At 34.8% G+C, this 72,089-nt stretch overlaps 1 protein-coding gene and 1 long non-coding RNA gene across 2 annotated transcripts; one reads left to right on the plus strand and one right to left on the minus strand.

Moving 5' to 3' along the window:
- Positions 1-32,176: 32,176 nt before the first annotated feature.
- On the minus strand, positions 32,177-36,517 carry LOC112941074 (uncharacterized). The gene is made up of 2 exons (XR_011219992.1): positions 36,002-36,517; positions 32,177-34,596 (listed from the first exon to the last, which is right to left on the minus strand). It is a non-coding gene; the product is annotated as an uncharacterized lncRNA (long non-coding RNA).
- A 3,957-nt stretch (positions 36,518-40,474) lies between these two features.
- Positions 40,475-42,845, plus strand: LOC101268650 (uncharacterized). Its single transcript, XM_004234250.1, has 3 exons — positions 40,475-40,707; positions 41,248-41,486; positions 42,667-42,845. Exons 1-3 carry the CDS (start codon positions 40,475-40,477, stop codon positions 42,843-42,845), a joined length of 651 nt encoding a protein of 216 aa, XP_004234298.1.
- Positions 42,846-72,089: the final 29,244 nt, after the last annotated feature.

Here is a 72,089-nt window from a genome sequence, read left to right on the forward strand (position 1 = left end):
ATAATTACATTTGGAGTTATGTCTTTCTCTTCATAAGAAACAAGAGGTTAAAAGGAAAAAACCTTGACTTAAACATGATGGATACTACAATACCTTTACATGTCTTGTCAAATAATCAATAGTTCCCTTAAACATACGACATTGAACAAAGAAGAAACAATTCGTAAATTGCAATGCAATAATAGAGCCAACGTATACTAATTTATGTTAAAATTAAATATCCATCTACACTTCTTCTTCTCTTACAGACTCATATCACCAAGAACCACACACATAAAAAGAAGATCCAAAAAGAATTCATGCAACAACAATATCATAAAATACTTTTAAAAGCCCAACATCACATTACGGTCCAAATACGATTTATTTAGGCATCTATTCCTGTTCTTTCTTATATAGCATAGCTATAACATGGACTCACTCAATAAAATTAAGGGTGAGGATTATTACCTCCAAAAAGAAGCAACACCATATAAAAATAAAGACTGCTTCACCATGAAGAATCCATCATATCTATAGAAACAAGGAGAAAAGAAGTAACACAATCTCTACGAATATTCCAAGGGTTAAACCACATCAAAATCGTGTAGATCTTTTCTTGGGTGATAGGGGAACCTTTAGAGAGGAATTAGAACTATTTTATTATTTTTTTCGAAAAACATGAGATAAAACAACGAAGAAATCAAATCTTATAAAGCTAAACTGACATACGAGCTAGGGGCAGACCTTCATGTGCGTACTTGTGCATTCTCTCTAGAATCTGAATATCTCTCAATTTTGAAGTCATATGGACAACTGGTTTAGTACATCCTATAACTTTGTATCTACACAAATTTCTTCTAAAGCTTTATATATTAGGAGAAATGCACCAAATTTTGAAGGTTTACCAAAGAAACTTATTGTAACCTTTGTCAACTTTAATTTTCCAAATTTCTTGACTTTAAACATAACTTGCGATCACTGGGAAACTACATAACCATATGAAGAATCCTTATTATCTTATAATACACTTTGTTTCTTATCCGGAAAGGTACGTATTAACTTAAACATTTTTAACAGGCAGGGTGTTAAAATAGACATTCTTTAACTCTAATTTTTTAAGGACATCCTTAACCTATAACTTTAGTCTAATTCTTTAATTTTGACGTTTCCTTTGAAACCTTATTCTTCTGAAATGATACACCACGTCATATAAGCCTTCTTCATACATGCAATGATACACATATTACACGAAACAATTACGGGGTTTCACTGGGTATACCTTGTTTGAGCTTAGAACCAATGCTTATCAAATGCGGATCTACTATTCAGAGTAACTTAGGGTTATATGGTTAACCAAAAATGTGGGGAAATATAATCCTACAGTTCCACATGGTTATGCAACTTTTTTTTTGTACAGGTTCTCTCCTGATATTAAGTAATCCTCTATAAAATTCGATCTTTTCATATAATGCCCATAGATATAAAAGACACTTCTCATCTTGAATCATATATTAGGCTACACTCAAAAACCAAATCCTAAAATTACATGTTGTAATGTTGTAATATATATCATTCTACTTTTCATGATTCAAATTATAATTGTTTTAATAGCCATACCAAGGCTCAAGACTCAAGATTATCAGCCCAACAAACAACAATACATAACATCATCAACCATATCACTTACAAAAGACACTTCAAAACTTCAATTACCACACATTAGACTTATCGTTACATTATGGGTATTATCATTCTCACAACAACAACATAATCTCAACATGCTTTGCATGAGTCAATTATGTCAAAGTTCAACTAATCAACATGGTACATGAAAGACTCATCATATCAAAATGCACTAGATAACTCAAACAAACCAAAGACCAAATTTTATGTTCAAATGCATAACTTCACTGTAATTCACTTTAAGACTATTCACAAATTCACATATTGCAAGACTCCACCAAAATTCAAAGAAACTTCAATTTTTGTCATTATTGTCATTATTAGGAAGATCTACTAACCTTAGTCATCAAATAGATGAGGGTAACGGGACTTCATATTGGCCTTGGACTCCCATGTTGCACCCTTAACTAGGTGATTTTATCATAACACCTTTACGCAAGCCACCTCTTTATTCCTTAAACTTTTGACTTGTCTATCAATAATTTGAACCAGCACTTCCTCATAAGAGAGGTTATCCTTCACACCAAGACACTCAATAGGAAGAATGCACTCGAGATCACCAATACACTTTTTAAGAACGGAAAGAAGGAAAATCGGTTGAACCGAAGCCAATTCACTAGGAAGTTTTAATTTATAGTAAACTTTACCAAATCTTTGTAATATTTCATAGGGACCCACATAACGATGACTGAAATTCCCTTTCTTGCGAAATCTACTCACCCCTTTCATACGTGAGATTTTTAAATACATCTTATCATCTTTTTCAAACTCCAAGTCCCTTCTCCTATGATCTCAATAAGACTTTTGCCGACTACATGCCTTTCTCAACTTATTCCTTATGATATGACCTTTATCTAATGTCTTATCAATCATATCGAGACTAAGAATCAAAGGTTCACCCACTTCAAATCATCCAATAGGATATCTACACCTCCTACCATACAAGGCTTCATAGGGAGCCATGGATATGAATGAATGAAAACAATTATTTTAAGCAAACTCTACTGAAGGCAAATGCTTATCCCAATTTCCCTTGAAATCAACAATACAAGCCCAAAACATATCCTAAAGGGTTTAAATAGTACGCTCCGCTTGACCATCCGTTTGGGGATGAAAAGTGGTACTCAACTTCACCTTAGTACCCAACACTTCTTTGAATGACCTCTAAAACCTAGACGTGAATTGTGAACCCCGATGTTATATGATGGATAAAGGAATATTATGGTAACACACAATCTCATCTATGTAGATCCTAGCATAATTTTCTACCGAGTAAGTAGGCTTGATAGGAATAAAGTGAGCGGACTTGGTAAACCTATCCACAACCACCCATATATAGTCATATTACTTTTGAGTCCGAGGTAAACCCACTACAAAATCCATATTGATTTCTTCCCACTTCCTATTAGAAACTTAGATTTCTTGTAGTAAGCCACCCGACCTTTGATATTCGGATTTCACTTTATGGAAATTTGAACACTTAGCAACAAATTCCCCTGTGTCCTTTTTCATACCTCCCACCAATATACTTCTCTAAGGTCATGGTATATTTTTGTTGAACCCAGATGAATGGAGTAGTGGGACCCATGGTCTTTCTCAAGGACCCGGTTCCTCAACTCATCTACCTTGGGAACACAAAATTTTTCTTGGTACATCAAAACAACATCACCCCTAAGGAGAATGCCTCATTAAGCTTGCCATAGAAAGATTCCTTACACTTCATGAATGACTTATCATGGTGTTGTTCGAACTTCACCACAACTACGAATGATAACTCGGAGTTATGATGGACCATGAAACCACCATTCGAGGAATCTTCTAATCTCACACCCAACCTAGCCAACCTATGAATATCTTTCACTAGATCTTTCTTGGATTTATCTATGTGACACAAGCTAACGATAGTCATACGACATAGAGCATCCACATATATATTGGCATTGTCGGGGTGATAGAGGAAAGTCATGTCGTAATCTTTCAACAATTGTAACCACATTCTTTGTTGGAGATTCAACTCCTTTTGGGTAAACACATATTGGAGACTCTTATGGTTGGTATATACATCAACATGGACACCATACAGGTAATGCCTCCATAGTTTCAAGGAAAATACCATAGTTGCTAACTCAAGATCATGAGTTGGATACTTTCTACCATGAACCTTGAGTCGCCTAGAAGCATAGGAAATCACCTTCCCATGTTGAATAAGAACACACCTAAACCCACTCGGTATGCGTCACAATACACAATAAAACCCTTTGTACCCTCTGGTAAAGTCAACACCGAAATGGAAGTAAGCCTATATTTCAATACTTGGAATCTTCTCTCATATGCCTGCGACCAAACAAATTTCATACACTTTATGGGTTAAAGTAGTCAATGGACGCAAAACCCTCAAAAAACATATGATAAAAACTTGCTAAACCCAAAAAACTCCTAACATCTATTGGAGTCAATTCTCTAGGCAAATTTTTCACAGCCTCCAGTTTCCTTGGATCAACCACAACTCCCTCACTAGAGATGATATAACCATGAAATGTCACAGACCTCAACCAAAACTCAAATTTGCTATACTTGGCATATAATTGATGTTGTTTAAGTACTTTTAACACCACCGTCAAATGGTTCATGTGATCACCCTTATTTTTTTAATATACCAAGATGTCCTAAATGAAGACAATGACGAATGAATCTAGGTGATTTTGAAACATCCTATTCATTGGGTCCATAAATGCCGTCGGAATATTATTGAGACCAAAGACATTACTAAGAAATCAAATTGTCCGTATCTAGTCCGAAAGGCCCTCTTTGGTATATCGTCACCTCTCACCCTAAGTTGGTGATACCCCAACCTCAAGTCAATCTTAGAAAGTTATCTTGCCCCTTGGAGTTGATCAAACAAGTCGTCCATCCGAGCAATAGGATACTTCTTCTTGATTGTGACTTTATTGAGTTGGCAGTAATCAATACACATTCTTAACGACCCATCCCTATTTTTCACAAAAAATACTGGAGCACCCCATAACGAAATACTTGGTCTTATGAAGCCTTTGTCTAGTAAATCTTTGAGTTTTGCCTTCAAATCTTTCAATTCGGCTAGAGCCACCCGATAAGGAGGAATTGAAATGGGATTTATATCCGGTAGCAAATCAATACCCAAATCAATTTCCCATTCTATAGGAATACTGGGAAGATCATTAAGAAAGACCTCTAGAAATTCACTCACTACGGGGACAAACTCAATGGGGGGAATTTTGGAGTCTACATCTTGAACTCTTCTAATATGGTGTATACAACCTTGAGAGATCATTTTTCATGCTTTAATACAAGAGAACTCTAGGGATACAGTTTCGCCCCTTCCACTCTACAGCAGTTTCATTTGGAAAGTTAAACTTCACCACCGTTTCCCTACTATCAATAAAATCATAGCAAGCATGCAACCAATCCATACCCAATATAATATCAAAATCAAGTATATTAAGTTATACTAGTTCAACATAAGAAACTTTATTGGGCAACATTATAGGACAATTTCTATACACCCTTTTTGCAATAACCGACTCACCCACTAGAGTAGACACTATAAAAGGTTCATACAAAATATTGGGCAAAATATCAAACTTTTTGTCTAATAGAGGGGTAACAAATGATAAACTAGCAGCGAGATCAAGTAAGGCATATACATCAATATAAAAGACATTCAACGTACCGGTCACCACGTCGGGAGGAATCTCTTGCTCACCCCTAGAGCGGAGAGCGTTGAAGTGGTCCTTCTTTGGAGCCTCATTTGAATCACTTTCTTGAGATTTACCACTACCCTTTTATTGACCCCTCACATTAGGGCAATCTGAACCCTGTGCCAACTTTTTCCACAGCCAAAACATATATCCAGTCCCCTTAAGGCAATCACCAAAGTTCTTCTTGCCACAGTTTCCACAAGTTGGTTTCTCGGTTAGTGAACTAGTACCTTTTCCTTTCTTAGACTTAGGGTTACACACCCTGTAATAACTACTATTAGAAATTGGAAGTAACTTGATTAGAAACCTCTTCTTAAATCTATGTTTGTCTTGTATCTCAAGCCTATTCCTTGAAGAACCTTTATCAAAAAATCTTTCCCTCTTAGCATCTATAGTCTTCCTCTTAGACCTTGACTCTTCTACATAATTTGAATGGACCATAAGACAAGAAATGTTCATGTTGTCATGTAGCATAGCCGAATGATACTCCTCTTTAAAATATTCTAACACCCCATCAAAAAGCACTCATTTCATCTCTAGGATTGTAAAACAAAGAAGGATCATATTTCGACAATTTAGTGAATTTCAAGGACTATTCATGAACACTCATACATCCTTGACGAATGTAGAAGAACTCCACTACTTTAGCTTCTCTCATATCCCTAAGAAAGAACTAATAAACAAAAGTCTTCTTATAGATCTCCTAAGTCAGCGGACCACTAATGAATTACCTATTATCTCTCCATCGGACGAACCATTCTTAAGTTTCTTCCTTGAGATGATAAGTGGGAAACTTGGCCTTCTCACTTGTGGACAACCCGATGGACAAGAGTATCTTATAGAATTCATCAATGAACTCTTGGTGTTCTTCTTCAAATTTTGACCCATAGAAAGTAGGAGATTCATTTGAGTGAAGTCCCTTAGAAGGTAGCCATACTAACTACTTGTTCATTTGGACGGGGTACAACCTCCCGGTTAGCTTGGTCCTTCATAGATTGGGCTTGCGCAGTGAGGAATAGGGATAATTGGATGAGGGCAACCCTTATATCACCATCCTTCAAGGGTGGAAGATTGATAGGAGCTTGTTTAGCATTAGCTCTTCTTTAAGAGGAGGAACTTGATCACCACGGGGAGGATCTCTTGCATTGGCAATATTCTCTTCAAGCTTCGTGTCGCATTCCTTCGAGTGTTCATTTTTCTTATAATCACTACAATAATATTAGATGCAAAAACACATAATAGTATACTCTAATGTCACAATATTAGATTTCAAAGAAAGTGAGAGATTCCTAGGAATCAAGTAGGTTCCCATTCCTAAGCGTGGAGCGCTTCACAATTATAAATATGAACTTACATGAACGTGTTTGAGAGAGACATTGACTCTAAGATAATTAAACTTCATGATCTTATGCAAAATTTGTCCCATCTGGTTTTACCCAGTAGTTGCAACCGGGTCATCGTCCTCTTTGAGGATTGAGACTAGGCTTTTAGCTTGCATCGTTTCATTCATAGGTCATATTTAGCAAAAAAATTAAAATTTTTCATTACTTCTACATGGTGGTTTACTTAGAGCTCTACATACACAAATATATATATATATATATATATATATATATATATATATATATATATATATATATATATATATATATATATATATATATATATATATATATATATATATATATATATATATAAGTAGAAAGGCTACATAGTCTCCTACTTTTATTGCACATAAATATGTATAATATAGAACATAGTCTTCATGGATTTTCTCATCTCATAACAATCTAAACCAATAAGCAATTTGGGCATATATAATATACATCAATGTAAAGAAAGCCACACAAAAGCTTTACACAATCCGTACTCAAATGAAAGAAGATAGAATATAAGAGTCGTAAAACTAAAACAACAACCACAACAACATAAGTTCAATTTGGAATCGCCCTTGGACAACGAGGACCTACCCCTACATGGATGATCAAAGGATCCAAGTCTTCTTCAAGTCGCCTTTAAAAACACTTCTACTCCCGTACCTAAAATGTTGGGGGGAATGAAGAAATTGGGTTAGTATGCCACTTATCCTAAGTATGACACCATATGCACATGTACTTTAAACTCATTCTAAGAAAAGGCCATTTCATAAAATTTTCACTTTTTATTTAAAAATATTATGCACACTCAACAAGACCATATAAATGAATATTTCATATTCATTAAGTCATACGCATGTACATTACAAGAATTACAACATCAAGTCTAGTCAAGTCAACCATGTATGTCATAAAAGTAAATACATACTCAATATAACTTTATCATTAAATAACATTTAACAATAAGCATGAATTAGAGTACGTTTCATTATAAACAAAGCAAGACAATTACCCATAGACCCCTATCAAGTCAATAAGTGTAATGACCAACAAATCCCTATAACCTTAGTCAATGAAGTAACCCAACAAGAAATATGACTAACACCCTACCTCACATTACATGGCATTTATATATACATTTCATCCTACTTGAACAAAATAATCCAACACATATTCATAAGTGAACTATTCAACATATATTATCATCAATGTGGAAGTTAATCATATACATATCATATATCATTATAAGCATAATCATACATAATAATAACCTCCTAAGACTCACCTCAAGGGTAACTGGTGCGATGTTTAGGTAGAGTCCCATACCCCTACCTAGACTAAGCTAGACCCTTTAGGTTATCTTACTGAGGGTTACATCCTTCAATTCAACTTACATTTTGGGAACATCTTGCTCTAACCAACATAGACCACATGAGCTAGAGTGGAATATGTGGTCATATAAACCTACATCGAAGGAAGGCGGACTACTTGACAACGTAGTACCAAAAGATAACATAGCAAATACGTGGATCAACTAGCTAGTATTCATATGCCGGAGACATAGTTTAAGAACTAGGAGATATATTTGGGACCCTCTTTACGCTACATGCATGGTAGTATCCAATATAAAGAGTACCTTTGTGCTCCTACCTTCTTTATGTGGGAAGGGACACTCCTCACTCTAGTTCGCTCGGTTCTAAGCTAGAGTCCCTTTTTTAAATTTCTTTTAAGACTTTTATTATCAATCATAACTTACTTTAGGTCATAGGTTCTAACCCTTGTATAACATCATCATCATCATAGCTTAATAGGAATTGCATGAGTATAAGTCATTTTATTACAATTCATATAAGTGAGGTTAGGACATTAGGAGTTTATATCATAATAAGGCACATTAGTAGTCATCACCATCCTTATAACATATACACCTTAAAAAACCTCACCACATAGTAAAGACATTTAAATTCAGCATCATACCACCCTATCAATTCTAATCTAAAGCATACTCTAATTTCACATCATGACTTAATCATAATTAACCACAATTTCAAGTAAATTATAGAGATCCCTTTCTTACCAAACATTATCACCCCTTTCATGGGTGATATATTCAGGTAGACTTGATCACCTACCTCAACTTCAAGATCTCTCTTCTTATTCTCAACATTTGATTTTTCACGACTGTACGCAGTAGCAATCTATGCCCGATAATTCTTACCTTTTCCATAGCCTCATGTATGATCTAAGGGCCAAGGATGGAATACACTCCTACCTCAAACAACCTAATTGGAGACCTACATCTCTTTCTATATAGTGCTTCAAAAGTTATACTGGAATGGTAGCGATTATTATAAGAGAACTCAATCAGTGGAAAGTGGCTATCCCAACTCGCCTTGAAGTCAATAACACATGTTTTTAGCATGTCTTCAAGGGTATGAATGGTACGCTTTGTTTTTCCATCCGTCTGGGGTGAAACACTATACTGAGCTTCATCTTCGTAACAAACCTCTTCTTGAAATATCTCCAAAAGCGAGAAGTAAACTGGGATCCCCTATTTGAAATGATATATAAAGGAATCCCATGCCACCCCACTACCTCATCAATATGCAACTTGTCATAATCTTTGGCCCTGTAAGTAAACTTCACATGTATGAAGTGAGCAGACTTAGTTAGCCTGTCAACAATGACCCAAATTGAATCATGCAGTCTCTTGGTCCTTGCTGACCAAACACAAAATCCATATTAATAGCCTCCCACTTCCATTTTGGGATCTCAATCAACTAGGTAAGACCTCCAGGCTTAAGGTGTTCGGCCTTAACCTTTTCGCAATTAGGGCACTCCTCCACAAACTAAGAAATTTCTCGCTTCATACCTTCCCACCAATAGATCTCCTTGAGATCATGATACATCTTGGTTGAACCTGGAGGAATATAATACCTGGAGCCATGAGCCTCTACAATAATATTAGTTCTCAAATCATCAATATGGGGCACACAAAATTTGCCCTGGTATCCAAGCACACCATCCTCATCTAGGGAGAATGACTCATTCAGCTTACTCAACACTAAATCTTTCAACACCATGAGCACTGGGTCGAGATGCTGCGTATCTTTAACATCTATAACAAATGAGGATTCAGAACAGGAATGAACTGAAACACCCTCACTTTGTGTATCTACCAGTCATACACCTAATGTAGCCAATTGGTTTACCTCTTTGACCAGCTCCTTTTTTTCATCATCAATATGAGACACATTGCCCATGCTTAATCGGATCAACGTTTCAGCTACTACATTGGCCTTACCTAAGTTATAGTGGACATCATGAAATAATCCTTGAGCAGCTCTAGCCATCTTGTCTAACTAAGATTCAATTCTTTCTGTGTAAAAACATACCTAAGAATTTTATGGTCAGTAAATACATCAACATGTACAATATATAAGTAATGTCTCCAAAGTTTTAATGCATATACCACAAAATCTAACTCAAGATCATAGGTAGGTAATTCTTCTCATGGATTTTCAACTGTCTTGATACATAAGCAATCACCTTTCCATCCTACATAAGAACACATCCCAAACCTACTCGGGAAGCATCACAGTATACCACATACCCTACACCACTCCACTGTAATTTGAGATTTGCGGCTAAAGTGAGTTGGTATTTGAGCTCTTTGAAGCTCTTTTCACAAGTATCATTCCACTCAAACTTTGTGTTCTTCTTTGTTAAAGATGTCAATGGAGCAGAAATAAAGGAAAATTCCTCAACAAGCTTGCGATTGTAATTAGCCAAACCCAAGAAACTCTATATGTCTATAGGAGTGAGGGGTCTCGACCAATTCTTTACTACCTCAATATTTTTTGGATCAACCTGTACACCCTGATCGGACACAACACGACCAAGAAAGGTCATTGACCTCAGCCGAAACTCACATTTGCTGAATTTTGCATACAACTGATGTTCCCTGAGTACTTGCAATCTCAATCTTAAATGATGTTCATGCTCTTCTCTGGTATTAGAATGTATGAGGATGTCATCTATGAATACTATGACAAAAGAATTAAGGTACTCAAAGAAGACTATATTCATAAGGTCCATAAAGATGGTTGGTGTGTTAGTGAGACCAAATGACATGACAAGAAACCCGTATTGACCATACCTAGTATGGAAAGCAATCTTAGGTTTGTCCTCTTGTCATTCTCTAAGCTGGTGATACCCTAACCGGAGATCTAGTGTAGAAAATAAACTTGAACCTTAGAGTTGATCAAATAGATCATCAATTTAGGGAAGAGGGTATTTGTTCTTTATAGTAACTTTGTTGAGTTGCCGATAATCGATACGTATTTTAAGATTTCCATCCTTTTTCTTAACAAACATCACTTGAACACCCCATGGGGATATGCTCGGCGATATAAATCCTATATCAAGTAGATCTTTTAAGTGCAACTTAAACTCTTTGAGTTCAGCTGGAGCCATTCTATATGGAGGAATGGAAATTGGTTTAGTTTTGGGATCTAAGTCAACACCAATAGCAATTTCGCTTTAAGGAGGAATTCCTTGTAAATCCTCTAGAAAGAAAACTTGAAACTCATTCACCATGGACACAGAGTCTATGGAAGGAACTATGTCATTGACTCTGACTAAGTGGTATAAATACCTCTGAGATAACATCTTATTAGCTTTAAGATTGGAAACTATTTGGCTTGTTTGATTTGAACCACGCCCTTCTCATTCCAGCTCTAACTCATTAGGAAATGAAACCTTACTACCCTGTTTTAACAGTCTATGGTAGCGTAACATATTTGGAGCCAGTCCATACCCAAAATTATATCAAAGTCAAGCATGGTTAATTCTATTAGGACAACATAGGTGACTTTTCAAGAATAGATATCGGACAATCTCTATATACTCTTTCAGCTCTAATATGGTCTCTTATAGGAGTACTGACTAGAGAAGGCTCATGCAAAATCTTAGGAAGCAAGTCAAATTTTCTAGATACTAAAGAAGTAACAAAATACAAAGTAGATCCAGTTTCTACCAATGCATACACAGGAAAAGAAAAGACATGCAACGTAGTAGTGACCACATAAGCTGACTTCTCTTGCTCCTCTCTACCTTTTAAAGCATAGAATATGTTCCTCTTGGGAGGTTTGGCTGCAGCAGTAGGATTAAGCCAAGGCTGAGTATCTGCCTTAGCCTAATTCCTCACCTGCGGGCAGTCCTTGACCAGATGCCCACTCTTTCACACTCATAGAAGGAATTATTACCTACTAGGTATTCACCTACATGCAAACGGCCTCAGTTACTACGCGACTTGATGTTACATTGTGCATTTCTATCATTGCCCTTCTTGACGCCAAACTTGTTCCCTTTAGCTTTAGTGTTTCTGGAAGGAGTAGGATTACCTGAGTTGGTTCCCCTTATTGAAATTGGGCTTGTCCTGATCTCAAAACAAACTCCTACCAGTGCTAAAACCAGCCCTATTTGAAGTCCTAGGGTTTTTGCATTCTCAGCCTCTTTTTATCCAACGACTCTCCACCACCTGTTGTGCATGTACCATCAACCTACAAAGGTCCATGTTATCATGCAAAATGGATGCCCTACATTCCTCATCCAGATCCTCCCATACACCAGTCACAAAGTTGTTCATCTCATCCCTGCTATTGGACACCAGGGAAGAAGCATATTTTGAAAGCTTAACGAATTTCAAGGGGTATTCCTTGACTAACATACCTCATTGTCCTAGGTTGATGAACTACTCAGCCTTATCCTCTCTCTTTTCTCTAGGAAAGAAACTCTCTAGGAATGCAGTCTTAAGAATGTCCCAAGTGATGGGGACTTCTGCTGGTTCTCTACCATTTGCTCACATTTTGTACCACACATGAGCCACATCGTTGAGTTGACATGGAGCCAACTCATCCTTCTCCTTTTCATTAAGACCCATGGCACAAAGAATTTTGTAGACCTCATCCACAAATTCCTGGGGATCCTCATTAGTTCTTGACCTGAAGTATATAGGAGGATTTATTTTTGCGAAATCCCTTAGTCTGATAGCCATGGTGCTAGCATGTGGGATCTCCCTTGGAGCAACCTCTCTAGTGGCCTGAGTTGTTATGGACTGTCCTAAGTAGTGATGGCTTTGGCCATTTGAAGTAGTGTTTATCTAACTTCTCCTTGTGTTCATTTTTCTACAAACATACAAGAAGGAAGTTAGATGCTTGAAGGACACAACTGTCAAAACTCTATGCAGCACTATAAAGAGTAGAAGAAGGGAAGATTTCTAACATCACTTAGTCTCTTAGTCATGATTGTGGTGCACTCCACAACAATAAGTTAAAAACTACTCAACGTGGTTATTTTGAGCCTTAATTCCAAGTAAATTTAACCTCATAATCTGATACCAAGTTTGTCACACCCGAAATCTAGACACCAGATTAGGACAGCATCATTAACCTCTCAGAGGTCGCAAGCAAGCCTCTTCTAAGCTTTCATCACAATCATACAGTTAAATTTGTGGAAACTTTAAAACTTTCAAAATTAATGAAGTGTACTTAGACTTCATATAATTTCTACATGGCAGTGATATACTAATAGCTCAAACTAAACAACCATCTATTAACAGATTGGACAACGGAAATAAAGAAATCGTAATACTATTATAGTTGCCAAACCGTCCTTAATATGAAAGATTGAACCAATGTTTGAAATGAAACTCTAGTGACAACATCCTCTAGATATGTCTAATGTACTTAAGCTATAAATAAACCGTAGGTATCCTCGAACTTAAGAGTACCTACCAATGTATGGAGGTACTAGTCCAAACAGCTTCAAACGAATCTTCAATCCTCTTCAAGGACCTGCACCTATAAAAAGTATAATTTTATATAGGTTATTACACACTTGTACTAATTATGGGTGTATGCAGATAAACACATAAGGACTATGCATGATCAACGCCAAGCTCTTCTTATAGCAACATGCCATTTCTAGAGAGTGAAGTCACCATAGTTTCCTAATTCCTTATTTGTGATTCATGCTATGAATATGACATGTTTTTGTGCATTTAACGCACACAACTAATTTTCTAAATGAACATAAGACATTGGAATCATGAACATAATATTAGAACATCTCAAACGAAAATTTATAATTTTCCTCCCTCTTAGGCCGAGAGCTCTCTTTCCAGACAATTCATTTTTCAGTCTTTTCTTCTTTTAGTTTTTCAGTTCAATCATCCCTTTAATCCTATGTCTTACATACAAGTGCAATGATTCATTACAGTCTCATACCTACAATGAATCAAGTAAGTAATCCAGGAGACTTAGGAAATTATTTGACTACAATTGGGCATGATGTCCTTCTAACCCGATCTTTATTGGTTATGCCGATTATTTGATTAATTTCATAATATAAGAAGTCATTAAAAGTCAATATTTATAGTCTATGCCCATAAATTTTTAAAATTTCATTCTTATCAAAAACTTATGATTGATATTCTTAAGATCTTGCTTTCTTAGTTCACTTTGAACTTACATTTAATCTTCTTTCTTTCTTACTTTCTTAAAGAAATTTTTAGCATTAAGATCATGTGAGCTAACATGAAATCCAGTGTCTACCCCAAGTGGTTCACCTTTAAAAGTGAACCTAGATCATGTGAGTTAGCGTGAAATCTAGTGTCTTCCCCACGCTGAAAAGGGGTGGTTCACCAGCTAAAGTTAAACCAAGTCCAGTGTCTTCCCCACACAAAAAAAGGTGTTTCACGTCTAAAGTGAAACTAAATTTATTGAGAATTTAACTGGCATAGGTCATGTGAGCTAAACATGAAATACAGTGTCTGCCCCACACTTAAGAGGGGTGGTTCACCGGCCAATGTGAAACCGAATACTGCCTAGCTCTCTTAGGTGGAATCCATTGTCCAGTTCCTATGCTGGCAACATAGTTCGAAGACTAGGAGATTTTGAAGACTCTAATCCACTTTGGTGGTTGCCTCATCTCATGAGGCTTACATTTCTAGTCTATCGGTTCATTGATCAATTTCTTATACTTTATAACTTTTAGAGTTGACTCATACATTATGGAAGTTTGCTTCTAATATGAGGTATGCTTAACTCAATGGATTACTAGTCATCCCTTTATTTACTTGATGAATGTCAACTTAAACCTTACATTATCATCATGGTGTTAATGAGACATGTATAAAGATTTCTAACACTCTCTTATATGAATATCTTTAACATTAACATTTAGGATGAAGTGAGACTGGTCTCACTTCCTTTAACACCCCATTCTTGTCAATTTCATGACTCATAAGCTTTTAGTTATGTCATTAGCTGCTTTATCTTGTTCAATGTCATTTGGTGGTCTTATAGCATTCTCTATGACAGTTATGAACTTATTCAATGTACTACTATATTAATTGTTCATTTGAATAGGATATGTTGGGACTTGTCCCAATTATTATCATAGCCTTAGTTATGAATTCATTGAGCTACATTGGTCATGCTTAATTTAGTATAACTTATTCATTAGCTAATCTTATATTATATTTTGGAAATAACATTGTAAGCCAATCTATTGACATAAATCAAACTATGATATAATCACTAGCCAATTCAATTACTGTTATTCAATGAACAACTTATAACAGTAAACTAAACATAATAAATTACTCATAACAATTTCATCTACTCGAACATAATTAGGCATTGCATCATTCTTTATCTTATGTAAATAATAGTCTAATCATACGGATCTAACCTATAGGTCTCATTCAGCATTATCAAACCAAGAAACCTATTCATAATGATCAATTAGTACCACATACCAATAACATGCTCGATATTTACCTTATATATTCACTAGAATAGGAAATAAGGATAAACTAGGGAGAGGAACATTAGTTTCATCGGGAATAACCCTAGATTCGATTTCTTGAGTTCCAAATGTTTGAAAAGCCTCTTGGGGAAAGAAATCCAATATAGAAAACACACACCTTACTGTAGAGTTGAATCTACGAATATCACCTATCGCTTGCACGAAAACGTTGAAGAATAGCCTTGAAATCACCTAATAGAACTCGAGAGTATTTTCTATTTTTCTTGCATTTTGCTCACTGTTTTCAGTCGTGAATTTATAGTGGTTGAACGTGAGTGTAATTCTTAGGAACTGATATTGACTATTCAATTTAGCCTAAATAACTTAATTAAATAAATCAATTATCTAATTACCACAATGCCCCTACTAAATTAACTAAAAATAAGAGAACATTTGACATAGCCAAATCTAGAAAGGGTTTTAGCCTTGATTTTGATTCTTAATTAGTTAATAAGTTGATAATCTAATTAATTAAGTGACCTAGGGTACCTACTAAAGTACCCCCAAGTCATTAGGACCATCATCAACCCCATTGGACCATCCTAATTTAGGTACTAGGATGTTTCTTTAGTTAGTTACTAGGCTAATGTCACCCGGTTAGGTCTTAGGTTGTCAGGTGCACTAGTTATTTTATTTTTTGTTTGTACTATGTTAGTTAGGTTATTAGGTAATTTACTTAGAGCCTAGGGGTTTTTAGGAATCTATCCCCCACATGGCTTGAGGTGTGCATATGCCTGCCCCCTAACTACCCTAACCGAATTCGATTGGGCTTGTCCCTTGGCCGCTTACAACATGTGCTTGCACCTGTGTTTCTACTCATTTATTGTTGTCCCAAGGATCCTCACTATATCCTTGGGCACCTCTTACTCTACATGATCATTTTAAATGATCATGTGCTATAGCACCTATGCTTGACACTTGGATGCCTCGTACCCAATTTATTAGGTAAGAAAGTAAGCATTTTAGTTTAAGCTCTTTATTGTAGGTACAATTCTTAAACAAGCTTGAATTGGGGTATTTGATCTTCAATGAATATTTTAATACATATAAATTGGCTAACACACTTAAGTCAATATTCTCTAATATGTCCAATAATACTCAATATTGGGCATTGGAATGCCTATGTACCCCAATAACTATTCATAAAAATTAATAGACTCATCACTAAACGAGTACATTTTCTGGAATGTTACATAGGCAACATAATATATATTGGAATTAGCCTAATACTTTGTCTCATATTTAAACAATGTAAAATGAGTAGAAAATTCGGGCATAGGTCATACTTAATTATAACAAAAGACTCATATATGATTATACAATAATAGACTTCAATTGAAAGATAAGTAAATTAAATGCTTTTTAGACAATAACAACATCAAGTAGATAGATAATGGCATCATCCTCGGATGGTGAGGACCTACAAACCACTTGGGGAATATCCAACTGGTCTTTCAGATGTCTTTCTAACTTCAACGAACCAATCCTACATATTTGTAGAAAACATAAAGATATGTGTTAGTACACCCCTTGTACTAAGTATGGAAACATATGCACATAAAGTATTAAAATCATGCATAAAGGGACATTTGTTCAAAACATGCTAATTTACTTTTAAAAATCTTCGAGCACATTCAAGGCCACATATGAACTAATCGAAACATATTCTTAAAGAAAAGACCATATGCAATATAAGACTAACATCATCAAGTAAAGTCAAGTCAACATAGTAGTAGCATATTAAGGCATATAACGACAACAAAGCATGTATAAGAGTTCATAACATTACAATATATGCAAGACCCAGTACTCATAACTCATTACCAAGCTTACATGTATAATGATCAAGTGAAGTCTCGCAACCACTCATAACCACGTAAAACCAACTAAGAATCACAAGCAATATTCCAACTTCATATAACATAGCATCATAAGTAATTATAATCATGTTTAACATTACAGACCAATTACATGTTCATAAGTGACACCAACAACAAATAGGTCATCAACATGTAAAGCCAACATATGCGTATCATCTACTTTATAAGGACACAAGAAAACCTCCTAGGACTTCCATCAAGGTCAACTAGTGCAATGTATAGATAGAGTCTCATACCCCTACATAGACTATGTTGAACCCCTTAAGTCACCCCATTTAGTGTTCACTTCATTACTTCATTTTACTTTTGGGAACAATATCCTTAATCAACATTGACCACATGAGCTAAATGTGGAATTTGGTGTCATGAAACCCTACACCAAAAGAAGGTGGAATACTTACCAAGGTAGTACAAAAACATAAACATGGCATTCTAGGTGGATCCACTAGCTAGTATTCCTATTGGGGCAACATAGTTCAAGAACTAGGAGACATACTTGAGACCCTCTTTGTACACAATTGCATTGTAATCAGTAAATCATGAGAATCATTGTGAACTTACCTTTCCACATTGGGAAGGGACACCTCTCATAACTAGTTCAATCGGTGCTAAACTAAAGCCCTTTTTGAAACGTCTTTCAATATTTATTAATCATCATAGCTTTGAATAGGTCATAGGAAACCTTGGATATTCATAATAATTAGCTCAATTGTAATTGCATGAGAACTTCCTTTCAATTTAACCATTATGTGTGAGATTAAGACATAATCATCATCATGTCATAGTAAGGCACATAAATGATTCAAATCAACCTTATCATTAAACCTTATTCATAATCTCACTATCCGTATAATCAAAACATTTCAATACATTCATCATACCATCACCTATTTAATCTAATCACAAGCAATACTTTAATTGAACATCAACATCAAGTACAATCTATCACAATTGAAGTAAGATTTCAAGATCATAGGTCTTACCAATTTACCTTCACTCGCCTTCTTCCATGGTATTACTATTAACCAATCATATTCATCGAATAATTGACTTAATAACATCATACAATAGTAATTAACATAAGAACTTAGTAACTTGCATCATCAGTATTCAATTCAATATCAATTTATAGTCTAGGGTTAAAAAAATAAAGTTAATTCATGATATCTTCTATGAAACTAGGTATAACATGAACAACAACCCTAATTAACCAATAATCAATCACATTATGTCCATAATTATCACAAGAAAAAAAGAACAATACAATTTGAAAGATCAATTTCGGATTAGGAATGAAACCAATGTTTTTATCAACTTTTGGAAATCGATTTGTAAGAATACTTTGGGGAAAGGAATCCCAAAGGTGAAGAGTACACATACCTTGTTAATCCCTGAAGCTTGATGAAGAGAAAGTGAAATCCATTCAGCCCTAAGACCTTTTACCTTGGTCTTCTATGGCATCTTCTTTGGGGAGAGAGAAAGTAGAAAGAAGGAAGATGATTTGAGTTTTGGGATTTGAGAGAGAGAGATAGAGAAATACAAATGCATTACAAACCTAACAAAGTGCTAGCAATAGTGGTGTCTTTCGGTAGTAAACCGACATCATATTCACCAACTTGTGGTAATTTGTGTCTCATACATACAAAATATAGGCAATAAGACTCATACCTCCCGGTTATAGCTCAGGAGTAGAATGCATGGCATGTAATGTCATGGATTTATAACACCTATAAGTTACTTTTGTCGTGTTTCCAATCTTAGCTCGTTTGTAGTCGTGTTCTCATAACCCCCATAATAACCTTAATATAATATGTAACCATCTCATGGAACCTCATATGTTCTTCCAAATAAGCTTGAAAATCTAACTTGAATTTTAGAAAGATAACCTAACCTTTTCAAGTGATTTACTTAGTTCCTAACTTGGTTCCTAGATAATTCATAAAGAAGTATTATCAAAAACTAAGTTTTCCAATAGTTTAAATATTTAAGTTATATTATCTATTTTTTGAAGTTCGTGAGTTACTTTTAAGATTTTTCATAATAAATTTAGTGGGGAAAGAGGTCTGGTTAAATAAGCGCCTCCCGTGATATTTTAAGTCACGTCAACCAAAGAATAATAAAAAATCATACATGCAACATATAATCATGGAAAATGATAAAATGTCATGTAGATTCTGAAAACTCTATTTATCAAAACGAGTAGAATATCAAATTAATATAATCATGAAAATAATCAGCTGATATCCCAATGCCTTTCACTGAAGGTCATTCTAGCAAGAGAATAACAAAATATCACATTCGGCATTTTAAGAATTTTCCAAGAGTGATGATAAAATGAGGGACGTAGCTTAGACTTAACATATCGTTCCAATGAACGCTCTAAGGGTAATAACTTCTTTAATAAAGTTGTTCCTTCTCTCATGAAATTCGCAAACATTATATATACAAAGTTGGTACACACCTATAAAGCTTTCATAATTTATCTTAAATCGTCAGATTTTCCAAATGGCCAAGACTTGATGAAACATCCGTAACTTCATTAAAAAAAATCATAAAAGAAACCAAAGATGATTACCTTAGTTACTTAAGTGCGAAACTTGAATAAACACTAATTATTTAAAAAAAATATCTTCAAAAACTATCTTCAAACTCACTAATAGAAGGGGAAAATGATTGCCATACGTTTCTACGTACGGGGATAACCTTTAATGGTAGAAATTGTCAAAAACTAACCTTCATCATGCAAGAAATAAATTAGAACAATATCCTAAACTTTATTATGGTTAGGGAGAAAAAGGAAATGTTTTTGTCTAAAAACGTTGAGTAAGCCGACATACCACTTTCATTGACCCAACCCGGATTCTATCCAGACAGTCCACGGTAAAACCCTTATAACTCTTTACTCCGATGTTGGTTGGGTAGGGTTTTGTGCATTGCAAACTAGAATCATAGGCCTTTGATTTCGTTAGTGATAGGCCTTCTAAATCTTTATATATTGGTTGAAAACATCCAAGACATTTGGCCCAATGTTAAGAAAGTATTATTCGAGAAATTTTGATAACTTTTGTCGACAATAATTTCACCAATTTTACTGAGATAAAAATTTAACATTGTTCTATTATAATTCCTCATAAAAAAATATTTGTATCATGGTTTAAACTCATAAGCTTATCCACAAGGTATTGGGAAATTTAAACCTTTCAAACAGGCGAATTTCTACCTGAGCCATTTCATTAATCATGAACTTTGTTTGAAGGGCCCTTTTTGACATATAGATTTAGTTTAGTTCCTTGATATTTCCACCTATTTTCAATCTTAATCTCCAATGTATGTAAAAAATTCATATACACCTCATATAATCATGTCATACTATGTCACATATATTATGCAAGAATAGAGAAAAAGTAGTGGTTCTTACATTGAATGAATAAACTTAATACCAAAGTGGATGTGATAGTTTAAAGTAAAGTTTACCAATACGGATATTCATTTTATTGTGATGATATCACAACTCACCTTCAGAAAAGGTGAAGTGATTTAGAAGAAATAAATTTGAAAATTATTTTCAGTGTAGTAAATCAAAATTTTACTGACATAATTGTAAATAATAAATTTACTAAAAGAAAATGTGCACATGTCATGGTAAACTTGGAGTTTACTCATAAGACATATACTAAAGAACTAAAATATTTTCAAGAATCTTTTGTGTTGCATGTTCTCGAGATAAGTTTATTGGATCAGCTAATGTTGGGACTATATTTCTAAAGCTTGAAAAGTATAAAAGGTGAATTTCGACATGTTCACCTATCATGTGATTAGATAAATAAATGAATCTATAAGATAATTAAATGTGCATTTATTGTCAACCTACATTTTGACATTCGTAAAATTGTTTGTGCAAATAATTGAGTTAAGAGCACAACTTTTAAAATATGTAATCAAAACAATTCAACATAATAATATTAATAAATATCCAAGTTGATGTCATATTAAATGCCTCAGATAAATACTTAGTCATTTCTAATAAGCACAAAACTTCATGGTATGAAATATGATATATTGCATAGTAAAGATTGTATGGACCAAACTAATAAATTATGATAAATTTTTCTCTTAATTGATTTATGACCAATGACTAAATATTTTTCATTTGATAATTCTTATGTGCAATATATGATTGATAAACATACCATGATGCATTAAGATATATTCACCAAAATAGATTGAGATATATTTTAGTTTGTCTAACATAAGGGAGAGATAATAAGCAACCAGGATTTGCAAATGATACTATTGAATATCCTTTAAGATCAAAGTCTACGACATGCATGAAGTATGATAGACTAATCAGTTCTAATTATATTATTCCTTGAAAAAGAGAGGAATGATTAAAATGATCATAATGAGGAGGTTATATTCTCTTGAAGAGTCTACGCCATAACACTTCATGAATCCTTATGAGAGGGCTAGGTGCCATTAAATAATGAAGTGATAAGATTTTAATAAGTTATGCTGTATTATGAACCGATACAAATTGATATCTCATTGATAAAATCATTGATACAATATATTAAAATATTGTAAAGGATTATGAGTATATGAGTTATATGGTCTATTAAAGCATGATGACGCAAAAATATTTATGAAGTGAAAAGTAGAATGATGCATCTTGATATGCATAAAACTTATTTGACTTATAGTGTAGACACTAGAAGATGTCATATATTTAATAATAATTAGTATCCATGTTCTAAGGTGAAACATAGAATTCTCTCTTTTCATTCCCGCTGCCATTTTCATTCTGGTTATAGTTGTTTTCATGATTAAAGTTCCCATCACTAACATAGTTCCCTTTATTATTATATTTACTAAAAGTTCGACCTTTATTTCCTTAACCTTGGCACCAATTATCCAATTCGATTCTTGGGTGTTGATCTGGAATTACCATGTCTAGTCATTAACAATATTTGTGTCCTCCTCATAAATGTACTCATCAACATCGGTGATCTATCCTGGTAGTTCATTGCATTAACTTTCTCCACACTTTCATTCACATGTTTCAACACCAAGACAACTTAAATCCTCAATTGGGTCATTTCCTCATGAATATCATCATTAGACTTATTTGGTGTGGCTTGTATAGCAAACGGATTCCTTATGGTATTTGACTTTTTAAAACTCCACGCCTCATTATTCTTAGAGATCTTCTTATGTTTTTTGGCAATCTCTTAAAATATGATTTCTCGATAAGATCCTCTAGTAATAGTATCTAGCACAACTTACCTATTATCATCCTGCCCTTTGTAAAAATACTTGTTCAGTGTCTTCATCTATGTGGTGGTTAGGCAGATTTCTCATAAACCTAGTAAATCTATCCCAATAGCTACTTACCGACTCACAATGCAATTCTACAATGTTATTGAGTTTCCCTTGAATTTAACTTCTTGGACACCAGTAAATACTTCTGTATAAATACCCAGTGTTACTCATCCCAAGTAGTGATTGACTTATATGGAAATTCAGACAGCCAATAGTAGGATCACCTGTCAACGGAGAAACACCTTTAAGACGATCACACCCATTACTAAATTGGGTTTCCCCATACTACTATACACACACTCTTCAGTTTGCTTAGGTGAGCATATTGATAGTTGAAGGTAACCAGCAAATAACCCTTTAGATGTAAACAATTACATCAAACAACTAGTCACCACAACAGATGTCTAGGAGGTAGTGGAAGAAGAAATATAGCACCAGTTGACCACACAACATTATAATCAACCCTGTGGTCTTCATAGACACCCAGTGCTAGATGATTTGCACTTCTTCGACATTTTAAATTCGCGCATTTTCTAAACATGTTTATGCACTTCAACGACTCCAAGAGGTTGCAATCCATCTAAATCTCGTTGAACTGCTCGGGTTTTATCATCAAGTACCTGAAGATTTAAGATCTCTTCCTATAAATCTTCTCAAAGTTCTTCTTAATTCATGATCGTAAAGAGTTAGAGGATTGCCTTGACTCGTGTACTTGATATACAATGGAGATAAAACCTGTAGAAAACAAAAACATAACAAAATGTAAATAATGAAAGAAGTGATTAAAGTTAAATAGAAAAATTAGTCTAATCTAAAAGTCTTATTCCCCCGCAACGGTGCCAAAATTTGATTCACCCAAATTACACCTCTCTAAAAAAGCATAAGCGGTTGTTGTCAAATAAAGAACTAAACTTAAGGTTAGGATCGATCTTGCGACGAATATGGTGTAGACTTAGGGTAATTTATAATTTTTTATACTTTTAGTCAAAGTACTTCTGTCAAAATGGGGGATTTTTAAACAAATAATTGTTGATTGATTTGTAGTGACAATTAAGAACAATTCACCGTTTGTAATATCAATATGAGATGAAACTAGGGCATACATATTCCCCACAAAATCTTAACGCAATATTACTAATAATAGTAACTCTATCCTAGTGTCAACATGCAAAGTCAGTAATTTAGGTATCTCATATGCGATTGATCATCCAAGTAGAGAATTTTACCACACAACTTGATCGGTCTATGGGTGTATGTTTTACTAACCCTTACCATTGACCCCATATTAGCCCAAGTGGTAGGTGCGTCAGGATATTAGATAGCGGATGCTAAATTTCCACTGTTTAAATTGTTCCTCATTTATTACTTCCTTGTTTGGGCAAGTAGGATGAAGCGAGTTCTAATGTTGCGCATAATTAAAAAGCATTCAAAACGAAGGGATTAACAATACATTCATAAACATTACATTAGAATTACATAACTATAAAACCCTATTTTGGGATTTAATTATTCATTCTCGAATTATCAAAATTTATATTAGGGTTTGAAATATAAATCAGGAGTACACTATTAGATTTATGAAATTCAAAATCTTGAATTGAAGAACAAAAGAAAATTGAATAAACAAAACTTTATGAATTAAATGTTGAAAGTGTTCGCAAAAATGATTCTCAAAGCCAAAATCAAAGTCTCAAAAAAATTCTAGCAATCCAAAAAATAAAAACGATAACATATTTATTTAAAACAAATTCTATAACAACTAGGAAAAAGAAGTTTAGGAAATTGCGATTTGGGTTATGTCGTCTACGGCTGGCCACCACGGTCTATCGATGGAACAACAGCCCGTAGGTTCTACCGTTGCTTAGCAGTTCGATGAAATTCCTATGGACGCTAGCAATGGGTATACCATATTGTCATAAGTGTAAGCATAGTCCGAACTATGCATTTATTTTTTAAAGTAATGTAACTCATCTTTTTTGAAGTCATCGACGACTCTTCATCAATGGTCCATTATACGAATCATGACCTGTCAATAGCCTTTGTAATTAAACACTTCTCACGTTTTCTTTGAATCTTCACCCATGGCATCCATCTACGGGTCGTGAAAGGACGATGGCTCATAGGTGCGGCTTTTCTGTTACCCCTTTGGTGTTGTTTTAAAACACTTAGACACAGCTGCTCCAAAACCTATTTAGTGGAAAAAATGAATCAATAAACCATCACATCTAATAACAAAATGCCTAAGATTTATGCACAACTTCAAATATAACGTATCAAAAACATTGTAAATTCACGGTACATCAGGATCCTAGTCTGAAGGTTGTTTTTTTTTATATTGTGTCTCCATTAGGAAGTTGATTCCCATGGTGGGATCAAGAATAGGTCCTAAGGTAGGATTTATGGTTGGGTCCTATATAAAAAGTCAGAGTTGGGTCCCATTTCAAGATTGGTCAAATCCAGATCTAATAGTTGGGTCCTACATTAGGTGTAAGGATCGAATCCTAGTTTGGAAGTCGGGTCTCAATTCAAAAGTTGAGTCTTGAGTCAGGTCCTAGTTCAGAAATTAGATCCCACATTAGGTTTTGGGTTGGAGTCATGATTTAAATTCAGGTATAAGCTTGAATGTCAGGTCCGTGTCTGGTTGTTGGATCCCTAGTTTGGTTCAGTTTTGGGTTGAGCTTTTAGATCAAATCATGGATCAATCATCGATATCAGGGTCAAAGAGAACATTGGATCCAGTCTGAAAGGTATGGAGTCAGGATTTTACGGTCAAGTCCCAAGTCGGGTGTCTTGGTAAGATCTCAAATCGGCTATCGGGTCCGTGTCCCAGTTCGAATGAGAGGTGTCAAATTGGAAGTAAAGGTCAAGTCATGGATCGTACCCTTGTTCAAATGATGAGTCTCAAGTTGGGCATTGGGGTCAGGTCTCAAGTCTTATTCTACATCGGTCATAAGGAATTTTTCCTAGTCCAGGTGAAAGGTTTGGGTCAAAAATTGGTTATTAAAGTTTATTTTTGGGTCAGAAATTATTTTTCTAAAAGTATTTTATATACTAGAAAAAAACATATTTTTCTTGAAAATATTTCATTATTAACCAACCAAACACAATTAGAAACATTTTTTACTTATCAACAAAATATGAGAAATAAGATAGAATCAACTTATTTTCCAAGAAACATCTTCTGTCATATACAAAAGAGACCCTAAAGTAAACTATCATCCACTATCCTTTCTTGTAGCAGTAAAAAAAGTATGAATAATATGAAAACTAAGAATGTTGTCAAGTTATGAGAAAAAAGAGAGAATTTATTTAATAACAGTCAAACAAAGAGATTGAACCATTATTTCTTTTTCTCTTATCAAACTATGGCAGATCAGATCATGGCAGATAGTATGCTGATGACAATCAATCCATCTGATTTCTCATTTTTCTCTATAATTCTGGTCTAGTTAAAAAACATTAACTAAAATTAGTGTTGAACTTAATTGGATCACTACAAGTAAGAATTATACAGAAAGAGAATAGATCTCCCTATAACAGATACACATATTGGTGATTGAGTTCCATTTAGATTGGACAGATCTACACTTATACGATGTTCATACATGATTATTAACCGATTTTGAACAAGTGAAATGGAGGGATTATATGTTTATGAATAAATAAAACAACTTACACTACCCTAAATAGACTTTCCCTGTTCGATCTTCTGAGAACCACCGAAAATTTTATAATATCCATGATAATTTTATCTAAATTCCTTTACTATTTCTTTTCTTTTATGTCTTCCTTTTGTGTAACTCTATCTAGTAGTTCTTCCATTCTATTGAGACTGACATATTTTAGTAGGAGCATATTTCAAAATAATTTGTCTCAACCATGATAATTCTGAAACTAGCATTTCTTGATTTTTTCTCATCAAACACATTTCTTAATCCTATTTTTTGCTCAACTTTTTCAACTCATCTATCTACTGTTCTAGCTTACGTGCTGCCTTATTAAAGAAGTAATCAACAACAACATTACGTAAGGAAGTCTTACTGCCCTATAACAGAGAAGGGGTTGGACCAAGTCCTCACCACGGACTATCGCAATGTTTGCAAATAGGTCCCATAAGTTTGCGACAAAATGGAATATCCTCAAGGAAATTTCAAAGCAGCTCAGCTCTTCACTAGCCTTATCTAAAGCAATAAAGTGAGTCCATTGTGCAGCAAACGAAACATCACTATTTGGACATAACCAAGAGACAACTCCTCCACCAGGTGTAACACATAATCACTTATGGATTTTACTTCATTTGACCCAGTCAACCAATTTGCATCACTATGTCCTTCAATCACGACCTGATATTTATTATAATGCATAGCATAATTTTGTGTATGTTTCATATAACCTAACACATGTTTCATTGCCATTTAGTGAATTTTATTTGGATTACTAGTGAACCGACTCATTTTTCTAATAGCATATATTATATCTTGTCGCGTACAATTCATAATATACATTAGAATTTCCAACACTCTGCATATTTCAATTGAGAGTGACTTTCACCTTCATTCTTTTGAAATATAATGCTTAAGTCAATAGGAGTTTTGACAACACTGAAATTCAAGTATTTGAACTTATCGAATACTCTCTCAATATAATGGGATTGAGATAATGCTGGTCCTTGAGGAGATTTTAGAATCCTGATCCTTAAGATCAAATCAGCAACTCTTAAGTCATCCATGTAGAAATTGCTGGACAACATACACTTAGTGAAATTTATATCGTCAATTTCTTTAATCATTATTGACATGTCATCACCATAGAGATAGGAAAATGACTTCATGGTTCAGAATGTTCTTAATGTTAGAACACTTATCACATTTGTTAATCTTGAATCCATTTGCCAACTTTGTTTGGTCAAATTTAGCTTGCTATTGTTTTGGTGCTTGCTTGAGCCCATAAAAAGACTTCACAAGTTTGCACACTTTCTCTTCCTTACTAGAAACTACAAACCTTTTAGGTTGTTCCATGTAAATTCTTTCTCCAGGAAGAAATTTACACAGAACAACCTAAAAGGTTTACACAGTATAACCTAAAAGGTTTACACAGAACAACCTAAAAGGTTTGTAGTTCCTGGTAAATAAGAGAAAGTGTGCAGACTTGTGAGAACACTTTAAGGGATCAAGAAAGAATCGAAACAATGGCATGCTAAATTTGACCAAACAATGTTGAAAAATTCATTCAAAATTAACGAATGTGATAAGTGTGTTTATATTAAAAACTTTTAGAATCATAAAGGTATTGTTTGTGTGTATGTTGATGACATGTTAATAATGAGTTATGATATTGATGATATAAATGCTACTAAGTGTATGTTGTCAGACAAGTTCCATATGAAGGACTTAGGAGTTGATGATTTGATCTTAGCAATCATGCTTCTAAAAACTCATGAGAGACTAGCATTATCTTAATCTCATTATATAGAAAGAGTATTGGATAAGTTCAAATACTTGAATTTCAATGTTGTCAAAACTCCTATTGACTTAAGCTTTATATTTTATTATAATGAAGGTGAAAGTAACTCTCAACTGGATTATGCTAGAGTGTTTGGAAGTTTGATGTATATTATGAATTGTACACGACCAGATATAATACGTGTTATATGCAAATAGGTTCAGTTCACTACTAATCAAAATCAAACTCATTAGATGACACTAAAACGTGTTTTGGGGTATATGAAATATACACAACACTATGCTTTGCATCATGATAAATATACAGCTGTGATTGAAGAATATAGTGATGCAAATTAGATCACTTGGTAAATGAAGTAAAATCCACAAGTGGTTATGTGTTTACACATAGTGGAGGAGAAGTCTATTGGAAATCATCCAAATAGACATGTATCTCTCATTCCATAATGTAATCCAAATTTTTTACTTTAGATAAGATTGGTGAAGAGCTGAATAGATCCGGAATTTCCTAGAGGATATTCCATCTGGGACCAAACTTATGAAACCTATTTGCATACATTGCCATATTCAAACATCAATAGGTAGGGAAGAGAGCGTTATGTATAATGGGAAGTCTCGTCATACACAATGGATACATAATACCGTAAGACAACTTCTCTCTAGTGAAATTATCACAATTGACTATGTGAAGTCAAGCGATAATGTGTCAGATCCACTAACGACATGACCAGTGAGAGAGGTAGTTGAAATATTATCTAAGGGGATGGTTTAATGTCTTAGGACAAGTCAGCATGACATTACTCTATCTAGCCGACTGGAGATCTCAAGATCTATATTCAAGGAGAAAAACTAAGGTATGACTAATGCTTCAATATTGTCAATCAACTAAATTCATTCTCATGATCAAGACAATCTTCACAAACAATATTAAGACTTTAAGGCTTGTTAATGAGTTAATAAAGATTAATGATTTTGATGATTTGCAATGTTTTACAGATTTTACCAAATAATGTATCTACGAGATGACACGAATAGTAATTACCTTTGTAAGTGTGAAGTGTCAGCTGCTTCAAACAGCATTTTATGTCAAAAGTCTATTCTCTACCCACTCATGAAACCAGGATGTGTTCATTGCTGAAATGAACACAACGTAAGAATCATAAAAAGTAAAAGATTAATCGTGTGACATATGGTTTCTTAGGTATACACCAAAGCTCGACGGTTCAAATATGTCGCATCTACTGATTGACCAAGTATATCTGATATATGTTCACTACGAAAATTCCAAAGAAAGACCTACTTATCCAAATGTAATTGATCCTTTCTTGTAAAGTACACACTCGTCCGTGCATTCCTTATGATATAATCATTCCCAATTCATGTGGGGATTGTTGGGTATATAGAAAGAGTTAATGGGAAACGGAGGTAAGATGAAAACAGAGGAACCTAGAAAGTTGGGAACTTGAAAAGTCCTCTCATGTTTTAATAAAAGCATTTCTCCTTCATCGGTGGTTGAAATAAAAATAGAAGAGTTTAATTATACAAATACTTCTATTAATTGTAAAGAAGATTGTAAAGAGGGACCCCCCTTGCTCCGTCGTAGTCGTCACTCGCTCTGCTCAACTCGACTTCGGCATTGGAAAATGAACGATCCAAAAATTATTTTTTTTGAACAAAGTATTTTTTAACAACTTATTTAATTAATTAAATCAGATAAAATTTCCAAAAATATTTTAATTATTTAGTTAATTAACTGAAATGTTCTGAACAAACTCAAATCTACGCGACCCATTTTATTTAAATTCCTTACCGTTTTCTGTTGTAAATGACTGTTTAGAAATGTTGCAACTTTTAGGAACAACCATAATCGTTTGAAATGTGGCAAACTTTCATGAGAGGTCGTCTGGATTCTTGAAGGGTTGCAATCTTTCGGAACCACTTCCTCTTGCCTATAAATACATGTTATTCTTCAAATATTTTACGAACAAAAAAAATTGATTTCTTCTTCTTCTGTGCAAAAGTTTCTCAGTGAACTTTACTGTTGTTGCACCCCATGTTTTCTCAAAAAGGGTTTTGATGCACGACTTAAAAACTCTTTTGGAATTTTTGGGTTTTGAAGAGTTGTCACCTAACGAATTAAGGTGCGTTGGGGCAGCTATCTCACCTAACGAATTAAGGCAATTTAGGGCAGCTATTTAACTTAAACAAATATAGCTAAGGTCAACGAACCAGAGATCAGGTAAGGGTTTATATTACCTCGAGGGGAAGGTGTAAAGAAAATCTTGAGGTCCACAAATGTGGGTCTCGTCCATATCCCAAGCAATTTATGTGGCGGTTACAAGTAGAAAATAAGATCACTTTATTATTTATTAATTTTGACATGCTAGATATGTCATAACATAATATCAAACAATAAACATTAATTTATTAGTTAAGCATGCAAGGCTATGATATAACCTATTTTCTTTTGATTTCTTCTATTTTGCCGGATTGCAGAGCTTTGTTAGTGGCCTGCAAGGCCTTGAGGTTGATGATAGTCCTATTTTTTATGCCTTCCTCTATTCTTTCACCTAATTTTATCATTTAACTAGCATCATCCTGTTATAAAATTATGGCTCTTGGGCGCGGATGAAGTAGTCTTTCATTTGGGATTCCTGCACGAGAGGTCCGACCCTAGCCGCCTCAGACCTCCATCTTATGGCGTAATCTCTGAAGGATTCTTTAGGTTTCTTCTTCAAGTTTTGAATGTAGAACCAGTCAGGTGCATTTTCTACATATATACAAAACATGTTCATGAAGTTTGTTGTCATGTCCACCCACTCAACCCATTTCCGAGGGTCTTGCTTAAAATACCATGGTAGGGACTCCCAGAGAGACTCCTCATTAATCATTTCGTGAGTACATTCTCATCTCTCCCCACCCGTAAGACTTTGACATAGTACATTCGTTGGTGGGATTTGGGACCCTCAATGCCATTAAACATCTCAAACTTTTGAAGCTTGTATCCTTCAGGTAATTCTACATCAGGGTGCATGTACAAATTCTTGTAGCTCACTCCTCCTAACCTCTTGCTTCATTCCACATGTTGCACCCTATTGGTATATCTATCTAATTGCACCGTGTTGGACTAGATATCTAATCTCACGGTAAAAGTTTTTATCAGAATGTCCTTCTGGTAGGACTCTAATTCATGGAGGTCATGGGCTACAAGAGAGGTTTCTACATATATCGGATTGAGGTTGTTATTTCCAAGAGTATGTGAAGGGTTTGCATTAGGAGTTGTTTCCGGAAGGTTTGACTTGGTTTGCTGGTAGTAATGGTGAAAAGACATTTGGGTATTTTGAGGATGAATTAGTGGGAAGATATTTGGATGAGTGGATTCAGTTCGGGATATATTGGTTGGAGGATTGTTTGGCATGGTTTTTTAGTTTGTTTGACGAGGATTGTCTATATTTTCTTAAAACTGGTTTCCGAGAGAGAAAGACAACTTTGCCAAATCGCGCATATGTGCTACCTCTTCTTCCAAATCAAAAATCTTGCGCTCAAGTCTTATAAAAATATCACTTGGAAGTTGTCCTCCCTTAGAACTTTCTAACCTTTCATTAGTGGTGTTGTCGTCAACTATTTTACCATTGTGTTTGCAACTTGCTCTTTAAGAAGGAGGAGAAGGGGGGTCCCTTTTGACCGTGTATGTGCTAGAATGAAGGAAATATCAACCTTAGGATGGGGAAAAAAATAGGATCAATAGAAAATGATTTTAGGGGATTAGGATAATATAATAATAACAACACATTGTTTGAAATAAATGCCATAATTGCATGGGACCTCATTGAATTAAAGGTAGGCATAAGACGACAAATAAGTGATGCACAATAATTAATTCGAGTCTCTTTTGACAATTGGAGTTAACAGTTAGAGAAATAATAAAACGATTATTACATCAAACCAAACTAAAACCAGAAATAATCTAAAGGGATAGGGATAACATATGGGAAACAACATTTAAAAAAAAAACCTCAATCATGCTGGTCTCCAATGTTTGGTGCAATTTACTCTTTCATTTCCAAGTTCATGTCATAGTCATTGATTAGAAGATTATGGGCCCATCTTCTTTCCATTTCATCACCAAATCTGGGAAGGGATCCTTCACTTAAGTCCCTCTGCTCAAAATCTTCCACGATCCATACATAATACTCAGACGTGCAACAGGGTCATTGTGTTTGGACATCGATAGACATTACTCCTTCCTATCTTATGGCATCGATGTCTGTAGTTTTGGGTCCAAATTTATACCCCTATTGTCCCATATGTGAATGTAAGGGTATCATTTGGACTTTTCCGAAACTTCGGAGGACTTGAAGAGATACGTATAGTTGGAGCCCTATAAGTCCAATAAGCTCGATTAAATATAGCTCATGACCCATAACCATGACATGACCAAGACACAATCACTGCTAATTTCATCGAATTTGATCTCCAAAAAGCTCTCTTAGGTACATGAATTAATCTTCAGTTCCCACATGAGCAAGAAAATGCTTCATCCCCATGGAATGACAGAATATTGTATTTCCCATGTAACTCAAGATGTCTAACAAGTTATCTCGCTTATAAAAATGTTCAGTGGCCCATAATTGCTCCTTCAAAATATCTTTTACCATTAGCACATGCAATCAAAGCCCTTATTATATTTACAAAAATCACAGGCACTATAGTCTTCCAAGAATTTGGTCCCCCTTGAGCTAACATTTACACCACATAACCTAGATTAGTACTAATTTTTCTTTCTTTCATAGGAAAGACTAAGGAGCCCAATAGTGCGATGACGAAAGCTCTTAGAAGATATTACTGCCACTATAAATAGAACAACCAAACTCTGCATTGAAATTTTTATGCCAATTTTTTCACAAAAGCATGAGTACTAAAATTCCATCGAAATACATCGAGAATCTAGATAATATAGATTCAAATTACACCTCATCCCTAGACTTTTCAAGAGCTTCTTTTGTAATTGCCTATCTGGTATGATCATTTGGCAATATTGGTGAGGAAGGTCAATAAATCCGCTGATTTCCTCAAGTGTTGGAGTCAACTCAAAATTCTTGAATTTGATGACCAATCTTGCGATAAGTAACTAAGTAAATAGCATATTGACCTTCCTCACCAATATTGCCTTCCTCACCATTAATGTAGACAATAAATTATGAAAAGATTATCACTATGAAATATAAATGTAGGATATGATATTTATTTTTATTATTATTTTAAATAACAATAGCATATTCGATTAATAGTCCAGAAATTACTTTAAGTGGTAAATCTTGTTATTAGTCATAGCAGTAATATTAGTTGATTTATTTTTTCAAAAGTGGTAGAAAATGTGCACAACAAATTTTATTTCAATTACTGAAAATTATTCAAAGCCTATAAATAGGATTTCTAGGTGTTCGAAAAGTCAAAACATTATAACGACACCTATAGACATGATTTTCTAACTGCAAATGGCATATAAAGTATTTTTAATCCTTAGGCATGAATACTACGTGATAAGACATGCTAAAAAGTTATTGACATAAAAGAATTATTAACATCTAACCAGGTAACCTATAAAAAATTTAATTACTATATAAAATTAATAAGCACGCTGAAAAATAATATTATTCAGAAAATCACAGAATGGTGACTAATTCATTATTAATCAATTAACAAAAAATTAACATGGAAGACAAGATTTTAAGAGATCAAGATTATACGAAATTTAAGACATATTCACGATAAGTTAATAATGTGATCAAGTTATGAACATGGTTTCTCAATAATTATAGGCATGGTAATTTTATTAGCAATTTTGGATTAAATAGAACTTGATTAATGAACGAACAAGCTTAAGTTGTTGGAACATGCAAGAATTTAAAATTTTACTTAACCTTGATGTTATTAGTTAAGTCAAATGCTCATGATATTTATCCTTATTATTTAAATTCTATAGACATGATCCCTAAATGAATAAGTTTCGAAATATACGACAATAAGCACGCAATTCCTCTCCCCTTAGACGGTTCCCAAATTCATTTCATATATATATCTATCTATCTATATATATATATATATATATATATATATATATATATATATATATACACACACACTAGACGTGGAGGGTGGTACAAATATTACAAGCAAAAAAAAAGAAAAAATGAAAAATATACAGCATTTAAAATAAATAGCTTCATCCAAAATTTTCTTCTAGGCAACTCTTCAACATCTTGAACTTTAAGTTCAAAACCTGCTAGAACGGATAATGTAACACACATATATAATGGAAAAATAATTGTAACATCAATATATTCGTAACACCCAATTACTTTCATACATATATAAACAACACAACGAAATAGATAAAAAAATAATCATAGATATATTATCACACATAGAGGGAAATGATAATGAAGCTAACTTACATGATTCTTTGATGTTTCATTTTCCAACACAAAACAACATTCAAAATTATGCGAAACCAAATTTAAACTAATGAAGAGGGCTAATTAATTATGCAAAAAGTTTATCGGCAATGACGTATTTAGTAAGATTTCAATCCAAAACAACAACACATCTAGAAATAATGCTCAAAGTTTTCCCAAAATCTTCTTCATTTGGAGAGAAATGAGCAATGAGAGAACTATTTTTTTGAGAAAAAGTGAGTCAATATCAAGATGTGTAAGTGAATGAGCAAAGAAGGGAGGGTCCTATTTTATATAGCAAAGAGAGGGAAACATATAAGAGAAAGAAAAATTTCAAAGAAATCAAGTAATATACTATTTTCCTTAGTTACGAGGAGAGGAATATCAAATTTATGAAAATATTTTATTAGAATATAAAAAAGTAATATAAAAATTAGGAAGATTAATATTATTTTTCTTTAAATAATAAAGAGAAAAATTAAAATTATTTTTTACCAAATATAGAAAAGTAAGTAATCAGTCAAGTTTAATTAAGGTAGGCAAATTTAGTTTACCGTAATACAACATGTAAAATGAACAAGGAAAGAATAATTTTAGACACTTAATTGATTCAATGAATTAAATTAGACATAGAGGGAATTACATTCAGATTTAGTCATATATATATATATATATATATATATATATATATATATATATATATATATATAATGTTGCCTAAATTGTATAATATTAAACGATTAATATGTCAAAATTACCATAGGATGATGAACTAATTAATTACAAATAAACTTATTCATGTCATCAATACATTAAAACTAAAATCAAACAAGTTTCATCTATGACTCCATTCACATGTATGAGCACAAATTATTCAGAAAGACAATTAGCAAGAATGACCAATTATGTATTATTAAGACTAATTTATGCATGAGACAGAGACTTGATGATATTATATCAAAATCAAGATCTATATTGGCATTTTGTTGACCAAACTAAACAGGAATCAAGGCAAAACATGTGTACAATCTGAGATACCAAGCATGGAAACACGACATCGCACCAATTACTGGGTAAAGTGCAATACTAGTGAAATGAGATCAAATCGAACATATAAACGATAATATCTCAGACATATTAATCTCATAACAGCCAAAGATTCAACTAAAATAAAATTTAAATTAAAGTTTACTTGGACGGATCTATTGAGATCCGTATTCAAACTCGAACCTTGCCGAAGAAAGAAAGAATGGAGACATGAGGGTCTTTCTGGTTGGAGCCATTTCTAGCAGGTGTTGCTCATACATTGTCACTACTCCTTGTCTGAGCACTAGAGTTGCTAGTTTTCGCCAGAGAAGACAGGAAAAGAGAGGGAGCGAAGGGGAATTAGAGAGGGGAGGAAGAGATGGACGGAGGTGCTTCACTGACCTCTGAGAGAGAGAGGAGTCGAGGCAGCGCTGACCACCGCTACTTCTGTCCTTCGTTGTGCGCTGCTTCCAGTGATTGAGGCTCGTCAGTGGTCCTTGGTGTTCTTGTCTTTCGCCGCCTATAGTAGCTAGAAAAAGAGGGATGGAGAGAGGGTGAGAGGGGAAGATAATAACGAGAGGACAAGCGGAAAAGAGTGCCCACTGTCGATTGTCGTCAACCAGTGGCATGTTGCTTCACCGTAAAAGAAGTAAAGGGGGCAGGGTGGCGCTTTGGAAAGATGAAGAGGAAGATGATCAGTGAATTAATTTAGGTTTTGGTCTTTTTGTCTTCAATTAGTTTATAAACTGGGAGATTTTGCCCCAATCGTTGATTTCAAAATAGATGGAGGGCCAAGATTAAATAAAGAGATCAATGGTTAGGATTACTAGATGGGTGGGGTTTTCTAATTTTGATTTAAAAATTGGCCAAAATTGAAATTACATTGGCTAGAATTGAAATGATTGAATGATTATAATTGGAATGAAATTGAAATTGAATAGGCTAGAATTAGAATGAATTAGAACAAAATAGGCTATAATTTAAAGGATTTAGAGGAAATATATAGGAATTCCATCAAATTAAAATACTACCAATATAATAATATATCTTATAATTAAAGTTACTTAAATTTATGAACATTTGAATAACATAATCATTTCGCATTTATTTTAATTTTTTAATAATATCTACGATAATTTTGTAAAGCAAACATACTCAAATATAAAAAATTTATGTAAAATCGACTAAAATTTGAAACTTATAATAAATTTTAAAATGTGTATTTACTCTAATAGAATTCCTAAAAATGGTTAAAGATTGGTTAAAATTGGGTGTCAACAACTCTCGTTGAGTGATTCGCTGACACCAATGTTTTGGATATCAATACACTACTGATTAAGATCATTCTATCTTGTGAGGACATATTCAAAAATTAAACCTTAGATACGAGAGGGGAATGATTTCCTTAAGGAGACACTGTGCATTAAGTGGGCTTGATCTTCATCTTGTTCTGTTTTTCCAGATTCTGGTATGGGTTACAAATTTAAGTTTGTGAATTAATTTTTGTTCTTCTATTATTCTGTTCTTAAATGGTTTATCAAATTTTGGTAACTTCATGTTTCGGCAAAGTTTGCTAGAATCTGCAAAATTATTTAAACAAAAATTGCTATGAATCTTAAGGAAATTATTTGTTTTTGTATAATTTGTGTTTCTGGCGAATATAAAACCTTCATGGTTTTATACTTGTAATAATTTTACAGTTTAAGTTATTTCTTACTGAGCCATCTATATCAATTTTTTTCTGTTACAAATTCCTAAATGGCAAATAATAATCTGATGGTCGTTGTTGCTGCACCAACCCGAATTGTTGTACCAACAATAGAGAAACTAGGAATATTATCTGATGTGTTTCAAAGTATGGCAACAATGGGTCTTTTTCTAGATTATCACTCTTGGTCTACAGATATTTACCAACGAAGAAAATCCATTGCCTACTACTAATATGTCAGACAGAGAAAGGTTCACGATTATTGAAGCATGGAAACAAGCAAACTTCCTATGTAAATGCTTTAGAGGATGATTTATATAAGTTGTATAGTGTAATAACAACTTTGAAAGAGTTGTAGGATGCACTTGAAAATAAAATTATGTAACATTTCGTAAGTTAAATTAACTAGGACTAATCTATGAAACCAAGAACACTCATTTTTTGAAATAAGTAGGGAAATCTTGAAAAAATTCATCTTTCAAAAGTGACTTTAATCATTTTCAAATGGTCATAACTTCAATATCAAGAGGAGATTGGATGAGTTCTTTATATTATTGGAAATCCCTTGCGAAGATCTTTCCAACGCCGCTAAGTTTGCGAAATCTGAGGTTGTATGAGGGAGATATGCCTTCTGGAAATTGGGTTGTGGAGTTGACGAAAATTAAATCCGGAATTTACTAAGGACAAAGTTATCTTTTCACCATAGTATTTCCGAATTAATTTTAAGGTTATATTAGGGGTAAAACCGAATCCGAAATAAGTTTTGGAAAAACCTAGAACGCTTAGGGTTTGGGAGAAGAATGAAAAAGAAGACGAGAAAAGAGGAGAAAGGAGAAGAAGAAGCAAAAACACCAAGAAACGTTGCGTGGATTTCGTCCGGGGTGATACCTTTAAGGTATGTGTATCTTTTGTATGGGGTTACTTAGCTCTCACACCAAGCTATTCAATTCAACAAATTTATAGGCTATTTCATGTTAGAAATTAATATCTTAAAAAAAATTTGATTTCACGTTGATTGGATTGTTGACTGCCATTGTTGGTTTGATTATTGTTTATTCGACTTATTTTATGGTGAATTCAGTATCTTTGTTAGTACTAAGGGTTGCCCACGTATAGTGAAAGAACTGGGAAGTTTTTCAGAGTTTGGAGATGGAAAAGAGTTGAAAAATTCATTCGACGCACTAAGGTAGGGGCAGGCGCGGCGGGCCTGCAGTATGAAATTGGCCTAAGTCAACCAGGGCTAGCGTGGTGTGCCGCCTATGCACCCAAACTAGGCCTTACTCAACTGAGTTTGGCGTGGCGTGCCACCAGTACGCCCAATTTGGAATTTTTCATCTAGTTTTTGTAGTTTACCCTTTTATGTCTTTCCAATGTACATTAACATCTTCCAATGATTCTAACTACATTAAATGATATCGAAATAACTAGAAATCACCCAAGGAACTCAAACCGAAACCTTGAATCCATAAATCAATCAAGGGAAGCCAAGATCAAAGTTAAAGAAGTTATGAGTCAAGTTTAAAAGCTACGAAGCAAGTCAAAGTGAGTTCTTAAAGTCTTGAAAGAGTCTTAAACATTAATTTTATATATTACTTAAGGCTCAAGTTACAAGTCGAGCAAGGAGAAAAGAGTTGAGCTCATTTCTCAAAAGCTATAAGGGGACTAAGTATTCCCTAAGGGTTTATAAATGTTTCACATTTAAGTTAAAACGAAACAAAGAGTTCCAAAAGAGTTTCGAACTAAAAGGGGAACATTGATTCCAAAAAGGAGCTTTTCAAAAGCTAAAGGGTTCAGTAAATTATCTAGACCAAAAGGAAGGAAGTTTTATTAAAAGTATGAGCTAAAGTATGTTTTGGGAGTAGTATTGAGCCGCGATATAGGGAAAATAGTTCATGTTAAATCAAGTCTCCATGTAGCAATGACGCCATCATGGGAATGATGGATCATACTTTTTATATGATCACGTAAGTTTATCTAGTGGAACTACTAATCTAAGTAAGGTCTTGTACCGATGGAAAGGAATACGATAGTTCTGGCATTGTGGGAAAGATGTTGTATCACCACTTAGGCTCATAGTGGCAGTTGTCGGTTAGAGAAACTCCCACATAAATTGTATTACATTCATATACAAATAATGTTATATATATATATATATATATATATATATATATCATATCATGATGCAGATGTAGGTAACCAGGATCAGTATGCAGCGATTCATTAATCCAAATTGAGCTCCAGTGTCAGTGATGATCCTCATTGCATTCCGGATGACATCTATTTCATTTACTTTAGTAGTTTAGTTTTAGTATGTTATGGGGGTTGTACCACATCCATCTCCGTCAGTTTAGAGGCTTCATAGACAAGGTCGTAGTTTAGTTTAAGTCTCATTTATTTTATACTTTGTATATTTAAGTCATCTTAAAATGATTCTTTAAATTATGTGTCTGAGATGAGTAAGTCTTTCGCAGAGTTAAGAATTTCAGTTCAAGGGTTCTCTTAGGGGGCAAAAATGGTCTTCGAGTGCCAGTATCGTCAGGGTGTAGGCTTGGTGCGTGACAAACTTGGTATCACAACATAGAGTTCAAGAGTTCTAGGGAATTAGTCATCGGTATTGAAGCACACCACATCTTTGATTAGGAGGCTACAACATTTAAGAATGTTTCACTTATTTCATATTCTTTTCTTAAAATAGAGTTTATCGATAAAACTCTCTCTCTCTAATTTGTGCTTACACGTATTTTAAGATTTAACATTCCTCCACAATGAGAAGTCAGAGGTCGACCAGCCCATATAAAAGTTGAGGAAAATGTGGTACAAATGCACCGGATGTGCAACCCCAAGGAGAGGTTACAAATGACTAATTTCGGGAATCTGTCCAGATTAAGTCATGTAGTAACCAATCAAGTCGGGCAACAGAAGCTCGATGACAAGGCGTTGACACCTCGAGTGTTTATGAATTCTTGAGAATGAATCCTCCTAGTTTCATTGGTTCAAGCACTACTGAGGATCCGGAAAACTTTGTGGAAGAGTTGAAGAAAGTGTTTGAGGTAATGCATGTGGTTGATACTGAGAAGGTTGAATTAGCCGCATATCAACTAAAGTGTGTGACTAGAACCTTGTTTGATCAATGGATGGATGGGAGAGTTGAGGGTACACCACATCCAAGTTGGGCTTGTTTAGAAGAAGCCTTCTTAGGGAGGTTCTTTCCCCGAGAATTGAAGGAAGCAAAAATATGGGAGTTCCTCACTTTGAAATAGGAATTTATGATTGTTCATAAGTATGGGTTAAAGTTCACTCAACATTCTCACCATGCCCTGGAAATGGTGAAGGACATGAGGAGCAGAATGAGCTTGTTTGTTACCGCATTAGGTAGTGCTTCAGGCAAAAAAGTTAGGGCTACAATGTGGATTAGTGATATGGACATATCCAGGATTATGGTCTATGTGCAAAAAGTTGAAGAGGAGAAGCTGAGGGACCTAGAATAATACAAAAACAAGAAAGCAAAGACTGGGAATAAGATTGAGCAGAAGAAAGACAGCTCAAGTCAACCACAATTTCAAATATCAAAGGGGCATGCCCCATCATCTTTTAGTGCACCTACGCCCAGAAACGGAGGTGAGTATAATGGAAAGAATTCACATCACTTCAATGCTAGACCAGCGCAACCCCAAGGTAGTTTGGTAAAAGGAGGTAGTAGAATTTTTGCATATGATAAATGTGATAGAACCCGCCCTTGTAGATGTCGTAATGGCCAGACAGGTTGTTTCAAGTGTAGTAAAGAGGGTCACTTCAGGAGAGAGTTCCCCAAGAATAAGCAAGGTGGTGGAAATTTAGGAAATAGAGCTCATTCTTCAGCAGCTGCTCCACCAGACGGGGCTGCACCTAGGAGAGCTACTTCTGGTACTAGTAGAGGAACAAATCGCTTGTATTCTCTCAATCATCGCCAACAACAAGACAACTCTCCACATGTTGTCACGGGTATGATCAAAGTCTTTGATTTTTATGTTTATGCTTTGATAGACCCAAAATAATTTTATCTTTTGTAAACCCTTATGTTTCAAATCAGTTTGATATTCTTTTCGAAAAACTTTGTGAACCTTTTTGTGTTCCTACACCTGTTGGGGAGTTTGTTCTGGTGGAAAGAATTTATCATGATTTTCCTATTTCAATCAATCACAAGAGCACCATGGCTGATTTAATAGAGTTAGACATGCTGGATTTTGATGTCATTCTAGGTCCGAAACGGATCCATGCATGTTATGCATCAATAGATTGCAAAACATGAGTTGTCAAGTTTTAGATTCCTAATGAGCTAGTCATAGAGTGGACTAGTAGTTCAACAGTGACTAAGGGTTGTTTCATTTTGTATCTTAAAGCAAGGAAGTTAATTTCTAAGGGGTGTATCTATAGCTTAGTCTGAGTTAATGACGCAAGTTTAGAGGTACCTTCCCTTCAGTCAGTGCCTATAGTCAGTGAGTTTCCAGAAGTCTTTCCTGATAATCTTCTCGGAGTCCCTCCCGAAAGAGAGAGAAACTTTAGCATAGACATTATCCCATATACTATTCCTATCTCTATTGAGCAATACATAATGGAACCAACAGAGTTAAAAGATCTAAGATAACAAATAAAGGATTTTTTAGATAAAGTCTTCATTCGACCAAGTGTCTCATTGGGGCGCTTCAGTCTTGTTTGTTAGGAAAAAGGATGGGTCCCCTAGGATGTGTATTTACTACCTACAATTGAATATACCGTCAATAATAAATATCCTTCCCAAGGATAGATGATCTCTTCGATCAACTTCAGTGTGCTTCTTGCTTTTCCAAGATTGACCTCATATAAGGCTATCATAAGTTGAAAGTAAGGGAATGTGATATTCCAAAGACAACTTTTAAAATAAGGTATGGGCACTAAGAATTTTTGGTTATGTACTTTGGTTTGACAAATGCACCTCCAATGTTCATGGATCTTATAAACAGAGTCTTCAAACCTTATTTAGATCAGTTTGTCATCGTCTTCGTGTATAAGATACTGATTTATGCATGGAATGGAGAAGATCATGCTAGTCACCTAAGGATTGCTCTTCAGACTTTGAGAGATAAATAGATATATTTCATGTTCTCCAAGTGTGAGTTTTGTCTTAAGTCTGTGGTATTCTTAGATCACATTGTTTCTGGTGAAGGGATAAAAGTTGACAATCAGAAGATTGAAGCAGTTCATAGTTTGCCTAGACACATATCTCCAACAGATATAAAGAGTTTCTTGGGTGTGGCAGGCTATTATTGGAGATTTGTTGAAGTATTCTCATCTATATCATATCGTATGACCAAGTTAACTTAGAAAACAGTCAGGATTCAATGGTCTAAAGCTAGTGATAAAAGCTTTCAGGGATTGAAAAAGAGATTGACTACCGCACCAGTTTTGGCCTTACTAGAGGGTACTCAAGGTTTTTTGGTGTATTGTGATGCATCGAGAGTTGGATTGGGTTGTGTGTTGATGCAGAATAACAAGGTTATAGCTTATTCTTCCAGACAGTTAAAGATTCATCAGCAGAATTATCAAACTCATGACTTAGAATTGGTTGCAGTAGTGTTTTTGCTTCAAAGATATGGTGTTACTACTTATATGGTGTTCATGTTGATGTATTCACTAATCACAAGAGCCTCCAATATGTGTTCACTCAGAATGAACTTAACCTCAGACAAAGAAGGTAGGTGGAATTACAAAAGGATTATGATATGAGTGTTTTTACCACCCAGGTAAGGCTAATGTGGTTGTTGATGCCTTAAGTAGTTTGTTCATGGGAAGTATTTCCCATATTGAAGAAGAAAAGAGAAGTTAGCTAAAGGTGTGCACAGACTCGCAGGTTTGGTAGTCACACTCCTGGATTCCACAAAAGGAGTCATAGTAGTGACCAATGGGGCTGAGTCATCATTAGTGACAGAAGTGAAAGAGTAGCAAAACCAAGACCCTATTTTTCTTGATTTAAAGGATAATGTCCATAACCAAAGAGTATTGACTTTTGAACAAGAGGAAGATGGTGTGCTAAAGTACCAATGCAGATTATGTGTAACTAAGATGGATGGACTCCAAGAGAGGATCTTGGAGAAGGCTTATAGCTCCAGATATTTCATTCATCCGTGTTCCACCAAGATGTCCCGCTATTTGAGAGAGGTATATTAGTGGGAAGGCATGAAGAAAGATTTTTTTGAGTTTGTTGTCAAGTGCCCAAATTGCCAACAAGTAATGGTAGAGCACCAAATGCCTTGAGGTTTAGCTCATAATAAAGAAATTATGGAATAGAAGTTGGAGATGATTAATATGGACTTCATCATAGGATTTCCAAGGTCTCGAAGGCAACACGATTCTATTTGGATAATTGTCGATGGAGTGACAAAGTCAGCCCATTTCTTGCCAGTAAAGACTACTTATTCTGCTAAGAAATATTCTAAGTTATACCTTCAAGAAGTTGTAAGACTTCATGAAGTTCCGATCTCCATTATTTCATATAGAGGAGCAAAATATACTGCTCAGTTCTGGAAATCTTTCCAAAAAGTTTAGGGTTCAAAGTGAATTTGTGTACTGCTTTTCCTCCTCAGATAGATGGACAAGCAAAGCGTACTATCCAAACCTTCGAAAAATTTTTGATATCTTGTGTGATCTACATCAAGTGAAATTTGGATGATCATATACCTCTTATTGAGTTCACTTATAACAATAGTTACCATTCGAGCATCTAAATGGCTCCATATGAAGCTCTTTATGGAGAAGATGTTGATCTCCTATTGGGTGGTTCGAAGTTGGCGAAGCATGGTTGACAGACACCATATAGTTAACCAAGCTATGGAGAAGGTGAAAGTGATCCAAAAAAGGTTAATGACGGCACAGAGTCGCAAAAAGTTCTATACAAATGTTAGGAGAAGACCTTTAGAATTTGAGGTAAATGATTGGGTGTATCTTAACGTTTCACCCAAGGAAGGAGTTATGGGGTTTGGTAATAAGGGGAACTTAGTCCCCGGTATATTGGACCTTATAAAATCTCCAAGAGAGTGGAAAATATGGCTTATGAGTTGGAGTTAACCCAAGAGTTAGCACTAGTTCATCCGGTGTTTCATATTTCCATGTTGAAGAAGTGATTGGGAGATCCTTCATTGATAATTCCAACAGAGAATTTGGGGAGTAAGGATAAATTATCATATGAAGAAATTCCATTTCAAATTTTGGATCATAAAGTTCGTAAGTTAAGGTTGTAGGAAGCTGCTTAGGTCCTTTGAAGGAACCAATTCGTTGAAGAAGCGACTTGGGAAGCTTAGGATGACATGAAGAAGAGATATCCACATCTTTTTGAATCCGGAGAAACTGCAAATCAAGGTATAAAACTCTCTTCTTTGAAATTTATAAGGCTACGCATAAGCATGCTATTACTTGCTTTTGTTTGTTGAGTGTTGAAATGATGTTACTACCCTTAGCTTAGTGAAAGAATTCTCATTCGAGGACGAATCTTCCCAAGTGGGAGATATTGTGACATCTTGTAACTTGAATTAACTAGGACTAAGCTAAGAAACCAAGAATAATCATTTTTGGAACTAAGTAGGGAAATTTGCAAAATTTATAGCTTTCAAAAGTGAGTTTTGGCTATTTTTAAACAACCATAAATTCTAGATCATAAGTGCAACAATGGTCTTCAATCGGAAATCCAACCCAGAATGTAGGATCAAGGCGTGACAAAATAAGATAGAAGATGCATGCTTGAAAAAGTTTGTGGTCGCAAAGCTTTTACATTATAAAATGACAGATTTCAAAAATTGGACAAACAAGTGTAGAAACTTCAACTTATTCTCCATGATCTAATTGCTAAGGACATGGTAGTTAATGAAGAGTTTCAACTGCATGCAATGATTGAGAAGTTACCTCTTTCATGGAAGGACTTTTAGAATTATCTAAAGCACAAATGTAAGGAAATGAAGCTTGAAGATCTTGTGATTCCTCTCGAAATTGAGCAAGCTACTAAGACCATCGAAAATAACTCTCATTACAGTTTGACAATAATTAGAGTTAATACTGTTGAAGAAGCTCCTATCAAAGGCAAGAAGAAAACGAAGTCCAACATACAAAAGTCAGAACAAGCGAATAAGAATTTCAAGGGAAACTATTACAATTATGGTAAGGTTGGTCATAAGTCTATTACTTCCATGCTCCAAGAAATGATAAATATAACGATAAAGGAAAAAGTCAAGAAAATATTATGGAAGAGATGGAAGATGCAGATGACCTCTTTGCAATGATGTCAGAGTGCAACTTAGTTGGAAATCTCAAGGAGTGTTTTCTCGATACATGTGCCACTCGACAGATTTGGTCTATGAAAGAAGCCTTTGCAACGTACACTCTTTCAGAATTTGGTGAAGATTTATTCATAGGGAACAAAGCAACAACAAGGACTCCAAGAACTCGAAAAGTAATGTTGAAAATGACATCATTCAAGGTGTTGACTTTGAACAATGTTCTACACGTTCCTACTATTAGGAAGATTTTTATTTTTGGTGTGCTCCTCGTTAAGAACGGGTTTAAGTGTTTCCTAGTTAGTGACAAAGTTGTACCAAGTAAGAATGAGATGTTCTTATGAAAGGTTGTAATAGTAAGTTAACCATTAAGAACATCTTATTCTTACTTATTACAATTTCTTCACTAACTAGGACACACTTAAAAGATCTTTATACTCCTTGTTTTGACTATATACGAAAAATCCACAAGGCGCACGATTTCATGGATAGTTTCATTCGAGATTATGATTGTCACATCCAGGTTTACCCCCTAGATATAAACGGTGTAATCGCCCTCTTGACGACTAAGACTAGTCTCTTAGCTTACATCATCACATTCATAAGTCGAATTTAACGGAAAATTTAAAACTTTTATTACTTCTACTTGGAGGTTTACATAGACCTCTACATACACATAATATATATCGAGTATATATAGACCTTTCGTATAGTAGCCCAACAAGATTCATGACCAACACCCTACTTCACACAATATGACATTTAGATATACGTTTCATCTTACTTTAACAATATAGACTAATATATATCCATAAATGAATTAACCATCATGTAGTATCAACAATATGCAAGCCCTTCATATAAATATCATATATAATCATAAACATCAACATATATAAGAACATCCTCATAAGAATTCCCTCAAGACTAACTAGTGCAATGCGTAGGTAGACTTTCATACCCCTACCTAGAAAAAGCTAGACCCCTTAGGTTGTCCTAGTCAGAGTTCAATCCTTTGATTAATTTTACCTTTTGGAAACATATTTCTCTAACCTAAATAGACCACATGAGCTAGTGTGAAATCCGCAGTCATATAATGTTACACCGAAAGAAGGCAGACTACTTGCCAAGGTAGTACCAAAATATAAAACATAGCAATTACGTGGATCCACTAGCTACTATTCCTATAGGGAAAACATAGTTCAAGAAATAGGAGATATAGTTGTGAAACTCTTTATGCTCCATGCATTGTAGTCTCCAATCTCAAGAGTACTTTAGTGCTCCTACCTTCCCTATGTGGGAAGGGACACTCCTCAATCTAGTTCACTTGGTGCTAAGCTAGAGTCCCTTTTTGAAATGTCTTTAATCCTTTAATTATCAATCAAATATTAGTTTAGGTCATAGGTTCTACCCCTTGTATAATCATCATTAGAAATATCTCAATAAGAATTGTATGAGTATAAGTCCTTTCATTACAATTCATATAAGTGAGGTTTAGCACATTAGCATTTCATATCATAATAAGGCACATTGATAGCCATCACCATACTTATACCATATACACCTTAATCAACCTAAACATTGTCAAGACATTTCAATTTAACATCAAACCACCCTATCAATCCTAATAAAAGTCTTACTCCAATATAACATCATTACTCAATTATATATTGGAAATAAAGAATAGGTATCATTAGACTTACTAAGTCTCCTTCATAGTTCATCATTTAGGCCTTACCATAAACCCTCAATTAAATCTAATTTATATGTTCAACATCATAATTCAATAATCAACATGATAACAATACTAGAAGAGTCACTAGACCATAATTCAATACTAAATAAAAGCTTAAAACAAGATACTTAGGCCAATTTTCATAACCTAGATCACTTTTCAAGAACAAGTATCAAAGGAAACAATTTATCTTAATTTTTTCATGATTGGGGTAAAAACATCATCTATTAGTGATTTAACCTATAATCAAGTAAATTGAATCAATCACAACCCATTTCACATAAAGATCAAACCTAGGGTTAAGGGTTAAGGATCATACTCTTCAATTTAGACCAAACCATCACAAATTATCACAATTAAGTTAAACTAAATGTTAATATTTTCATTATATCTTGAAGAAACCACAAAAAATTCAGTTCTTAACATCAAATTCGTAATTGAGTGAAACCCACTTGAAAACCCAACTTCTAGAAATATTTTGAAGGAGCCCTTTGAGGAAAGAAGTATCAAAGGTGTATTAGATCCCATACCTTAATGTTTGATGAAGATTTGATGGTGAAATATTCTTTTTTCATACCCCAAAATCTCCTCCTATCTTGTCTTCAATGGTGTCTTCCAAATAAAGAGAGAAAGAAGAGAGAAGGAAAAATTTATTTTGTGAGTTGTATTTAGACTAATGAGGGTTGGGGTCTTTGTATGGGGACTTAATTAACATAATTAGACTTTTTTAAACCCCTAATTAACCACCCCATAACAAATTAAATAAAAATAACTTAAAATGTGCATGAAACATTGACCCTCTCAAATGGAACCCCATTGATAGGTCGTCTGTGAATCGACGACTTGGCCCCCTTCCTTCCTGCACACTCGTCCTTTCAACCAGAGACTTGTGCAGGTGAGGGATCCAACGAAATGTATAAATATTGTTCGATGGTTGGTATCGACGCCCTGTTGATCAACACATGCCCCGTTGTTTGTGTTTCGTTGGTGTACACTACCCAGGCAGTGTTGCCTCTTACATGATAGCGTCCTCCTCAAGGGCCCTTGGTTGGTCCTTGGGGAGTCGTACTCGTACATTTCAACTACAAATCACCTTAAACACTTGTTATACACCTTTCCACCTAATTTCATGAATTTCCAACTCCTAAAAGCTAGTCAAAATAGGCTAAGGCACGCTACTACCCCTTAGACCTAGTTTGCGAATGTCATGGAAGTTCTTGGACATTTTGGTTCCTAAACTTCCTGACCTATATTCATTAAAATAGGTATTAGAACAGTGTTTGGACTCCACGGCACCTATGTAAGGCTTTAATACTAGTCTTAACTTTTTGAATGTTACATTATCCCCTCCTTAGGAATATTCATCCCCGAATGACACTAAAATTCTTTTGAAGGAAGGAATATACTCAAGACTAGAAGCCTAGCCAATCAACAATATCAAAACAACATAAATCATATAATTTCAACAAGGAAAAATTCAAAACTTCAATTACCACACATAAGGCTCAAACACTTCATTATGAGGCATTTCCTTCTCACAACACACATGAGCTCAACATGCATTACATGAGTCAATTAGCACAAAGTTAAACTTGTTAACATGCTATATATTATTTTGTAAAGGCTTACCATATAAAAATACACAACATAACTCAAACAAACCAAAAGGCAAAAATTTCAAGTTTTGGGCACCAACTCACTATAACTCATTGTAATGCAACCCAAAAATATACTTTTTTGCAAGATTTCACCAAAAATCATGAAACTTCAATTTCTAGTCATGTTTATATTATTAAAAATAATGACTAACCTTAATTATGAAATAGATGAGGGTAACGGGACTTCATGTCGGCCTCGGCCTCCCATGTTGCACACTCAACTAGGTGGTTTTTCCATAACACTTTTATAGAAACCACCTCTTTATTTCTTAACTTCATGACTTCCCTATCAAGAATTTGAACCGAAACTTCCTTAGAAGAGAGGTTATCCTTAACACCAAGAACCTCAATAGGAGCAATAGACTCGGGATCAACAATACACTTTTTCAGCATGGAAACATAGAAAACCTAATGAACCGAAGCCAATTCACTAGGATGTTTCAATTCATAGGAAACCCTACCAACTCTTTGCAAAATTTCATAGGGACCCACATAACGAGGAATCATCATGCCTTTCTTGCCAAATCTAACCATCCCCTTCATAGGTGAAATTTTCAAATACACCTTATCACCTTCTTCAAACTCCAAATCCCTTGTCCTATGGTCGGCATAAAACTTTTGCCGACTATAGGCCGTTTGCAACCGGTTCCTTATGATATGAACTTTCACCAAAGTCTTATAAACCAAATCGTGACCAAGAAGTGAAGGTTATACTACTTCAAACTATTCAATATGCGACCTGCATCTCCTACCATACAAGGCTTCATAGGGAGCCATGGAAATGGATGAATGAAAACTAATATTATAAGCAAACTCCACCAAAGGCAAATGTTTATCCCAAATTTACTTTGAAATAAATGATACAATCCCTAAGAATATCATCAAGGGTTTGAATAGTATGTTCCACTTGACCATCCGTTCGGAGATGAAAAGCGGTACTCAACTTCACCTTAGTACCCAAACCTTTTTGGAATGACCTCCTAAACCTAGATGTGAATTGTGCACCCCGATCCGGTATGATGGATAATGGAATACCATGGCAACAAACAATCTCATATATGAATATCCTAGCATAATCTTCTGCAGAATAAGCATACTTGATGAGAATAAAGCGAGCGGACTTGGTTAACCTATCTACAACCACCCATATAGAGTCATATGACTTTTGAGTCCGAAGTAAACCCACTACAAAATCCATATTGATGTCTTCCCACTTCCAAGTAGGAACTTGGATTGCTTGTAGTAAGCCACCCGGTTTAAGATATTCGACTTTTACTTGTTGGCAATTCGGACACTTAGCACAAACTCCGCTATGTTCTTCTTCATTCCTTCCCACCAATATACTTCCCTAAGGTCATGGACCATTTTTGTCAATGCTGGATGAATGGAGTATCGGGAACCATGGGCTTCCTCAAGGATCTGGTTCCTGAACTCATCTACCTTGGAAACACATAATCTCCCTTGGCACCTTAAAATACCATCCCCTCTAGGAAAATGCCTCATTGAGCTTGCCGAGGACCGTTTCCTTAAAGTCCATCAATGATTTATCAAGGTGTTGTTTGGACTTCACCTCAACTACCAATGATGACTCAGAGTTATTATGCACCATGAAACCACCATTTGAAGAATCTTCCAACCTCACCCAACCTAGCCAACCTATGAACATCCCTCACTAGGTCATTCTTGACTTCATCAATGTGAGATACACTACCCATAGTCATACGACGTAGGGCATCTGCAACCACATTAGCCTTGCGGGGATGATAGTGGAGACTCATATTATAATATTTCAACAATTCTAACCACCTTCTTTGTCGGAGATTCAAATCCTTTTGGTTAAACACATACTGGAGAACCTTATGGTCGGTAAACACATCAACATGAACACCATACAAGTAAGGCCTCCATATTTTCAAGCTAAACACCACGGCCTCTAACTAAGGTCATGAGTTGGATACTTTCTCTCATGTACCTTAAGTTTCCTAGAAGCATAGGCTATCACCTTCCTATGTTTAATAAGCACACACCCCAAACCCACACAGGATGCACCACAATACATAACGAAACCCTCTCTGCCCTCCAGTAAGGTCAACACTGGAGCGAAATTAAGCCTGTCCTTTAACATTATAAAACTTCTCTCATATGCCTCTGACCACTCAAATTTCTTACACTTTTGGGTAAAAGTAATCAAGGGAGATTCAATAGATGCAAAACCTTCCACAAACTTCCGATAATAACACGCTAGACCCAAGAAACTCCTAATGTCGATTGGAGTCAATGGTCTAGGCCAATTTTTCAACGCCTCCATTTTCCTTGAGTGTACCTCAACTCCTTCACTAGTGATGATATGCCCAAGAATTGCCACCGTCCTTAACAAAAACTCACACTTACTATACTTATAAAACAATTGATGTTCCTTAAGTACTTGAAACACTACCATCAAATGGTTCATGTGATCACCCTTGTTTATTGAATATACCAAGATGTCATCAATTAAGACAATGACAAATGAATCTAGGTAATTTCAAAACACTCTATTAATTAGGTCAATAAATGTCGTCGGAGCATTAATGAGACTAAAATACATTACTAAGAACTCATAATGACCATATCTAGTCCAGAATGTTGTCTTTGGTATATCTTCACCTCTCACCCTAAGTTGGTGATACCCCGAGCTCAAGTTAATATTAGAAAAGTAGCTCACCCCTTTGGGTTGATAAAAAAAGTAGTCAATCCGAGAGAGAGGATACTTGTTCTTGATTGTAACCTTATTGAGTTAGAGATAATCAATACTCATTCTTAAAGACCCATCCTGTTTCTTCACAAACAAAACCGGAGCTCCCCGTGGAGAAATACTCGGTCTAATGAAGCCTTTGTCTAGTAAATCTTTGAGTTGAGCCTTCAACTATTTCAATTCGGTCGGAGCCATCCGATAAGGAGGAAATGAAATGGGATTTGTATCCGATAGAAAATCAATACGAAAATTAATTTCCCATTCGGGAGGAATACCGGGAAGGTCATTAAGAAAAACCTCCGAAAATTCACTCACTATGAGGACCGACTCAATGGGAGGAATTTCAGAGTCTAGATCTTGGACTCTTACAATATGATATACACAACCTTTCGAGATCATTTTGCATTCTTTTATACAAAAAATGATACGACCTTTAGGAATAGAGTTTCCCCCCCTTCACTCTAGAAAGGGATCATTTGGAAAGATAAACTTCACCACCCTTGTCCCACAATCAATAGAAGCAAAGCAATCATGAAACTAATAAATAACAAATATAACATTAAAATCAAGCATATTGAGTTCTACTAGTTCAGCATAAGAAACTCCATTCACCAATATTATAGGATAATTTCTATACACCCTTTTTGTAACAATCGAGTCATCCACCGGAATAAACACTATAAAATTTTCATGCAAAATATCATGTAAAATATCAAACTTTTTGCCTACTAGAGGAGTAACAAATGATAAAGTAGAATCGGGATCAAGTAAGGCATATACATCAATAGAGAAGACTTTCAATATACCGGTAACCACATCAAGAGAAGTCTCTTGCTCACCCCTAGAGAAGAAAGCATAGAAGCGGTTCTTCTTTGGAATATGTAGGCTTCTCATTTGGTGAGTTCCCACTCCTTCACTTTTGGACTCTAGGCTTAGGCACCTTATCATCACGAGCCTTAGGAAATTTGGATGGAACTTTATTAGAGAACCTTTTTCTTGAATCTAGGCTTTTCTTGGATCTCAAGTCTATTCTTTGTAGCACCTCCATCAAAAGATCTTGCCCTCTTAGTATCTCTACTCTTCCTCCTAGCCCTTGTCTCTTCCACATGCTTGGCATGTACCATAACACGATAAATGTTCATGTTGTTGTGTAGAACATCCGAATGACACTCCTCTTACCCCGTCAAAAAGAGGCTCATTTCATCTCTAGGATCGGAAACCAAAGAAGGAGCATATTTCGGCAATTTAGTAAATTTAAAAGAGTATTCATGAACACTCACACCTCGTTGGTGAAGATTGATGAACTCCACCACTTTGTATTCCCTCATGTCTCTAGGAAAGAACCGATCTAGAAAAACCTTCTTAAATATCTCCCAAGTAAAAGGATCACCTCTCAAAGGCCTATTATCTCTCTATTGCACAAACCATGCTTGAGCCAAGTCCTTGAGTTGATAAGTTGCCAACTCGGCCTTTTCACTTGTGGACAACCCCATAGCTAAAAGTATCTTATTGACCTCATCGGTGAATTCTTGGGGGTCTTCTCAAACTTAGACCCGAAGAATGTAGAAGAATTCATTCGAGTGAAATCCCTTAGAAGGTAAGCCATAGTAGAGACTTGTTGATGAGGATGGGGTACAACCTCCAGGTTGGCTTGGGCCGTCATAGGTTGGGCTTGAACAGTGGCGGCTTGAGCCAATTTGATGAGTTCGGCCCTTATATCTCCATCCGTCAAGGGTGGATGACTGACCGGAGCTTGTTCCATATTAGCATCTTCTTCAAGTGTAGGAACTTGATCACAACGGGAGGAGCTCCTGCATTGGAAATATCCTCTTCAAGTCTTTGTGTTGCATTCATTCGATTGTTCATTCTTCCTATAAGCACCACAATACGATCAGATGCAAAAGCAAACCATAAGTATACTCTAGTGGCACGATATAAGATTTCCAAGAAAATGATAGTTTCTAAGGAATCATAAAGGTTCCCATCCATAAATGTGGTGCGATTCACAATTATGAACATGAACTTACATAGACGTGGTAGAGAGAGACATCGACTCTAAGATAATTCAATGTCATGCACTGGTACAAAGTTTGTCACATCCGGGGTTACCCCCTAGATGTAAGCGGCGGCGGTGCCCTCTATGAGGACTAAGACTAGCCTCTTAGCTTACATTATCACATTAATAAGTCAAATTTAGCGGAAAATTTAGAACTTTTATTACTTCTACTTGGATGTTTACATAGACATGTACATACACATAACATATATATAGAGTATACATAGACCCTTCGTATAGGAAGGTTACATAGACATCTACTTTTATTGCACATAAAGATATACATAAGTAACATAGAACATAGTCTTAAAGATTATCTCATCTCATACCTTTTAAAGATCATAGAAATTTGGGCATATCCCAACATAAATGTAAAGAAGCCACATATAGGCTTATGTAAATCTTAATCAAATTAAAGTGGAATGAAAATAAGAGTGTTAGAAAAACAAAACAACCTCATAAGCAAGATATTGCATCGCCCTCAGAAACTGACGACCTACCCACTTGGATGGTAGAGAATATCCAAGTTTTCTTCAAGTCATTTCGAATGAGCCTTCAACGATCGGAACCTAAAATGTTTGGGGAAAAGGAAGAAATGGGGTTAGTACGCCATTTGTACTACGTATGAGACCATATGCACATATATATATATATATAAAATAAGCTAAGAAGGGACATTTCTATAAGTATGCATTTTTCTTTAAAACTTATATTCATCTTCAACAATACCATACCAAACAATATTTCACATTTATTAAGTCATAGGCATGCTCATCACAATACCACAACATCAAGTATAGTCCAATTAACCTATTCCCACTATACAAGTAGATACATATTCAAGTAATCAACATCTAAGTCATATTAAACAAAAAGCATGAATAAGAGTACATTTCATTATAGCAAAGGAAGACAATTACCTATGAACCCCTATCAAGTCAACAAGTGCAATGACCAAGCAAATTCCCATAACCTTAATCAATCAACTAACCCAAAAAGAATCATGACTAACACCCTACTTCACACAACATGACATATAGATATACATTTCATCTTACTTTAACAATATAGACCAATACATATCCATAAGTGGATCAACAATCATATAGTATCAAAAATATTCTAGTCCTTTATATACATATCACATATCATCATAAACATAAACATACATAAGAACATCCTCCTAAGACTCCCCTTAAGGCTAGCTAATGTAATGCTTAGGTAGAGTCTCATACCCCTACTAGAACAAGCTAGACCCCTTATGTTGTCCTAGTTGGAGTTCAATCCTTATATTCATTTTACCTTTTAGGAATATCTTTTTCTAACCGACATAGACCACATGATCTATTGTGGAATCCTATGTCATAAAACCCTAGACCAAAAAAAGGCGGACTACTAGCCAATGTAGTACAAAAACATAAAATATAGCAACTTTGTAAATCCCCTAACTAGTATTCCTATGGGGCCAACATAGTTCAAAAACTAGGAGATATAGTTGGGACCCTCTTTATGCTCCATGCATTGTAGTATCCAATCTCAAGATTACTTTAGTTCTCCTACCTTCCCTATGTGGGAAGGGACACTCAATCTAGTTCACAAGGTGCTAAGCTAGAGAACCTTTTGGAAATGTTTTTAAGGATTTAATTATCAATCATAGCTTAGTTTAGGTCATAGGTTATACCCCTTGTATAATAATCATCATCAATAGCTCAATAACAATCGTATGAGTATAAGTCATTTCATTACAATTCATATAAGTGAGGTTTAGCACATTAGCATTTCATATTATAATAAGGCACATTGATAATTATTACCATTCTTATACCATGTACACCTTAATCAACCTCACAACATAGTCAAGACATTTCAATTCAACATCATACAGACCTATCAATCCTAATACAAGGCCTACTCTAATATAACCTTATTGCTCAATCACAATTAACCACAATTTTGAAGTAAAGAATAGAGATCATCAGACTTACCAAGTCTCCTTCATAGTTCATCATTTAGGCCTTACCATAAACCCTTAATTCAATCAAATTTAGATTTTCAACATCATAATTCAATAATCTACATGATAACTATATTAGAAGAGTCACTACTACACCATAATTCAATACTAAATCAAAGCTTAAACAAGATACTTAGGTCAACTCCCATAACCTAGATCACTTATCAAGAACTAGTATCAAATACTACAATTCATATTAATTTGTTCATGATTAGTGTAACAACATCATGTAATAGTTTTTTAAACAATAATCAAGTCAATTGAATCAATCACAACCCAATTAACATCAAGATTAGGGTTTAAGAGTTAAGGATCATGTTCTTCAATTTAGACCAAAACATCACAAATCATCATAATCAAGTTAAATTACATGATAATCTATTCATTATATCCTAAAGAAATTGTCACGACTAGAGTCTAGCCCCCAGACGTGACCGGCATTGTTGACCTCTCAGAGGTCGCAAACAAGCCTACTTACGTCATTCTTACTTCATCTAAGTTAATTTTAGCAGAAAATTTGAAACATTTTGTTTTTTAACATACATACTAATCATTATATTAGATTCATAATCATTTATCATCAACCATCTAACATTAAGATCATCAAATGAAAGAAATAGTGTAATATAACATTAAATGTATACTTGCCAAAATGGCACCAATACAATGTCTGAACAAAAACGGAAAGAAACTCTATTGGAACATACTCCACTAGCTCAATACTATAACTAATCTAGAATGTAATGGGTAAGCATCCTCGAAAGCATGAGGGTCTACCACGTCCGTATAGTTTCAGCGTCAACCTGTAGCTCTAGCGTCCACCTGTGCCTGCACCTAAAATTGTAGAGTTGTAAAGGGTTAGTACACTTGTACTAAATATGGGTATATGCAAGAACACACCAAGTACATGCATAATTAAAAATATCTCTTTCCTAACAACTTGATTATGGAAAGTCAAGTCAATAGACTTGCTAAATTGGGATTTGGAAAGTTAGTGAGCTTTCTAAATTTTGATTAGGAAAGTGAGTGAACTTTCTAAATTTGGATGAGGAAAGTCATGCCATGAGATTAACATGTATCATAATACTTATCATATTGCACACATCACATAACATTTTGCACATAGCACATAACATTTTACATATAGCTCATAACATTTTCCATATCATTTGTTCATACTCCATGGGACATTGGAATCATGGAATTTACATCAATACTTCCCAAATTGAGGGCTCAACATATGGTACCTCAACTAGGGAGCCTTATTTAGCAAACACAAAGTCTGCTTCATTAATTCATACGTACTTCATTTCATTTCATTCATAAGCTAGTGGAAACACCAGTTATACCTAGGATGTAGTTTAAGACTTTTGTCGAGTTCGCTGTGCAATGATCAAGAATGACCTAGTGTTATTACTTAAGTCTAGCTTACCTCTTGATTATCGTATCCTAATACTTCTAGTATCATTCATATCATTGTGTGCATCATTTGAGGCTGGCCTCATTCATTCATGGGGAACTTTAACTTTGGCCGACATAGATCATGTGAGCATCATGAAATCCAGTGTCTCCCTTACACCGAAAAGAGGAGGAATCACTGGCCAAAGTGATCCAAAACATGCTAGCGCACATAGGAATTAAACCCGGCCAGATCCATATATTGGCAGTATAGGTTCGAAGATTAGGAGATATAAGGAGACCCATACTCGGCATGCCGAACAGTCTCATCTCATGAGAGTTAAGTGAACCTCCGCCCTTCCCAAAAAGAAGGCATCGCTCCTCATAGCTAGAGTATCTGTGCTCAGTATAAAGTTCCATTACATTCAACTCATACATCATGGATGTTGGCTTCTAGTATGAGAACATCATAGATCAATAGATGATTTCTCATCTCATTATTAGTATTAAGTGTGCTAGTCTCAATACTTTCATTAGAGTGTTCATAGAGACTAGTCTCTTCATTAACTTTACACTATCATAGGTGAGTAAATTTTGGTAACATTTACTTAGGCTCATTTGAGATTGCTCTCATCTTTTACATTAGTCTCATATCATGTTTTCACCACATTTATTAACATTAGGACATTTTCTCTTTATAATAACTCACCCCATTTTACGTGAATGTTCATTTCATCATATGCCAATGCACTTGACCATTTAGGGTGTTTCACACTCTTACTTAACCCTTCTAGGGTTTCATCATTTCATTGTTCATTTCATCATTTCTTTGTTCATTTCATCATTTCATTGTTCATTTAATCATATGTCAATGTACTTGGCAATTTATTATGTTTCACACTCTTACTTAACCCTTCTAGGGTTTAATCATTTCATTGCGTACATCTTAGGTTCACTTATTTTTAGACGTATGCTAGACTTATGGGTATATACATACAAGCCATGAGGCTTCGTTCATATTTCGTTTAAGTTATTCATATCTTCCTATGATTATGTGGTACAAGACTTATGCATCTTGTATGTATGCCAAGATCTCGATTTCGATCTAAGTAGGCAGCATTATTCTTGGATACTTGTTCAGGTATAACTTATGTATCAATACGAAGTTTGGGCAAGGGAACCCGGTTTCAAATCCCTTGAACAAAACTTACATTATTTTTTCATTTACTTTATTTGATCCATATGACTTGGAGACCCAAGTTCGAGCCCGAATGCCTTCATTTTATTTTTCCCTTAATTTCTCCCTACATTTTTCACTTAATAGAACTAAGAGGATGTGGGATCGAACACCCATAATATCATTTATCTTTATTTTCATTACTTTAAATTTTTATTCTTTGGCCGAGGGGTTGTGGGTTCGAACCCCCACAGCACCTCTTTAATTTCTTATAATTTTCTCCTTGAATCTGCCTTAGAGGTCGTGGGTTCGATTCCCATGCCTCACATCTCTTTTCTTTCATTTTATTAACTCTCATTCACTTCCTATAGGTCGTGGGTTCAATTCCCAAGCCTCACATTTCTTATATTTCATTTTCTTTACTCTCCTTCACTGCCTAGAGGTCCTGGGTTCAATTCTCACGCCTCACATTTCTTTTTCTTTCATTCATAGCTTTCTTATAGTGAGGTCTTGGGTTCAATCCCAATTGACCTCACATATTTTAAATAGTATTTTAAAACTCCCCTAAACTTCAACATTAGCCAAAATTAAACGATCAACATGCTGGAAATTTTAATCACATTTGCAGACAACTTTCGTCAACATTTATACGTAATTTCATAGGGTAATTCGTAGATCATTTAATACGTTCTTAGGTGCATTTTTCATGGATTAGTGTAGCAAGATATTATCACTCTAATCAGCCACATCTCAACTCATATTAAGATCAAGAATTGCATAATCATTTGTACATGAAGTATAACAACAACATCACATTTTTAAAGCCTTAACCCGAGGAACATAGATACGGTTCACATTGCACACACACGTACACATAATTACGGAAAATCATCACCATAAGTCACATAATTCCGAACATACATATAAACACATAATCATCATGAAAACACGTTTACAACCTAGTTTATCTGCCAGCAAACATAACCAACCTATTATTCAATGGGAGCTAGTGACAGGGACATGCAACGGGGAACAACCCTAGTTTGCGGAATAGATTCGTTTGAACCTTAGGGGTCTCTTAGGAAGGTACCAAGAGAGAAGAGAACTAATACCTTTTTGACGTTAAACCCTCAAATTGCTTCCCAAAAACTTAACCCAAGATCACGTACAAATCCCCTCAAAGTCAACACCAACTCGACGGACAAACTTCTCTTTGCCTACGTGATTGATTTCGTTTGTTTTCTTATATTTTTGTTGTGAGTTCTTCAAGTGTGAAGAACTTTGGTTTACCTACTGTTTTTTTATGTTATTTGTCAGAGAGAATCGTGAGTGAGAGTGATACAAATGTGTGAGAGAGCGAGATGAGCGTGGGAGAGAAGAGTTTTCTTAGGATTGGGAATCTAGTTTAGGACTTAGTCAATTAAGGTTTTTATTTAATTATTAAAAATATGATTTTCTATTATTTTAACTCAGATAATAAATACTAAAATTAAATTAATTACATTAATTTATCAACTTAAATAAAAAATAATTAAATTCATTGCTTCCACCAAGGTTCAAACCTGGGTGGAGCAAGACTTCACTTAAAGAGACAATTTTCGGCCCTCTCTCCCTTAAATTTCCCTCCACCTTATTAATTAAATAATTAATTATATAATTAGGGTAATTACGAAACTACCTTTATCCTGGAAAAAGACCATTTTACCCCTAGACCCTTCAAAATTTCCCTTTTTAAGTTTGGTAAAGACTCCTTCAACTAAATCTTCGTATTCGAGAGCCCTACATGGTTGGATACAACCTTTTCTAGCTCCACTAACTCCCCAAGTTAGGTTGCTGAGTTGTAGTAAGGGTTCAAAGGTCTGGTTCTACGCGCATTAATGTGTGTGAACTCGGTCTATTCGTAGGTATTATAGACACATTAAGCATTACTTAGAATATTCATTTTTAGGGTAATTACAAAAACCATAAACAACTTAGTTTATAAAATCAAATTCGTAATTGAATGAAACCACCTAAAAACCCAACTTCTAGAAATATTTTGAAGGAGCCCTTTGAGGAAAGAAGTCTCAAAGGTGAATTAGATCTCATACCTAAACATTTGATGAAGATTTAATCGTGAAAACGCCCTTTTTCACCACCACCACCACCCCCCTCCAAAAAAAAACCTCCCTCTAGCTTGTCTTCAATGGCGTCTTCCAAATAGAGACAAAAAAAAGAGAAGGAAGAAATTTTATTTTGTCAGTTGTGTTTAGACTAATGAGAGTTGGGATCTTTATATGGGGGCTTAATTAACTTTATTAGACTCCCTTAAACTTCTAATTAACCACCTAACCCCTTAACTAATCAAATGAAACTAACTTAAAATATGCAGGAAATATTGACCCTCACAGACGGAACCCCGTTGACGGGCCGTCTATAAGTCAATGACTTGGCCCCTCTATCCTGCACACTCATCAATTAATTAGAGACTTGTGCAGGAGAGGGATCCAACAAAATGTATAGTGTTGGTCGATCAACACATGCCCTGTCGTTTGTTGTCATTGGTGCAAACTGCTCAGGAAGTGTTGCCTCCTATGTGCTAGTTTCCTCCTCAAAGTCCCGTGGTTGGTCCTTCAGGAGTCGTACACTAATGTTTTTCCATCAAGAATCACCTTAAGAACATCTTATACACCCTTCCACCTTACTTCATGAATTTTCGACTACTAAAATCTAGTTAAAATAGACTAAGGAACGCTACTACCCCTTAGAACTAGTTTCCGAACGTCATGGATGTTCTTGGACGTTTTGGTTCCTAAACTCCCTAAATGACCTATATTCATTAAAATAGGTCTTTAAATAGTTCTTAGACTCCACGAAACCTGTGTTTGGCTTTAGGACTCGTCATTCCTTTTAAAAATGTTACAGTGATGAATAACGTAGGTAACAATTCTCGGCTTTGATCACCCATTCATAAAGAGAAGCGTGACAGAAATCAAATTTTTCGTAATAGTAGGAACATGAAGAACATTGTTCAAAGTGAACACTTTGCAGTATGTCATTTTCAACATTACTTTTCGAGAACCTGCAATCCTTGTTGTTTCTCTGTTTCCCCTGAACAAATCTTCATCAAACTCGGCAAGAGTGTACATTGAAAATGCTTCTTTGAAAGAGAAAATATGTTGACCTATTTCGAGAAACCAATTATTAGGATTTCCAACTAAGCTTCACTCTGAGATCATTGCATAGAGGTCATCTACATCTTCCATCTCTTCCACGATATTTGCTTGACTTTTTCCTTTGTCTTTGTCTTTATCCTTTATTGGAGAATGACAGTCAAAAGATTTATGACCAAATTTACCACAGTTGTAATAGATTCCGTTGAATTTCTTATTTGTCTGTTCTAACTTCTGTCCGTTGGACTTCTTTCTCGTCTTACCTTTGGTAGGAGATTCATCAACAATATTTACTCCAATTATTGTTCAACTCTTACGAGACATATTTTCAATAGTTTTATAACCTTCCTCAATCTTGAGAAGAATTGCAAGATCTTCAACTTTCATTTCCATAGATTTGTGCTTTAGATAATTCTAAAGTCCTTCCACGAAGGAGGTAGCTTCTCAATCAGTTCAGCCACATGAAACGCATTATTAATTACCAAGTTCTCAGCAATTAGACCATGATAAGTAAGTTGAAGTTCCTACACATATGATCTAAAAATTTGAAATTTCACATTTTATAGCCTAAAAATTATGTGACCACAAACTTCTTCAGGCATGCATCTTCTTTCTTATTATTCTCCTCAAGTGCATCCGACAACTCTTTCGAAGTTGTCATTACATAATATACATTATATAAGTCATCCTCAAAAGCACTTAGGATGTAGATTTTACATAGGAAGTCTTGTTGTTTTGATACTTCAACAATCATGAACTTTTCTCGGTTTGACATATCAGCACTAGGAACTAGAGTTTCTTCGTTGGTAAATTTCGACAGACCAAGAGTGGCAAGCCAGAGAAATACCCATTGTTGCCATCTTTTGAAATTCACAACAGAGATTTTTTCTGGTTTCTCTGTTGGTGGTATAGCAATTCAGGTTATTGCAGCAACAACGACCATCAAACTATTGTCTTCTGTTTCAGAATCAGTAACAAATAGAAATTGATACAGGTGGCTCAGTAGGCAATAACGTAAATTGTAAACTTAATAGGAGTATAAAACCACGAATGTTTTTGTCTCCGCCAAAAATACACATTAAACGAAAAATAATAATTTCCTTAAGATTGTTAGCAATTTATGACTAAATAATCTTACCAATTCCAGTAAACTTTGCAGAAACACGAAGTTATGAAAGTCAGATGAACTAGTAAAGAACATAAGAACATAAATTAGTTCACAAACATAAATCTGTAACACATATAAAAATCTGAAAAACTAGAATAGGAAGAAGATCAAGCACAATTAATGCACTGTGTCCCCTTAAGGATATTATTCTGCTCTAGTATCCAAGGTTTGATTTAGAATATGTCCTCCCAGGATAGAATGATCTCAATCACCAGTGTATTAATACCAAAAATGCTGGTGTTAAAGAGACACACAATGGCACTAAAGCACACGAAGAAACTTTTGTATAGAAGAAGAAGAAGAAATAAAAAATTTTGTTACTAAAAAGTCTAAATAATAACATGTATTCATAGGAAAGAGGATTTGGTTCCGAAAGGTTGCAAACCTTTCAGAATCCACACGACCATTCATGAATATTTGTAACCTAAAAAACGGTCATGACTATTTCTGAAAGTTGAAACCTTTTATAACAGTCATTTCCAACGGTAAAACGGAAAAGAATTTATATTAAAGGGGGGCGCGAATCCGAGTAGGGTAACAACGTCTTGGTTAATTAACCAATTAACTAAGATTTTTTGTCCATTTAATTTAATTTAATAAATAATTAAGTAAATTATAAAAATAAAACTTTGTCCCAAGAAATACTCTCTCGATCAATCATTTCTAAAAGCTCAAGCTAAGAGAGCGAGCGACGGCGCAATGGGGTCCCTCTTTCCAACCCTTTCACCAATTAATAGAAGTCTCTCTATATTTAAAATCTTCAGTTTTTGTTTCCACCAACGATGAGGGACAAATGTATTTTCATCAAAGCATGAGAGGACTTTTCAAGTTTCCAACTTTCCAAGTCTTGTCTTTTTATTTTCCCTCCATTTCTCATTAACTATTGTTGTATACTCATAAACTTATTCATCATGACGTTGTTCAATTATCAATTTGCTACCAACTCTAGTTTGCATTTTTCGTACTTAAAACTTAACTATTTATCTATTTTTCTTTAAACATGTAGAAGGAAAATGAAAAGTTCAGATTTAAATAAAAGACTTGGGAAAAAAACAACACCATTACTTAAATTAGAAATTAGAAGACCCTCCAAGACAAAATCAAGTATCATATGATGCTGATACCATTAACCATAAGATGATCATATGCATTGGCAGATTTACTTGTTAGTATATCACACTGGGGTATGAAATTGTTCCTTTATTATATTTTTTTACAAAATGTGTGGTTTAAAAAACTTTCTACTCAATATAAATACTTCGTACTAACTTTAGTATAATCCATCACGAACTAGAATTATCAAATTTTTATCTCAAGTTGTGAAAAATGTCATAGATATATTGATCCAAACAATTGCGCAAGATATTGGATATTTCCATTACTTTGAAAGCAACATCAGATCATTGGATAATTAATCTAAGAGGCTGTAGAATATTGAATGTTGGGGTGAAGTGACAAGAGGAGGCTTCTGTAGAATATTGAAAGTTGGGGTAAAGTGACAAGAGGAGGCTTTGTGGAGAAATGTCAACGAGATGCCAGGTTACTGCACCTAGCAATTGAAAAAAACACAAGTTCTCTTATGACATGTTGATTCTCCAGTACAAGTTTATTAGACAAATTTCAGGATTTTTCACTGGCATGCCTAAAAATTTAGGCAAATACATAAACTATGTTGTTGCAATATTGTAGTTCTTCTCACTCTTGTTAGTTATAATAATAACAATTTGAATTGTTGATTATTTCCTTACAAAATATTAAATAGGTAGTTATATTTAAGGAAAACAACCATGGAAGCACACATGCTTCTCTGAATTTTATTGTGAAATCTTAAATCATCTTCTAAGCTATAAAGAATTTATCACATCTTCTCAATCTAAATACAGAAGAAAACAAAATCTAATTAATATGTAAATGTTTTCTAGGCTATGTTCGTCAAAGCTATATTACGCTAATCAAATCAAACTCATGTTTTGAAAAAGTGAAATCTAAAAGAAATCAAATTAATGAAAGTAGAGCATAGTAAAATGCACAGAGTATAACTCTCTGGAAACTACACATTTAATCCTTATATATCATGAGTTTATAATCATACACAAAACAATCATATTGGTAAAAGCATGGTTTGAAAAAAACCTTAAAATAATTTGAATTAAGCATGGTACCGATTGCTACATTAGAAACCAAGAAAACTAAAATAGAGCAAAGACAAATACGAAGAAAAATCCTTTACAGATCGAGCTTATCACAACATGTCATGCATAAATGTCAGGACTTAGTCCATCATGATTGTCACCCTTACTAACCCTCCGGTGGAAGAACCATTACTACTACAAAACTAAACAACTTCATGAGAAACTAGTCACTTAAAGATATGGAAAGAGGTTTAAATGTCTAAAGAAATACAGATTTCCATAAAATCTGAAAGTTTCAACAAAATGATTTCCAAAACTATTGCAGAAAACAACTCCTAGAAACTGAGAGTCATTGTACCAAAACTGCAAATTCAAGAAGTCTAAGAAAAAAGGGTAAAATCCCAACCATCTAAAATAAATATCTAAAACACTAGCCTGAGTCAGAGAGAATGGACTAAACAAAGAGAATCCATGACAGCCTGAAACAACTGGCTTACCCTTGAATTCGGTCCCGATCAATTATCTTCCAGTTGAGGTCGATCAGTAACCGCCTGAAGATGCCTTATAATCAACAAAGAACACACAAGTGCACTATCAGTACCCAACCACAACCACAATGTACTGGTAGAATCACAAGACAACTTCAATAAGATAAATATACGCAAGCAATCACAACACACTAAAAACACATATACACAGAACATATAGATCCATGATCATTTCAAGAGAAACATAAGTTTCCAATATCAACAACAAATAGACACAAAGTTCATAATCACAGAGGTCCTTTCATGAACCCACCCCCTAACTGTTAGTGTGTCGTAATGTGACACTCGATCCAATATACCTATGTTAGAATGCAATGCCCAATCCAATATATGTGTCAAAATTTGACACTCAAACCAATATATATGTCGAAACATGACACCTAATCTAATATATATGTTGGAACATGACACCCAATTCAGTTACCACAACCACAATCACAGTCACACACATAATAAACAATGCTCACGGTCATACAACCAAATAATGGGTTCATCGCATGTAGTTGTTCATATACATATACTCATTTCAGTCAGATTCAGTTCAAATTTCCTTACATGCATAAAATGAAGTAATTAACCAGCGTGTAACACACAAACTTAAAATCAAACCATCACCTACCTTGAAACCAAGCTTGAATCCTCCTAAGACACTTGAGCCTTCCCAATCTAGATTCTTTTAGCTTGTTCTTGGTCTAAAAAGGATCAATAAACAAGACCTAATCTACCGATAATAATAAACCTACCAATCCTATGCAAAATCAAAGAGCCTAATGTTCAATTACAACTTTCCCACCGGTAACTTCAGTCCAAGACCCTCTCCTAACGATAATTATCCAAGATTCTAAGTTCTAAGAATCGAATTACACATTAGGGAAGTAATAATCTTACCTTTAGCGCTAGAAGTTGTATAAAACTATCAAGAAATTGTTCTGGGTAATCCCTTAGATCTTAAGAACGAAGTTTTGCAGAAAATAACATTCTTTGAAGTGTTAGTCCTATTAAAGTCGCAATAATCTTGCCACAGTGGGATCAAACCCTCCATGTTGGCCCCATCCTAGCGGAACTAACCCCACCCTAATGGATTGCACAGATACATAAAGTCAAAATTTGAGTTCCAAACTCCCATTTTGCGACAAACCTTCAACCCTTAACATTCAAAAACTATCCTTTATGCCAAGATAAGTGTCTGAAGGTGTACTCACCTGAATTTGATTTCGTAAACCATTACAGGCTTATTAACGTCTTAGTTATTCACTCTTGTGATTATATTCATAATTAACCCCCCACCCCATATAACCAGATTTCGCTAGACCTCACCTAACTCAGATTTCATCTAATTTTAGCCTAGGCTAGAATGTTCATGACACTACTCAAAAGTTTTCTGGCCCAAATTCTTTCACCATTAGCTTCTCCATAACAATCGAAACAAATCATTATGATAAATACAAATTTACCCATCGGTCGTCCCCGAGTGATAAACTAGGAAAAGTTTGCAAAGGTAAGAGTAGAGTAGTACCTGAATTATCAATAGCATAGGATACTTGTCTCGTATGTACACATATAACACTGGATGGAATCCACATAGACTAAGCAGTAAAGCTTACCTATAAGTTATTGTCCCTACATACTCAAGAATGTCAAATAGCCTGAGTTATTGAGGAGTAAGCTTTCCATTTTTATCAAGTCTCATGACCCCCTTTATGGGTGACACCTTAAGAAGTACTTGCTCACCATCCTGTAACCAACAAATTGAATACCTACACATCCTCCTATACAATGACTCAATGAATTAATCTCAATACTCGAGTGATAAATATTATTTCTGTAAACTTAACTCACAACAAAAGCCACTCCCAATAACCACCAAAGTTGATCGTACAAACGTCTGCAACATGTTATCAAGGACCTTGACATAATAGTTCTTATCAACATCTCCATCTCACATCATACATTCCCATGGCTTAAGTTATAAAAATTTTATCTTTACACATCAGAATCATCGAGGGATATGTCCAAGCATACAAACCCCTTAACAACATTATCAAAATATTGAATGAATTGTGATTGTAGATTACCCTTAAGAACAGTAGAATTGGACCTAATGATCCCCACATTCAACCATACATAGTTGATACATGACCTCTATGACTAGATGAATATTGACATTATCGGAAAATCATAAATATGTACAATATATCTTTTATAAATTTTCATAAGAAAGGTGGTACATGTAGAACCGTAGAAATACTTTAACTCCGATACAACCCAAATATATCATCTAAAATAACCAAGTCTTCCCAATCATTACACTCAACCAAGATAACAATGTTGGATCGATACACTTTATCCACCACTACGGATTCAACAACAAAAGTGAAAACACACGTGAACATAACTAGTGAATCGTACTCACAACCATATACAAAATGTAATAGATTGTCACATAAGAATTTATGGAATAATTTATTGAATAACATAAAGGATTTCCTCCGAAGAGACGATTTCAGTCAATTCTATTCACTTAAATCCATATACTCTTCACATCATTACAATGAAGCCCATACTCTCAATACTAACAACAATCATAAATACTCTGACAATTTACCTTACTATAAGCTAGTACTTATAAATGAAAATTTTTCTTAGGTACTTATAGTCATAAAAAAACTTTATGACTCAACCCAAGTGTAAGTCCTTTCTAATGCTCAATACCTGATACAATTGATCATTTCTCACCTTGCCAATTCATACGTTGACAAAATATCACCACAAATGTAGGCTTACAATAAAAATACTAAATTGTAAATTCAATTGTATAACACAATCCCCCAATCTATCAACATTAACTTGTACCTTGAAGATTTTTATGAATTCATGGATCTCCGCTTATCATTGATCACATATCTATCGATCTTACAATATCTTTCGTTAAGAATTAAGTCGTACTCAATACTAAACTGGAAAAAAAAAGCACTTATCATCACACTTGAACCTGTTACACTCTTACCAAAGCCACAGCAAAGAGAATGAATTAACATGTGTGTCAACCCAATTACTTGCCCCTTTGAAGATGCCTATTTAGCCTTTGCAATCAAATATTCTTGCTCTCGCCTCTCTCTAAAGGTTGTACTACATCCAACTATTTTTTCATCATTATGATGCTAGCTATTTTAAATTCTATTTGATTGGTGTCCCACCATATCTTAAAACCTTCCACACAACCACGTTACTCACAAAATATTAGAAAACCACAACCTTAGATACTAAAAAAATGTATTTGCAATGCAAAATCCGCTTAACTAACAATCTTATTATATAAATGCATCACATCATAATCCATCACAAACTCTTATTACGATTATCGTCAATTTGCCCTGGTCATCACTAGCAAGTAAACCTTTTCATCGACATGACATCTCAAATCATGTGTACCCATCAAATCGAAAGGACTTGCGTAATTTTATACGTACTTTATTACTAAAATCTACAATTGCCTTCACCCAAGTATACTCAATGGGACTTTCTTTATCCATAATCTTGTCATTTCGGTATCAATCCACTCCTTTTTGGATTAAGATGAAATCACGTTTCCTCGGACTACTATCCTTCTTCTTAACAAATAAGACATGAGTACCCCATGGGAAAGACCTAGGACGGATGAAACCTTTATCAAGAAGCTCCTAGTTTTGAGTTGCTCTCTCAATTTAGTCGAAGCTATGTGATACAGAGGAATAGAGATAGGCCAAGTTTTGGGTCCCAAGTCAATGCAAAAATCTATATCTCTATCCAGAGTTATACAAAACAAATCACATGAAACACTTCCTTTAATTTAGATACTACAAGAATAGACCCAATAGAGGGAGAATTAACATCAACATCCCGAAGTATGAGCAAAATGCCCCAATCCACCAGCCCCACTAGTTTTGTAACCCACATGAAATATATGACCTTAGATGTTAGGCTCTTGTAAGCCCATTCCAACTCTAATATTTTCCTATCTGAGATCTCTAGAGTTATCAACTTAGTATTAGAATTAAGCATAACATAATAGGGGGGAAACAAAGTTATTGCTAAGATTATATCAAGGCCAGTCATATCCAAAATAACCAAATCCATCTAAGTCTGAAAACCATAAACAAGATAAGAAAAGTACGACATGGATGGGTGATTATGACAGACTATCCAACTTGTCTAGAAACAGGGATGGGGACATCAAGCACATCACAAACTATGTCAAATCCCAAGGAAGACTGAACTAACACATATGAATAAGTAGAACCTGGATTGAACAAAATAGTAGCCATCCACTCATAGACAATAATAGTATCTTTGATTACTGCATCATATGACTCAACCTCGATCTTGCCCAGAAAGGCCTAAAATTGATCTATGTAATCTTGACAGTCAACTTTCTTGCCTTGTTGAACTTCTTTCCTTACATGCATTATCATTTCCCTGACCTCCACGGTCTTACTAATTTTCTTCTCGCCCACCTTGTGGTCGTTCTGAGCCATTACTTCAGCTGCTTGATGGTTCCACTGCTCTGATCTGCTGCAGCACGGGGTCAGACATGCGCGGATAGGGATAATATTTTCATATACGTACAGGTTATCCACAGCTGTAACACACTTAATAACTTAAGTATGCATCACTACTATTGGAGTAGTCTTATCATGGTTCTCGTTGATATATAGTCAATCTAGGAAATCGTAGTAGAGATTCTAACCTCAATTATCGTAACATAATTTTATCATTTACTGAGAAACCTGTACATGTTTGTCCAACAATACTAAATATAGTTTCCAAAGTCATTGTGTTCATTATCTAGCCTCTCTTACAAAACTTCTTGAATGTTTTCAATTATATGCTTGAATCTATGAATTTAAACTTAATCCCTTTACAAAATAATGAATTTGCTCTTTTAGACTGAAGCAAAGTGAAGTACCATATTTGGATAAACACACAACAATTTGGCCTTATAGACTGCAACAAATATGTTATGTTGCTCTATATTCGCGAACTCATCTCTTCTCCTATCCCTCAAAGTTCAGTGTATAAACTTCTCCACAAAGAACGCTATGAAATGTTTCCCAAGTAATGAGTAGTTCATTTACTAGTCAGCACTGAACATGAGCCAACAATCTCATTTTCGTACTCCATTGAATTGGTATATCATAAATTTAACAAAAAATCTCTATATTGTATCCATCTTATGAATAAAATTGTTATAATCAACAAGTAAATCATAATAATCTTCAAATTCAATACCAATGAATGATGAAGATGTCGACTTTAAGAACTTAATAAAAAATTATATTGGTCACTAGTCTTTACATGTCCACATTGAATTGGGGAAATATGCCTATTTGGAAGGAAGCATTTGCTCTTGTAAGTGCTAGTATTACCAATTTTGTTCTTTTAGTTCTTACCATAGAGTGAAGAAGGAAACATACCACTTTGTATCACCTAGATACCAATTGTGTTCAAGTAACAACAAGAAAGAACAAAAAAATAACTTTTACTAAAATCTTATAGCCTCTCGAAGCAAAGTACAGACGTCTCTGTATCGTTCCTCAAAAATATACTAGACTTGTTTTGGTACACTGAGATCAACGAACATAGGACTTTGATACCAACTTTGTCACGACCCAACGGTCGTGATTGACACCCATAATAATCCTTTGGTGAGAAACCAATACTTCAACCCAACTAAACAACTTAACGATAATCTAGACATTTAAACATATGAAAACAGGTTTAAATATCTAAAGAAATATGGAGTTCCCATAAGCTTTGAAATTTTCAAAAAAAACTACCAAAACTATTGTGGAAAACAACTCCTAGAACTTGAAAGTCATTGTATCGAAACTTAAAATTCAACAAGTCTAAGAAAAAGGGATAAAACCCCAACCAAACACAAGAAATATCTAAACACTAGCTTGAGTCTCAAGAGAATTGAGTAACCAAAAGAGGACCCATGACAGCTTGAAAAAACTGGCTCACCCTTGAATCTGATCCCAATCAATTATCTCCTAGATGAGGTTGATCACTAACCTCCTAAAAAGGCCCTTTACTCAACAAAGAACGAGCAAGTGCATTATTAGTACCCAACCTCAACCAAATTATACTTGTAGGATCAAACGACTACTTCAATAAGTGAAATGTATGCCAGCAATCACAATAAAATAAACATACATACACAAAATACAAAGATCTATTATCATTTAAAGAGCAACATATATTTCCTAATATCAACAAAAAAATAGACATAAAGTTAATAATCATAACGGTCCTCTCATGAAACCCACCCCCAAATTGCCAGTGTGACGGAACGTGACAGTCAATCCAATATACATGTATCAAGACCCGAAAGTACCCCCTAGAAGTTAGGGAGAATCCTTGGGTCATGACAGGGTTTACTTGACCCTTTGGAGTCTTGTACAAGACCTTTAACTATGTTCATTACATAAGACATGAAAAGTAGTGTGGAACTAAAAAATTTCACAAATAATTTAATAAAATAAACATTTTTC

This window comes from Solanum lycopersicum, chromosome 3 (genome assembly GCF_036512215.1).
Source record: "Solanum lycopersicum chromosome 3, SLM_r2.1".
In the NCBI taxonomy this organism is placed as follows: domain Eukaryota; kingdom Viridiplantae; phylum Streptophyta; class Magnoliopsida; order Solanales; family Solanaceae; genus Solanum; species Solanum lycopersicum.

Bases quoted from the DNA above. Each gene is read 5' to 3' on its own strand.
- LOC101268650 (XM_004234250.1), top strand. From the start codon at position 40,475: ATGAATCCTCCTAGTTTCATTGGTTCAAGCACTACTGAGGATCCGGAA. The intron at 40,708-41,247 runs GTTCTTTCCCCG...CCGCCCTTGTAG, and splicing joins GAAGAAGCCTTCTTAGGGAG to ATGTCGTAATGGCCAGACAG. The intron at 41,487-42,666 runs GTATGATCAAAG...TGGTATTCTTAG, and splicing joins CTCTCCACATGTTGTCACGG to ATCACATTGTTTCTGGTGAA.